Here is a 72089-nt window from a genome sequence, read left to right as displayed (position 1 = left end):
AAAAAAGTTGCCCGTGTTGTCATTATTGCTGCAATTTTTGACCCCTGTTTTCTCTGTTTGTTTAAATACAGTATGCAATCTCCATTTATAGGTTTGAGAAAGGTACTTGACTGAAAATTTCGATGCCTGGAAAGACAAATTATTTTTTTAAAGTGCAAAAATTTGCCCTGCTCTTAAAGGCATTAGCCTTTTGTTGCCCTTTCTTCAGGGTCCTTACACTAGTAATGATGGATCAGATTATGTCCTTGAAGTATCTCTTATAACATGAAACATTTGATAGAAGGTTTTTTTTAAGGAATAAAACAATCTGCACAGGTGTTGTTTCCACACTTACTATGCAACCAGAGAACATGGGGGAAAAAATGAAAAAACCTGCCTAAAACCCCAAAGTATTAAATTAATTTCTTTTTTTTCCATGCACATTTTAGACTGTTTTATCTGATTGAATTTATATGTAAGTCTTGATATGACAAAAAAATAATGCCACAAGATTTCATTTCAGGCAAAAGAGAATTGGAAAAGAATACATTGAGAAACAAAGTTACTCTAGATTTGGATGTCTTTTTTTCACTTTTGCTGGTTGTTTAACTATGTACTGACTTTTAGACAGTTTTATAATTATTGCATCTTATATTCCATACTCTTCTTCCTATATGTGCTGACTCTTCTTCTGCCTTGCACATTATTGATTCCAAATGTGGTCTTCCAGCTTGTGTTTCTGCCATTCTGTCAGTGTGATATTACCTTCTTGAATGAGGAAGAGTGATGTAGGCACAGCTTCCCGAGAAAATCACTCAATGTCTGACAGACAGTACTAACATGAGGTAATCTGACCATGAACTATCAAAAGAACTGGAGGCTCTTTTCCCTGTGGGAGCCAGATGAGATTCCCCATGAACCAGAAAATAATATGTCGACAAAAGACTACTTACACTCAAAACATGTAGCAAATGTATTTCTAATCACAGTGATCCCCGCAGCTGTGTTACCCATGGGATTCAGACTTGAGGAATGAGACAATATTCCATTGGCCTTGGAAACACCGAGGTAACTGCCCATTTTATTGAATGCCAGTGGCCCATGTTGAGCACACAGCAGCAGCAAAGGCTTCAGTTTTGCTTCTGTTTTTCCACCAGGTAAAAACAAGGTCTGCAAGTAAGGAACAGTTGTTCACCCGTGTGCACTGACTTCTGCGTTAGTAAGCAATGTAGTCTGATTTATCCCACCCACTTCTGTTCCTTCATTCCTTTGTCCCACAGCCAGAGCTGCTGCTGATTCTCATCATCATTTGTACATTTCCATGAAAATTTGTAGCTTTTTTAAAAAAGGGGCTTGGAAATAGCAGGAGATGACAGTGACCAGTGACTGATACATGAATCGTGTTGACAGTGCTGCCATCCTACTGACAAATGTCAGGGTGGATAGCAAAGCAGGATGAGAAGCATCATGATGCCTTAAGAGAGAGATGAAATACAGTGAAATGGAATATAGATGACATGTATATCAAAACAAATATATCTAAATGTCTGACCTTATTTAAATAAGGAATGACATTTACATGGCAAAAGCAATGAAATTTAAATTATTGTCTTTAAATGGCAGTAATTAAAGTGTATGAGGCTACAGCAGTCTTCAGTAGAAATAAATAGATATATGATATCAAAAGTTACTGATAGAAAAACGTCCATTCAGTACATAATTCTCAGCAGACTTTATCTGAAAGCAGGGTTACAGCGTTATCATCAGAGTGCCTAAATTAAATGAATTAAAATGTCATCTGGAATTAAGTCTAATTTTATTATTATCCAGTCTATCAATGGAATCCTTACATAACAAGGGGAAAAAAACCACAGTATGTCTCAGAAAATCAGCATGATCAGTGATTTCAACCTGAAATATTTACTGTTTTCACTAAATCTGTTGAAATTTGAGTTGTATTAAGGCTTCATACTTACTTATTTTTAGCTATATAGACAGATTCATTGAATCAATAGGGTTATAACTGCTTTTGAAAGTGTAGGGGAGCTGGTCTATATGTAAATTTTGGTGAGAAATACAACTAAGTGACTAGAAATTTTAGTACAGATGTAGTTACAATAATATGTAATACTTATTTACTGTGATATAATAAGTGGTTTTCTTTCTTTTTTGTCTGATAAATTCTGTGTGAACTGGACTCCTAATCCAGCTTTCTTTGGAATTAACTTTGTAACTGAATAATGCATTTGGGAGAACAGTCCCCAGAAAAGGAAAATGTATTTTAAAGTTTACTTAAATGATAGTATCAAACCAGAAAACTGGAGAGCAGCTGAAGTGTAAAATATCTTCCTACAAGGAATAATGAACCCATATTTTGGATACAGGTAACATACATACAGCTTTTTACAAAAGGTCCCATTTCTGAGCATTACTGAATATAGAAATTTGTTCTTTCATTTTGGTATGTTTGTGACAGTAGCAATATTAATCAACACTCTTGGTAGATCAAATTCTGCTGTCACAGGAGCAGTTACATCTCATTCCTTGTACACCTTCATGGGTTTTTATCTAGGAGCACTCTTAAAGCTGTTCCCATGAGTTTGTGAACCTGGCAAAGGGAACTAGAGACAGTGCATGTCCTGGAAGCTGGTTGTTCCCACATGACAGTGGCTGTTGTGGATGCAGGACACAGAACTCTGTGAGAGCAATGACACTGTATTGCTCAGGTGCTTGAACTGATGAAGCAGCTCAAAGCTTTCCTTGTTGGGAAAAGCTCGAGGACTACTTTTAAATTAAACCACTTGTCTCCAACATGTTTGAGTAATCTTGTGACAGGAAGGAAGCAGAAAAGCAGGGAATATGTTTGAATTTTTCTGTAACACTTCTACTGATGATAAGAATAAATCAAGAAAACTACAACCAGGATGCCAATTTTGTTTATCCTGTAGCACTGTGTACTTTTCTTTGTAGGATCTGTGAACCGCTGCTTCTGTATTTCAAGTATGTGATTCTAAGTATTCTGTATGAGTTGCTTAAGGAGACCTTATATGCAGGAAAAGTACCTGTTAGTGTACTTAAGCCTAAGCATAGATGAAGTATAATGAACAATCTGTTAAATGTTAATGTAATTTATCCTTTCTTAATTTACAAACATGACATATTGCATGTATTTAGTGTTAATCTGTTTTAGACACTCATTTGTTTTGACCTATGTCCATAATATATTATGTACCTTGAGAAATTTATCTTGTCACTTTGAAATAAGATTACAATTAATATGACACACATGAGTTTAAATTAGTACTCCAACTAGAGATGTGTGAGTAATGAATTAGCCACAGTCTTGAATTGTTGGCAGACAATTTAAATTGCCTGACTCCGATGCACGATCTGGAATCACTAAATATGTACATGGTCTTAAGTCAACATGTTTTTTGGATCAGTGACTGAATGATACTCTTTAAACACTTTTTTTTTTTTTCTCAGCGAAAATAGCAAAAAAAAAGTTAGCTTGGAGCTGTATAGTCAGATGTCTGACTGCAAACAATTCTTCCACAGATTTGTTTTGTCACACCACATTTGGTTTGCGATTGTAAGGTCAAGCCTAAAAAGTTAAGTGGACGCCTATAGGAAGCAGGATTGTAATTGTGATATCATTAGAAATACTGAATTGTGGATAATACTTTATATTTGTACTTGTCACTTGTCTGGTTTTTGACAAGAGGAGGCAGTTTTGATGGGCTTCCTGTGGTCCTCGTGTTTTTTATCCTGTTATCCAATTTTCTGCTGCACTGCTTTCCTTCTGTCACACTGACTGCTAGCCAGCCTTACGTCCTTTACTGGAAGGGCATACAAAGCTTTTCGCTATAGTGGACAGGAATAAAAGGAGAGGCAATAGCAGGGCTGCATTTTGATAAGTACCTTATGTCCCCTGTCCAGGATAAGTCATACATGATCTATATATCACCTGAAGGTCTTTCCAATCTTATAGAAAAAGTAACGATTATGGAATATGTGTATGTATATATAATTTTGAAAATCAAATGAATATTTAAAAGAGATAAAATAATCTATAATTTTAAGGGATCTTTGTGGAGGATAGAAAACACTTAAGTTTAGTGACCCTGTATTTTTTGAAAAAGTCAGAAACAAAAAAAAAATAAAAAATCAAACAAAAACCAACCAGTCCATAAACCACAATCAAAGTCATAGTATATAGGTAAGCGAACACTACCCAAAAAACTCTACCCTTTATTCAGCTTATAATAACTTTTTTTTTTTTTTTGGACTGGAGTTTGGCACGAACAAGACTGAGTGTATCTAGGTTTATGCTCTGTATGTGTTTACATGCTGATTTAACCTGCTTTAGATGTATCCTATGCAAAACTGACAGCCTCTGCTAATAGTCACATTTGTTCCCATTCTTTGAAAACAATTTTTATATGGGGTTTGAATTACTGAACAAATCCCTGGCTTTTGGTTATATTTGGTGCTAGATTTCTTTGCCTGAGTGTTTTAAAATCCCACTCCCATAAACTTAAGGACAGAAGCATAACAACGCAGGCAAGATATCAAGGCTGTGTCTGAACTGGCAAAGCTTTGAGTTCCTACAGCCAGGTTCATGCTTTATTTGGATTCCATTGTGCACAGGTAAGGAGATGTTTGTGACGGTCAACCCACCTCTCACCATGCCCTGGCTTCTTTGGCACGGACCTGGAAAGCAGAAGAGAGGGAAGTGGCAGTCCCAGTCTGGACAATCAGGAGCCCAGGACAATTGGTCCCAAGCTCAGGAGAGCTATATCTCATTCCACATGTGCCTAGTAGCGTGCTCTAGGTCTTCAAACAGCTCCCAGCTACTTTATTTCCGTTCCTCCTTTATGCATAGCTGAGGTAGAAATGCTCTTGTTAACAGCTGTTATTTTGTCATATGCCAAAGACTGTCAGCAACATGGCTCTGGGCATTGTTGAGAAATAAGGCATTAAGTGGCAAAAGAAGTGTCCTGTAGGCTACCAGAGACATAACTGCATTACTGAAAGGAAGCTCATCTTTAAGGCCAGGCTGGATGGGGCTTTCAGCAACGTGGTCTAGTGAAAGGTGTCCCTGCCCAGGGTGGTGGAGTCAAAACTAGGTCATCTTTTAAGGTCCCCTCCAACCCAAACCATTCTAGTATTCTATGATCTAATGTGGTCCCATCATCACTGATAAATTTAGAGAGCATCATTCTCCTTATTTGTTAAATTATTTTCAGAACAGGGAATTTTTGGCTTATGTAGAACATGTTTTGTAGATCTTACCTATTATTGTTCTCTCTGGACTCAATACCAATGTCTACTATAAAGGAAGAAATAATTGCTTTGAATATCTGTGAAAATTTGCTAACAGTTTTTGGGGAATGTGGCAGTATCCCAAAGAAGCATCTGAATCCTTGTTAGTCACTTATAAAACTATTTTGAATAATGTAGTAAGTCATGAGATTATGGATAAAACCCCTGCTTTAGTCATGGGTTGGGCTATGATTTGGTAGATCTCTTTTTATAACTTTATTTAAAGAGGTTTTTTTATATGCCATATGGGGTGTAGGATGTAGCTGGAACAGATTGATGTTCATTAATCAGTAATTCATACTTCATAAAGAGCAGAAGTAGTGGTAAAAGTAACGAATTATCTAACATTTTTGGTCAGGCACAGCAAGCACTTGGAAGCATAATGATTGCTGTCCTTACAGGGCTTCTTCCACAGCCACCTCCTTTGTTCCCACAGTAGAGTCAGGACATGCAGTTTTATGTTTGGAAATGAGTGGTTGCAGTAGCCAACATTCACACCGGGTTGTTCAGAAGCAAAGCTGATACAGCCACAAACTGAGTCACACCCCGAGCAAATCTGGGATAACACCACAGGAGTTACATGATATCGTAAGAAGCCTGACCACATAAAAGAAACTTAAAGGTACTGTCAAGGTTTGAAAAGTCATGAAAAGGGAAATCAGATCAGTCTAATGCTCAAAGGTTTGGTAGGTCAGACAGGAAGAAACACTTCTGTAAAAGAAATTTGTAGGATTTTTATTATGTATTGTAACTACCCCTAAGATGAACTACTCAGTATATTAGCAGAATATATCTATATTTGTTTTGGTTTATTTTATGCTATCAACAGTCTTAAAAAAAAACTTTGCTTTTCATTAGAACATTTTAGTCTTCATGAATGGATGACACCTGATAGCTACTATGCCTGGGACTGCAGTCAGCAGAGCATGAACTGAGGAGTCCTCTCTAACGTATCAAAAATATCCAGGAAGTGCCTTCAGGTACAAAAAACCTCTGAATTCTTAGTTACTTATATGACTCTCTCCTGGATCGGATTTATCCTTACATATAATATGGCAGCAGTTTATTGACCTGTTTGTAGTGGTACATATCTCCTGTACTTTTGTTCTGTTCTGTCTTACATAGCTATGTGTGTTTTTTCACATGAGAAACCAGGACATTTTAAAAATTAATTAATTTATTGATTAGCCCAGGTGTACTTTTGTGTGTGTGTGTTGTGCTACTGTGTGTTCTTGGGTTCATGTAGGATATCACAAATCCAATCACTGAAAAAGCTGAAGAAGTTTAACTTATGTCCAAATAGTTGCTTTTGTTCTTAGTGTGCTGCAGAATAGGTATGCTGCCATGAACATCAAAGAGCTCTTTTAAATTTTTCTGTTCAAGTACAGGCTAGACAGATATAAATCAAAACATAGGCAACTCAAAAACCTATTCCATTCACAAGTTGACCTATATTTAGATTGTGTTTTTCTGTTTTAGTGTTTCTTGTTTTCAGGTAGCTTTTATAAGCTCCTGTGGTTTAGTGCTGGTAGGTCAAATGTGACTGTGATGTGTGCCTGAACTTCATGGATTCTCGTTCATAGTGAAACTCCAGATGTCTTGTGGTTTTGGTGTCATGGTAGAATGATGCAAGGTAGTTGATATTGTCACAGCTCACCTATGACGTAAGGCAAAATGTTACGTATCTGGATTTGAACAACCTGCTACAGAAAGAATGTGGTGGTTTGTTGTTTTTTTTTTTTTTTTTGACCCCGTGACTCTGGTCTTGTAATTTCAGTAACTTTATAACTCTGAGCTCTCGGGACTCAACCATAGAAATAAAGTTTCAAGTTTGCTTAGGAATAAATGAGTGCAAAAGACAAGTCCTCTTCTAAGCAACAATTAGAGCATTAGCTGAACAAAGAGCTTCATCTGGCAATTAGTATTCCTGTGGTGAACAGGGAGAGAATTAGTCAGAGATACAACAGGCTCAGGCTGCAAGAGCTGAAGCAAAAGGCTCGGTGTGCAAGCTTTCTGATGCTCCAATGCCTTTTCTCCTCCCAGTTTGAGAATCACTTGCATTTATTTTTCACAATAGGTTAATACTCTTGTGTTGAAAGAATACATTATGGCTCAAACATTCATCTCTGCTTCAAAAGATAGGCAACAGCTACTGGAAACAGCAGGGCTCTCTGCTGTGTTTTTAGTCCTGAGGCTGATCAATAAACTCTGGTGACACAAGGGAGGAAGGGGTAACACACTCGCACACTGCTCAGCCCCAGGAATGCAGAAAGGATGAATAGAAAGCTAAATGTTTCTTTAAGGAATGAGACCCAAGCACAGATGGTACTCTGTATTCATGGAAGGCTCCCACATGGTGCAAAGAATTAGAGCCTGCAGGGCCTCATAAAAATAGTGGAATCACCTATAAGCAAAATCTTCAGCCTGATTCACTCTCAGCTACATCGCTGTAAGATAGTAGGAGTAGAGGTATTAAAGTCATTGGATTAATGCAGTGTAACGCTGTCCTTAGAGCTGAACCTGACACACACTGTGTGAAATACTTATCCAAAGGGCTTGTAGTGACTGAGTCATGAATAAACTGGGCAAGAAACCTAAAACTCCATCTTTAACCATGATGAACCAGATCACGGATACTATGTGGGGCCATGATATCCCTGTTGAGGTGGAAACAACCCAGAAATCCAGCTTACTGGAACATCTGGGGTTCTCAAAGGGATTGGAGTCACATCTTGTAACCATTTCTAAACCACTGTCTTTATAGTTCTTTTCTTTATCTCAGAAGTAACATGAAGTCAGGAGAAAGGAAAAAAAACCCCACACTGTTTTTTCTGTCTGGTAATCTCCAGATGCCTAAAGTGCACCTAAGAGAAAAATAAACCAATGTCATTCTCTCTCAGCCTTCTAAATTGCAAATCAGAAGAATAAACTTCCAAATATTCCAGAAGTTCAGATGTCCTGGAACAGAATATTGCTGCCGAAAGGACTTGGTTAGTTCCAGAAATCTGAACCTTTAATGGAAACAAGCAGAATTATCTGGTGGACATTTGTAGTGGACATAAATAATGCATGCCACATTTCATCCAATTAAATCTTTTCATAGTTTCCATATCACTAAATTCACTTGTGCTACATAGATGAGTGCTACAACAGATCAAAGAAGAAAATAAAATGATCTCTTGATTTTAATTCAATACAAAGGTATGGTTTAGTTATGTCTTTGATGTCCTCTAGTAGATCACTCAGCAAATATCAATTCTTCAGAATTTATGTGCTGTGGATGTGCTAGTTCTGAATTCTTCCTGGTAATGGAGAAAACCAGTTATGTTAGTATCATATTTGCTGATGCTTTAAAATGAACTCGTAGCTGAATTTCTGATCTCGGGGAAATTATGTTAAAAGGACAGAATGGTAAAGTTAAAGCAATCCAGGGACACAAAACCTCTTCATTTAACTGCTGCACACCCAGATCTGCCAAACTGCAATGGAGGCAGCAGACTGGGGAGACAGGCCTAGGAGTTGTATATGTTCCTATCTGAAGAATTTTTCTTTCTTGAGTTTTTACAGAGGAAAAAGCAGATGAAAAGGGACTCTGTTTGTCCCATGCCTTTCATGCCTTCCCAATCTCAGTCTTCTCAACCATGAGTAAATTGTTATTTTGTGGTTTTCTGCTAAAGAGGGACCTCCACTCTGGGGTGCCCCTTGAGCTACACTCCATCAGGCTCTGGACCAGAGAGGGCTTTCAGAAGTCGCAACTTGATGTAAATCCACCAAGACTGGAACTAAAATTTCTGGTAGAAAGAGTTGCTGATGAGGTACTAGGTATGAGAAATATTTGGTTTTGAAACAGAACTGACTTTGGAGGGAAAGAAGCATCATCAGACATGATGCTATAAATCTTGTCCAGATATGTTTTGAATGGTTGGAGTTAGGACAAAATTAGAGACTGAGGAAGAAGAAAGGATTGTTATGTGAATAGCAATGTAATTGTTTTGATTTACAAATAACAGCATGTATTTTAATTACCATGTCAAATGGAGATAGTGTTCTCTCTGTACAGCTCCAGAGCATTGTGTCTGCAAGCTTTCTTCCTGCCTGGCCATGTATTAGCCCTGAGAAAGCAGCCCTCCCAGACTAAGAAGGTCCATCCTAGTGAGGCAAACTACAGAGCCCCTCTGTGACACCACTAACCACAGCTACTGCTGCTTGGAAGGACACTTAAGTATAACACGTGACTTACCAGACTCATTTTCTACAGGTCCCACAGCTTCCTAGGTGGATGCTAGGTTATTCATTTGATGGAAGAACATCCAAGAGCAACATAAACTGTAAGAGGCCAGGCTGGGCTGGTCTTAAATGTATAGCTTAAATATCTGGTCTAAAACATTTAAATGAGGGTAGATTAAGCATTGATGAATTTGGAGATCATAGAAGCGATGATCTTACAAAAATACATGCTTATTAGGCACTATAGCGCCAGCACATAAACTAAGTTGGAGTAATTAAATAAGAGGAAGGCGAAGGGGTGAAAGAAAACACCATCTGCTAACTCTCTATCAGTCACTTATAAGCAAACTGGAATATAATGAAGGCCATTGCATTCTGATCATGAATAGATCCGTCTGCTTGGCTTGTGTTTTTTTTCCTCAAAAATAGTGCATATGTTTTGTAACAGTTTGGTAAACATACGAAAGAGAGAGGAAAAAGAAAGCTAAAAATCTCTGCTGAACTGTATGAAATGAAGCAATTTGGATGATCCGTGATATTTTTAAAATATTTATTTTACAGACACTCTTTACATTTCCAATTTAAATAGTTTGGTTTGAAGGTAAGAACTTGATTATCCCATCGGCAGTTTCACGTTACCATAAGATAATTGTGTTTGACAGTGTGAATCCAGATCAACACTAATTCATGACCTGACATTCTCACTTATCCATAGCCATTAACTGAGACACTGATTCTATTAGCTGACTTCTAAATGTAGGGTATTCGTGGAATCTTCCGTAGGGTTGAAATAGCAACTGTTTTTAAGTCTCTGCATTTTTCAATATGAATGATGAGTTTCTAGGTTATTAATAGAGAAGACTGACATAAAATGACATGCCCACCTGTTGTGTCAACTACCAGCAGCCAATAACATATGTCAGCACAAGACAAATATTACTTAATTAATGTTTATATAAAATGAAAGAATACTTTGATTAGATGCAAATAATTCAATTATTGCAAAAAGTAAAATTCATTGCAGCATTTTTATGGGTATTTCAATCATGCTCATGAAACACTTAAACAGGTGTATGACCTTAAATGAGAAGGAACAAGTCACAATACATGGAACAGTTTATGTAAGATGGTCTTGTACTTAGGTCTTTTTTTGAAAGATATTATATTGAGACATGTAATTACTGATACAGACTTTTAAGGACACTTTCCACCACACTTGTGGCAAGGATTCAGTCCTAGTAATGTTAGTTCAGCTTAATTATTAAATCAAGAAAGAGTTTTGGGAATCTCTGCAGAGGCTGTGAGGTTGGTCACTGTTAATAATATTCAAAATTCAGTATTCCTGAAAATTTCATTTGAATGGAATTCTTTTAAAAAACAGCTTGTCACTAGTTTGTTTGTGACAGAAATACTGTATGCCATTTTCACTTTTGGAAGTTGAATTTGCTGTCCACTTAAGCTAGCACTACACCTCTTCTTGTGCCGGGGTATGGTATCATGAGTAGCAGTGTAGGATCTGTGTCAGACTCCTCATTGTCTCTTTGGCTTTGAAGTTACCACCAATCAAGTCCTCATGCTTACGAAGAATATGGGAGTACTTTTTTGCAAGGAAGGCAGACTGCTGCATCTGTGGAAGGCACAGCTACACCTCCCAGTGTGATGAGCTGTACAGTATGCAGGTGACAAACTGCGGCTAAAACACTGCTGGGGGACATGTCCCATCTGCCCCACCCCAAACACACATATTTTCCTGCCCAGAACTTTCTGAGGACAGACAGTGTCTTTCTCAAAACTGCGCTAAGAAAAATAAACATAAGAGGATATCCATTTTGTTTTAAAATCATGTTCCTGATGCCATCAATTTTCTTTTCCTTGGTTACAGCAATGAAGCAACACATTTTGGCCAAGAGAAGGAAACATAATGCACTTACACTAGGTATTAATTAAGACTTCAATGTACTTGAAACTGATTTTAAGAAGAATTTATATATCTACTATGTTTTGCTGCTTGCAAGCACACTTTTGCCCTAATTTCAGTTATTGACCTTTAACTGTGAAAAGTAAACTGAGGAAACACAGACACAATCGTGCTTGAGATGTGCTATTAATATTCTCTAGAGAGTCAGCAAGTTTGCATCTTTGCCAGCTCTTAGCAGGCTTTTAAAGACACGCTTCCAGAGATTACAAAGTTGTTTCAGTGCAATTCAAATGGGTTTTAAGACTGCTTAGGCTGGAGAACTAAAGCACAATGCTTGGGTTGACAGTATTTCAGCCCAGCAAACCAGGATAGCTCAAGCTCACATGTGTATCAGAAACATACATGCCTCTCTGGGTACTTTTGTAAGATTTGGAGACTCTGAAACAGAGAAAAGAAAAAATTCCCTCCAGATTGCTTAAAGGAATGTTTTTTCTAGCAGCTAATTCTTGTTACTGAGGTAAAGTGAAGTGTTCCCTCCATACTCATGTAACCCAGCTAAAACCGCATAGCATTTTTCCACTGATGGGGCTCCTTGAGGACCTTTCCCATAGCTCCATGTTTATTTGCCTTGCAACCTCCACAAAAATAGACAGGAACCACTACGTGACTGTTTAAATGTGAGTCTTGAGGAACTGCTTTCTAATCTCCACAGTACAATAAGGGAATGTCAGTGCTATGTGATGATAAATGTTCAGGGGCTGAGTTTCTCTCATTTTGGCACAAAAACTGTCTTTTCCCTTGTACTAACTTGTATCACACAGTCATGAGGGACAAATGGGTGCTGTGGGAGCCACTTCCACAGCTAAACTCCTGAGTGTCTTACAACTTAATACAGAAAATGAATATTTTCTGTGATTTTATTTTCTCAGTGGAGTTGTTTTGGCTTAGCCAAACGCTACACTGAATTATCTCTTGCAAAATACCCCCCTAGATGTTTCTGACATCTAGAAACTTGAAGAGGTTACTTGCTGTCTAATGTCAGAGTCAATTACTTTTTAAAAGACAATTTTACCAGTTGGCACCTGGCTAACTGACTGTAGCTGCCCTCTCCTTGGAGGCAGTCTCCCTAGGTCAACTCTGAAGATTAGGGTGTGAGAGCATATGCATCATATCTGTTAGAAATAAACAGATGACATCTCCACATAAGAAATAATCTGATTTACCCAGTGATTGATATATGGGCAGAGATAGGAAGTTTGTATCTGCCCCTTTTTTAGCCACTAAACTTTTGCCATGATCCCACTCCTATAAAAAATTGAGAAGTGGAAAGGGGGAGGTATATTTTAGCATCATGAAACATGATTCCTTGCCTGTCATTTTAAATCTGAACAAACACCGTCCCTGTCACATATTCATTACAGGGAGAAAAAGAGAGAAGTATTTCAGGATAGTAAGCCATGGTGAAAACAAAAAGCAACCTTTCCCTGAATATTTAAAAGCTAAAGAATGTAATAGAAACTGAAAAGAAATGAATTGACTGGGTGTGGTTTAACTGAACAGGAAGAGGAGGCAGTAAATGTGAGAGTCCCAGATAAAAACAAAAGTTCTTTCAGAGTAACGTAGCTGCCACTGTTTCTAGTTTCAACAGAAATGCACGAGGGACTTCACAGCCATGTATTTTTCTTTCTTAACAGTACCGGCACAAATAAACATGAGACACTGAGTTTGTTTTGCGTTTATTGAAATTTTCTGTGTTTTACTGTGAAGAAATTATTCATTGGAAACCCTTGTGAGTCTCCAGAGAAAAATGTATTAAAATCTGCCACCAAATTAGAGGAAGGTCTGGGATGATGTTTTGATGTTTTACTTCTAGGAGTCCCTACCCTCCCCTAATTTGATCCTTTTGCATTAAATTCTGTTTAGTCTCCTTTCCATTAGCATCTAGATGCCTTTATATGAAAACAATCTTGTTTGAAAAAAAAAATAGTGTTTGAAGAAAACTCTTGCTACTTGTAGAAAAATGCAGAAAAACATAGCACTTCTTTTCTTTCCTGACTTCTAGAAGAATGGTATGGACTATAAAGACTGAATAATATTTAAATAGGGTGAGAAACATTAACATTAATTAACATTTCTCTAGTATATAATTGATATGGTGGCTAGCAATAGGCACTCACATAAGTGTGCTGGCAGGAAATAATCACCTCTGTGTTCTCCTTTGTATCCTAATAGGAAGCTAGGATTAACTGTCCTGAAGTAGATCAATTACTCTGAATATAGACTGCTCAGACTGAAGATGAACCAAGGTGGTACCGAGATTACAAAATAGAGGGGAGAGGGGTGTATTTGCTGACTCTTAAGAGAATACATTTTGTATACTATACCTGGCTATCAGCAGGAATATAATACCTTTCTTAATAAAAAATAACTTTTTCTCATACAGAAAAAAGTAGAGGAATTCTGCTGACAGAGAAGGACCCCGTGCCATCACAAACAGCAAGTTCGTTTTGCTTTGACTGTGTTCTTTTCCACCTTGTTAATTAAGAGTTTAAATAAACCTAGAAAGTCAATCCCTGCTATGAAGCAGACACACAAAAAAAGAATAAGAAAATAATGAACATAATAGTACAGGTATTTTTAACAAAGGATTGTATGCAGAGAGGCAAAAAGGAAGCAATTTGTGTTACACTGGGGTGAAGATAGTGTTGTAATAGCAAGATGTGCCAGTGGGAAGGTGAAAGTTGTATCAATTTAAGTTTCCATGGCCTGTCTTTGATTTATGTCAGAAATAGTATGCCTGCTGTGACCTTCACAGCTTTCCAGGGAAGACTTTTGTATACTCCATTGTCCTTGGCATAAGAGACTTCTCATAAGCAAAGATGTTCAGCATAGCCAAAATTATACAGAACAGCTATATCACAGAGGAACAGTGTGGTTCCATACACTGTTTGTGAAAAATCCAAGCATGTCCTTCAAGAAAAAGATCATGAACCATCCTGTGCAAGTAGGAAACATAAAACTGGCAGTTTTGGTTTAGGTTTTTGTGTATTTGTTTGTGTTTTTTGTATCTATGGAATCATATGACCCAGATCTGTAACTCCTGACAGGCTCCCTTGAGATACATCTCAGAAATGTTGTTTTAGATAAATATGCCTCTGTTGGCTTCCAGGCTGGGTTAACTTCAGTGGCAGCTGATTGCAGTGTACAACAAATAGGATGAAACTAAATTTGGGATTGAAAACTGTTATAAAAATCAGTGGAAATCACACGGATCCTGCAAGGCTATTCAAGGCTCATGAACGATTTCAAACCATTCCCACCTCCCCAAACATGGCGATTTTGAGACCTGTGCCAATGCTATTACAGACCCTACGCTGGCCAAGATCAAATGTTTACACAAGAACATTTGGAAAGCTAGAATTCAAATAATCTTTTGAACATGAATAAGTAAACCACATGAATCCCTTTCTATGCTGTTTAAAATCACTTGTTCTGAATGGAGTATTCACACATTGGGATTTAAGGTAACACAACTAAGTTACTTCAAATTTCACCTTTAGCTGCTTCAGATGAATCTTTTTGTGTGAAAGCAAGCCATGAATTATAACTGATACATGTAACACTGCCCTTTGACTCACTTGACTGTTCGCCTGAAAGCCTGAGGGCAGATGAAAAAGTGATAAAATTAATGAAGAAAAAGTATCCTGCCTGTTTTTAGAAATAGGTAAGATTTATTCCTCAAGGTATTACAGATACAAATTTACCATCACTGTGTTGATGGTTTTCAAAGTAATTCTAATGTTCTATGTCACTTATTGTTTCTTAAATAGATTTTGCAAATTTATTTTGGCTATCCATCTAAAAGTAATGTACTTAAATATCAGAAGATAATATTTCCAGAAAGTATGCAATGCTATTTAAATATTATTTTGTATTTCTATCATGCAAGTTTCATCTCCAGAAAGCTTACAGAGGAATGGGATCTGAAATGGGGTCTGAATGGGAACTGAAAATAACATGACTCTTCATTGTTGCATGAGAGACCAAGGTTGAATGGGTTCTGGCCTCTAAACTCAGGGGAAAGGGAAGTCCTAACAGGATACATAATCAAAGCCTGATCTGTGTTTAATTAAGAATTCATGAAGTCTAGAAACTTTTTGAAATACATGGTGATTTAATTAATACTTTGTATGGTAAGGATGTGCATTTTAATGAAAAAAATTGCAATAAAGCATTCAGTTTAAAAAAAGAGCTAGCTGAATAGGGTTTACATTGCTTTACTGGTAGCTTGCATTGGGTACCTTATGCCTTAAGAAACAAGGAAAATTATTTTAAGGATTCCTCTTCATATCATTCATAACTTTAATATTCCTTAACACACTGCAGAATTCCTCTTTTATAGGACTCCCGCACAGTCACATGGGAAAAAATTCAGACATCTATAGCATAAAAATAGTCTACACTGTTTGGTGGCATACAGAATTACACTTCTTAGTAGAACTGTATCTTAGGCAACAATTCTGAGGGAGCTTTTGGTATCATTTTAAAAATAGTGAACTTATAGAATTATTTCAAACGTCTGTGTGCTTTCTTCCATCCAGTAAATCACTAAATCAAATATTTCCACCTGAAAAAGATGTGATCTCACTGTTGATGTCAAGAGACGGTTCCCTGTTTTTGTTCTCGGCATCTCAGCCTTATACTAAAAAAAGAGTAAAACGTATAACTTCTGTAACAACTAGCATTTACTATCATAATTTTTGTAGGAAATTGAGACTAGAAGGCAAGAGTTATTATCAAAAAATATATATAAAAAAAGTATATTTAAAGTAAATATATTCCCGTGATCAGGGACACATTTTAGAAGATAAGAAATACCTATAAATTTATTTGAATAAGGTATTAAATGCTCCAGTTCTTTGATAGTTTATTGTTCCAATTTGTAGTGCCATTGTATGTGATAACAACGCATAAAAATGGACTGATTCTTTTTTATAAGTGGATTGAGAGTTTGTCATCTGTAACACGTTACTTCGTGTGACATAAGCACCAAGAGCAGGTTTGCCATTCTCACCCAAGCCAAGAACTGCGGGGCCTGAGCTGGGCTCTTTTAAATAGTTTCCCTTAGGCTTTTAGGAAGAGCTGTGGATCAGAATGTTATGGTTATAATCACCACTTGCCTTCTCGAAAGAAGAAATGGATTATATGAAGTCAATGTGGATGTTCACTGTTTTTCAGTGGATCTCTGCAGTTTATGAAAGCTTGAGTTCAAACTGCAAATTCTAAGGTCCTTCCCAGGGTTCAGATGGTATTATTTGTAATAGAGTAACTTCAAGGGATACCAACTAAACCATCTTTTTTTTCAGTTTATTTTTTGTTTTATCTTTCATTTTCCCAAGCATAATTTTATATCATGCTAATTAGAAAGAAGAATTTTCCCTGCATTATGCACTTGGCAGTACTTGGTCTTTACTTTGTTTCAGCTGTTTCCCTTCTTTATAATTAGATGTTTCCTTTATTTTTTTAACTGTTTTTGTCCACAGCAACAGAAGCAGCAAGATCTGATTGCCACAAAACCTCAGAAGGTTTATAAATTGTTAACAGTATTGCTAATCCCTGGGAAAAAAACTCTCTTCTGAACCCCCTAGTGTTAGGGTCTTCTTGTAAGTGCAAACAGAAAATGTTAGCTTTGGTGAAAGTTTACCAAGCACCCTGACTGCTGCAGTTTATTTCATTGGTAAAGGGATAGGCAGACATGTTCAAAAGGAATTTTACAGGGTGAAAATAAAGAAATTATTTCCATGAAAATATAAAGAAAAATACTTCAAGAAATATGCTACCAAAAACCTCATGTGTGACTGGGGATGTCAAAATGTCAGGTTTCACCTATGAATTATGAAACATATAATGTAATCTGCATCATTTTATGAGCAATCAGAAGGATGCAACTCATTTACTGGCCAGAATATTTACTTCTACCAGAGTACCTACAGCTGCAATTTCCAGATACCTCACTTTAAGGCACTCTGTGCATTTCTGCTGCGTTTTGTGCTCTCTCCTTCTTTGGCCTGGGAAGAAACCGTTCTGTTCACTGAAAATTTTCCTAAATAAAAATGCCTCATTTACATTTAATAGTCTTATGTCATCAAAATCATATTGAATTTCTGTTTTCTTATTATTTTTAGGTTCACACTTCTTAAAGTATGTTGTAATGTTAATGGCAGACGCAAATTATAGCTGTTCTTAAAATGTGCCTATAGTGCATGAACTTTCAGTAAAACTGTCTTTACAGTAGCTTTTCAGTGAAAAAAGAATCAGTTGCATATAAAAATATACAATACATAATTTCAATTGTAGGCACTGCCAAAGCACAGAGAAGAGAAGCAGACTCTGGCCTGGGCAAACTTCGCAGAGTGACTTTCTGTTAAACAAGCCTGCAAGCAATCACTGAAGTCAGTTGGTAGCTGTATGAACAGTTTAAATTTATGCATAACACAAATCCATAATGTACCCTTCACAAGAATAAAATAATATGTTTAACATCAATCCATAACCATGTTTAGATTCACATTAATGCAACTTTGCTTGTTTCCATCAGCAGAAGCAGAAACAGACCAGATACTTCAAATTTCTTTAGTTGAAATGTATAAACAAGAAATGTTCACATTATTCTAGAGGGTGAATCCAGTAAGGAAAAAAAGCAATTAAAAAAAAAATTAAATTAAGCCTCTGCCTAAAATAGATCACTGTGAGAAAAGAGTCAAGTAAACATCCTTTTTTTCTAAGTGACCCTCAGCGGGACTTCCATCGATATCCTGGTTGGACATAACTTACTATATGGGAGCTTGTCCAGGAATTATTTCTGTGATGACTATAATAAAAACTTGTGAAAAAAGCTTTCTGAAAATATACTACTTCAAGACAATAATAAAATTATTATTTTTTGAACTTTTGTTTATTATCAGCTGAATGCTGTGAACTCCTTTCTGAACACAGCTCAGAGTAAAAGAGCTGAACAAAGGAATGTTCTTTGATCAAACTGTTGTTTTCTCTTTTTTTTTTCATTTTAATCTTCTGTCTGCATAAGAAAATTTCTCTGTGGTATGTAGCTGACTCTTGTCTTAAAATACAGAATATAATAGTCATTTATCAGTCGATGGATATAGAATAGAAGCAAATATGAAAGGTAAAAACACATGACAAAAATAAAGCAGTGAAAAGAAAGCATGACATATTATTTCATGAATCCATCTGCTTCTTCAGGAAATGCTTTTACTCTGGGAACTAGGGAGGGCTGGACAAGGCAGTGTCTTTTGGAATAGTGTTGCCTTTTAACAAAAGTGCTAGAATAAACATATAAACTTACAACTATAATTAATAGCCCAATTTGAAGGTTTATGGAGTCTTCTAATTTTTTTTCTGATTATTATCACAATATTTACTGGTTGTTTACATTTTTGTTTCACATGTATATTGATGTATATTAAGATTGTAAACTCATGGCCTATACCTCTTTATACCTTCATATGTCCTGTTTTGCAGTACTTATCTACAGTACCTGGGATAAAGCCAGTCAGGCACTGAAGAAAAACAGAGATTTGATGAGTTTGTTCTGTAGTATTAAATCAGGAGATGGGAAATAGCATCTTATGCCCTTTTCTTAATTTTATCCCTGTAAATTTCAGTTCCATACTTAGTGGAGTATTTTGTTTGTTTTCTGTAGGACCCTGTGGGAGGATCTATCCATCATCCAAACCCACGTACAACACAACCTGAATAAACAAGAGTTGAATTCACCAGAAGATGTGCCAGCAATACAATAAAATATAGTGACACTTCCTCACATACAGTTGCCATGTCCTATGTGCTTTACCCTTATAATTTGCCTTCTGGGAAAAGTAATATGTGATAAACTTGCTGCAGGTGGCAATAAATTAGTAAATGCAAAACTGATTCAGAGTGACTGTGTCCGCCCATCTCCAGCACAGATGTTCTGCAAAAGATTTAGAGACTGTTTTGCAGGCACTCAGTCTCTGAGGTGAAGTGGTTGCATGCTTACACAGAAAAATAGAAACAGTCCCTTTTTGCATATGCCTCCTCAGTTTTTTGTTTTTCCCTTCCTCTAAACTCCTCCTATACAGAGCCTTTCCCTTGCACAGTATGTCCATATGCATGGACTGAAAGTAGTTTTTAATCTGCAGCACAATATAGCTTCTCATGTATTATACTTTCCTTTAAAGCATCTTGTATTATCTATACTGAGACTTCTACTAATTTCAGTAATTGCATTCACTAAATCATCAGAAAGTACTTACTAATTTTTCTAAGAACAGTTACAAGATTAGAAAGGCATAATTTTTTTGGCCTGAAGGGCTGGTTTGGTCTATCAGGTATACTTATCCTATCATCAATAATTAATCTTTCCCAGAAATTCAACACTGAGTACACAGAAGATCAACTTTTGATACTCATGTGGCTCCTCAACACTTCAGGATAATGTATTAACCAGGTTAAGAATCATTGAAGACAAACATTTCTGTCCTTGTAGTGTTATTTCCCTCGGTTATCGTATCATTAAACTAAAAATACAGTGGTGATAGGTAATGCTTATAACTTGATGACAAACTTACCTAACAATGCCAATGGCACTTCTATTAATCTTGCTGATCAGATGAATAAGGGCTACATTTAAAACCTAGTATGCAGCAGAGACAACCTGGCCATGACACCAAACACTGAGAATTTGGAGACCCTGCAAATAGCTTTCTTGTATCTATTCTGAGAGGACACTGAACTGTAGACCAGTAACAGACTAAAGGAAACTCATAAGGAGGCTAATCCTATTTTACTGTGTAATGTAGTTATAAATTAAGGGCCAGATCTGTGGATATATAGAGGTGTTTTAAGTGCTTTCTACCTCCATTTCAGCACTCAGGGCTTCACCGAGAGAGATGGAAGTTTTCAAGCAACTTCTGTTATTAACTTCCCTAAGTGCAGCATCAAGTCTTACATTACCAGTGTATTCATCACACAGAATTTTAAAACATCTCAGTAGCTTTTTGTGATCTAGTTATGTATCTTTAATGACAGAAGCATCAAAAACAAATAAGCAACACAAAACTAACTGAAAGTAATTACATTACTTCCTGGTCTGATGATGCAAAACCCCCATAGCTCACAATTGATTTACAAAGGGGCCAACAAGATCTGTAAAGAAAAAGTAAAGTCAAAACTCCCAGTGTAAGCACACGAGGCTCCCTACTGCTTGATTTTTAGTTGTTAATACTCCACATTCTGAGAAACAAAGCTCTAGAACATCCCAAATGATTTACTGTGACAGATGGGAGTCACAAACAAAAAAAACACGCTTGCTTTGGGGACACAGTAACCTTTTTTATATCTGGATCTGCATGTTCTGTGCTTCCCATAGCATCAGTACAGATCCAGATAGATGCAATATGTCATACCTGTGGGTGCAGCACAGTTTCTCTGTTGGTTTATTTTGTCTTTTGCAGCTCCTAGTGCTATTCCCTTACACAACAGAGCTGGGTAACCCATGCTGAACTGGGAGGAAGACAACTTTGGTTCACAGCTGAGCCAATTCACAAACTGCCACAGAAAGGATTTTGTTTGTACCTCAGTTTTCAGTAACATGACATGTTGTGATAATCCATGAGGACTGGTATTTATTGAGCTTGTCCCGATAAATGTTGCCTCTGCTTGATAGGCAACATGAGTAATGAATGTACCTGATGCATTACACCTCACTGTGTGCACTCCTGGATGATGGGATGGTGAAGGGAGCCTGAGTCCCCATTTCACACCAGCTATAGGAATTCCTGGGATTCATTCTTTCATTTAGATGAACACACAGAGTATCTAAACAGCATTTTAAAATGGCAAGTGACAAAGAATATATCACAGTCCTTGGATAACTGCCATTGCCAATAACAGCACAGGTTTTATTTTAGTCTGAGCTGTTCTAGCTCTAATGTTGGCTACCTGAATCTGCTACCTCCTACTTGGTACTTGTCTATAACACACTGACAGTATGTATGGATGTAAACAGCTACTTGCAAGTAAAAATTCCTATATGTTTCCTCTTGCTTAATCTTTCCTATTCTGCTGTATGTGACAAATGTTGTCATACACCCATTCACTCTTTTTTAAGCAATCATATCCTCAATGAGATTTAAGGTGATAACACATCTTGGTATGGTGGAATGATCTGTAAAGTCAAACTGAGCCCAATTCTGAACATACCTCTGATTTCATGACCATTATGGTGGTGACTACCAACCGTGTGTCCTCACAGTGAGAAAGTTGGAGGAAGCAGCTTTCAGCATGGGGAAATTTCTGAGGTACAGCTCACAAAGATAAGCTTATAAGAGGTAGCTGGCCATAGCTTGCAACTTCTTCTGAATTGTGAAGGCAGTGGAAGCTGAGACCCTTCACCTTGGAGAGGAAAGATTACTTTTTGATGTGCTCTAGGAGTGGGAACCAAAAAGCTCTCATGCCCTGAGCACCAAAATGTCTTGCCCTATGTGATATAGGATACTGATGCTAAAGTTGCACATAATTTAATGCAGCAGACAGCTACAGATTCACAGCTGAACAGACCTGCAAAGAATCATATTATTGTGCACAAAGGAAGCTGTGTGATATGAATATGATCTGACACAACTGACAAAACCTGACAGTATGTATCAAGCTAATCATGCAGAGAGCAAGTACAGGCAGTTTTCAGAAAACAGGCTTTTGTTTTTTATTTATTTTCCAAAATACTACATAAAAGACTATTTTTTGACCTTTTGCCCAGTTCACTGAAACTGATGGAAAAATCTTCTCTGATTTCATGGGTTGTTGGATCAGGCCCAGAGACTGCAGCAGTGTGAAGGGCTCTGTCAAAGCCATGAGGAGGCAGTGGGCTGCGGTAGATGGAGAGATTTAGAACAGAGCTGAGATTCATAGGTAGAATTATTAATGTGAAGCTTGCAAAGGCCCTCCTCCCCCTGTGCATACCTCTGTTTAGCAAGATCAATCACTCACTTCCACATCAACCAAATTTGTCCAAGATTAGGAAGATAGTAATAATAAATAATTAGCATTTACATCACACCTTTCAGCTTCAAAGCATCTTACAAATATTCACTAATTAATCCTCACAACAGTCTTGTGAGTTAGGGATTTTCAGTATTCATTAAGGACTCAAAAATCTACAAAGTAAATAAAAAAATAGGCAGCAAATTACCCCCTACCTGACTATATGAATGTTTGCTGCCAACCAGTACAGGAGAAAACATGGTGTGTCTTGGGAACACTTCTGTCCCAGTAATTCTTGCATTCTCTAAAAAGTAAATAGGTATGTATCATAACCTCATGAATTAAACATAAGGTAAAATAAATCCTATTATTTTAAGTCTTTGTCATCCTAAAAATATTAAATATATTAATTTTGAAAAAATTACACAATTATTTATTCTTTTACCAGCTACTGTGATCATCAATTGTGTTTTCCTATTATAGGTTCCTGAAATATCAAGAGAATCTTTGAAAGTATCTATTAACTATCCATTTGTCAGATGAGTGCTGGGAGCATAAATGCAGTGGTCCTAAGAGACTCTAAAGCAGCTGTGTTTCTCAGAGCAGTTAAAAAGACACACAAAATATTGCTGGTAGTGTCTTTCACATCCAGTTTTATGTTCATTCTGTGTAAAAAGAAGCTGCTAATGGGAAAAGGAGGAAATGTTAATGAATTCTATCCCTACCCCATAATGCAGGTTACTCAGAAACACATGGTACCTTCAGATCTTTCTGGTTAGTATGCAATGTGGAGAAGCAGTTAAAGTAAAGGATAAGGAACTGCAGGGAACTACAACTGCTCATGACTCCCTTCTCCCTATCGTATGAGTAAATTGGAATAGAACCACTGAAGGAGATGGGTCTCAGCTGATTCACATCAGGCAAAAATGCAGTGTGCCTTTGTGGTTTATAGACCCTCTTTGTCTCAGTCTCCCCAACAGACAACTCTGTGCTTTTCTAAAGGAAAAAGAACAAGTTCTGGAAATCAATGAAAATCTAGTTTTGCTCTGTGGTTCTTTCTCAGATTTTCACTTTACCCGTTGAGAGAAGAGGAAAGTTAAACAAGTAGCTTCTTATTTTTTTCAGAAGAGAGGGTATCCTTGTATTTCTTCAGGATTCACACGAAAGAAATTAGTTACCTTAGGGGAAAATAGTTTCATTTAGCAGGTTAAAAAACCTTCTTTGCTTGTGGTGAATGCCAAAAAGTAATAACCTTGATCTTAGGAAACAGGGTCAAATAATGTATTTTCTTGGTTTTTTGTTTCTACAGAGGCTCTTTATGCACTATTCAAACTAATAGTTTTCATATTACAAATTACTATAAAGTAAGGCTACAAAATGAAGAGTTATTCCCTAAATAGTTGCATCAGTTCTGGTTGTGTTGGAGACATATCGTCTGGGGCAATATTGGTAGAGGAGCTACCAACATTCTGAATTGAATGTTAACTATCTTCAGAAATATCTAATCCTTTTTGTTGACTGACCTTTCCCAGAAATCAGAAAGCTTCATAATCTGCTGAGTTCTGCAAGTGACCCCTTCTCCCAGCTTAGGTTCAAACCTCTGAATTGTTCACTGCTCTGTGGCCTCACCATTGGATCTGGCTGTTCCTCGCTTGCTGTCCACCTCCGGTACTTTTTCTTTTTAAACTTAGGTCATGATTTACAAAAGAAGGTTTTGCAAACCGTACTTTTTTACATATTTGTTGTTGGATTCATTTTCACTCAGACCACTGGCCTGCCTCCAGTTCTTACCCACTCCCTTCCAATTCCGAAAGTATACACTTTTTCTGGCTCATTTGTGGTGTTGGAGTGTTTTACGGGGAGGTGGTACACAATGACAACCAGGTGTCACAGATAAGACTTCCCCATGATACAATTTCACAGGGTGCTCTGTTTTTCTCAGGAGACATTCTGGACTATTTTGTGTTGCACATTGCCAGAAGCTGATTAGAAATCGCTGGAGTACAAGCTGAATGGCCAATTAAACCCCTGTATCCTGTGGCAATCTGATTGAGATAGAAAGTAGAGAACATAAGGGACATAGCTCCCCTAAACCACAGCTTTCTTAGCAGCTCAGCTTCTTTTAGATGCTCTGTCTGTGATAAAACACATTCGACCACCTGACAACACATATATTTAGTATGTGTTGCAGTACATCCATATATGTACAATATATGCACTAAGTATCTATCATAGTACATGTAATGCAAATATATATAGTCTTGTAATTTTTCAATGCCATACAAAGAGACTTACTCACTGCACTATCCTGAAACACAAAGACCTTTTAAGTCTTTCTGACAAGCAGAAAATTCCTAACCCAAACAGGTAGAAAGTGTCAGGAAAGTAAGTTCACTGAACTTTCTGGAACATATGTCCTGGTGTTTCACTGATGGAAAGAGGGCATAAATGGAGTCATCCAAAGCAGCTTGAAAAACGTAAGGGAATTTCACTTAACTGTTACTACATAGATCTTTCAAGCCTTCATCTCAACAAAATTTAATAAGAATTTAATTCTATAATTAAATAATTAATGTAAAAAAATGTAATGATTAATTACATAAGCACACAGCTTGTATGTTTTTAAGTGCTGGTCAGTTTTATGTTTGTACTGTGCCAATCAAAAGCATGTAGTTATGAGATGTCTCATTGGCTGTTTCCCACAGAAAAAAGGAACTTCAGGTTATAGGATGTGATTGGGGCTGAGAATCCACAAAATCCACTGTTTTCACTTTCCTTGAGGCTTCAGTGGGCGAGAAGGGTGGTCAAGAGCTATAACTGGGTAAAAGATGCTGCCCTCTGTAAAATGAGGCTCCTCCAGCTACCAAACATAGCTGTGTTGTGAATGTTGTCTTATGTTGAAGACCAGCAGAGCTGAGGAGGGCAAAAATAAAATATCTACTTTTGGGGCTACCTCCAGTCTCCATGGCAACCCTGCCAAACTGGCTTCTCCTTCACTCACGAAGTATTGTTGTGAGAGGCCTTACTAAGTAGATAAATTACTTTGCATTTTCTTCCCCAGGGCATTTAAATCTTGTTTCTGAAGAGACTTTTGCAAGACTACAGTTTTTAAGTGAAAGGTGCCAGCAAGTGCTTGTGTTCAATGCCATAGTTTCCTTTTCTTATTGTGAGAGGCAAGGACAGCTCACACACCCGACAACAGGTACAGTTTTGCCTTTTGGGACTCACATGGTTACAGACAAATCAGCATTTACTCCTGTAAGGATACGAGATTTAGCACTCTGGGAAAAGTTGCCTCATCTGCCTTGATGCAATCCTCTGGGATGTCCTGTCCTGCAGATCCAGGTGTGCTTGGGAAGAAAAGCCAGGCCAGGAATTGTGCAGCAGTAACTTCAGGCTGAGTTGTAAGGATGTGTGAAGAATCCCCAGTGTTTTGTAGCTCAAGATCATAAAGGTCATTTCCAAAATTCTCCTGCAGAGTGTATCATCTAATTGTATCTTCAATAATAATTCTCAAAGCTGATGAGCTCCAGCATTTAATTTCTAAGTCCTTCCCACACCAGAACTATATGAAAACATAACTTAGTTCTTTTTAATTCAGAACAATAAAATTACTCCAGTTTCACTGGAGAAGAGGTGCGTGGATCCTCAAACATTAGGGAGAAATTAACACCTTTTTGGTGATCTCAGTTTGTCTATGAGGTTTCAAAATCTGGAAAGTGTGTGTATGTGGCAACTAATTATAATAATTTTACAAGTTCAGTGATTTTTTTTTTCCAAACCTTTGATTTTCTTGGCTCCATTTTGTCAAAGATGTGAATTATTTTTCATTTTGTGAATTTTTTCAAGTAAAGCAAATTGGACAGTTTGTATTCAGCAGCAGAACTCATTTTGAACAATACTTAGCTAATGGAGCAAAAGATGTATAAGGTAAAAACATGTGCTGAACATATGCACCCCCCTGACGCATGCCAAACTTAATTAAAAATCAGGCCCTAATTTGCTGTGGGATCTAGACAGTGTACTGGTTTGTCCAGATGTTTATAAATGAGAAAAATACATTCTCTATTGCAATTCTGCATTTTGCAGACTCTGGGAAACTACTGTCCGAGTGTTATGCACTCTCAGTTCCTTGAATACCAACATTCCACATTGTTGAAGGTATAGTTTATAAATCCTAAACACAATTGAGGCTCTCTGAGGATTGCTCATTTTACATTAAAGAGAGACAGTGTAAAACCGTGAATAGAAGTCTTAATAAAACCCTCTGAGAATAGATGTCCTGGGGCTATTCAACAGGAGATTGTCAGCCTTTCCCCTGAAGTACAAGGCAAGAAATAATTTCAGGTTGTCCAATATTATTATGCAATTATTTCAGCATACAAGTTTACCAGCAGTCCTCTATTTCAGCACTGTAACAGAAGCAATAAATAGAGGACTTTGCAATTCCGTATATTGATGGATATACACATTAAATGCAATTTTGATTTGGAAATTTAATTAATAGCTGTCATGCCATAGAAGAATGTATACCAGTTAAAAAGAAATATTACTCCAAAAAAAAAAAACCCACCAAGCCCCCAAACATTTTTAAATACCTGTTTCCACCATTTGCAGTGATCAAGAAGAGAAATTAACTGCAAAAATTACTTTGGGAATTATTTTGTAACAATTCAATCAAGTCAGATTTTGTTTTAAGAAAACTTTTGTTATTGTCAAAGAATGGGGGGGGAAGTGTTTTATACCACTGAAATTGGCTTCCTTCACATAACTATTTACTTTTAATGTAAGATTTTGATAAAATATTAACAAATGTGTAGTTTATAACTAGTAGTGTTCACTAAGTATAGTGAAAGATGGAAAATTTCTGGCCACTCTGCAAAACACTGACAAAATTTGATACAGTGTTTTCCATTTTTTGGGAATCTCCAATGTCAAACATTGAGTAAGTATTCCTATATCATCTTTAACTGGCATGCAAACAAGGTTTTGTACTTGCTAATGCAATGAACTTGATATTTAACAAATCAAATTATTTTTTTTATTATGCATGACATTTTAATACCCTCTTCATTACAAAGATAGTTACTAGTTAAGAATGTTTAAAGTAGCCTCTTGTTTAATATTTACCTCCTTATATTGTGAATAATATAATAGTACTGATGTTAAAAAAACCCTTGGAAGCCTAACTGATGGCTCACAATTAGACTCATGTATCCCATTGGCAGCAAGGAGTTCCTAATTTAAGACCAGGGTCTTAGAATGACAAGAAACAGCTGATGGTGAGACCTCTGTTCCTTACACAGTTCAGCTGGTTCCACTCTTTCCTTGGACTTTCCATAGCTCCAGATCCAGCCCTCTGCTCTGCCTTTTGCTCAGGCTGTGAGCTCTGTAAAAGTGTCTCTGTTGTCATGCTCTCTGTCTAACACCCTGTCTAACAATACTCTGTCTTGGCTAACTTCTGGACAATGAAATAAAGCAGGTAATTGGTCCTACGTTTTCGGGGAAAGACTTCTGGATGGAAAGGAGTTTTTTTGTGTCCCCTTTCGACAGTGAGAAAAATCACAGAAAGATTCTGCATCAAGTCACAGATTTTTTATCATTGCTGAAATATCATGAAAACCTGCCAGATTTTAACTTGCTAAGAATATTTTAACCAAGAAGCAGCATTGACTCATGCAACACTGACAATAACAAAATGTGATGAAAGTTCTCAGGTTATTAATAGATTTGATCATTTCTCAATATGTCTGAATACATTTTTCTACATATATTTTTATGGAATCTCACATGTAAAAGGACTAATTCACTAATCATTTTTCTTCACACAGTTACTATTAAAAAACACACTTATAATATTTTTCCTGTTATTTTAACCATTATTTAACTCTCTACAATGGTGGAATTCTATGGTCTGTTGTACCATTTCCTAGTAGCCCATAAATACCACCACTACAACCATTTCTTATCTTGTCTGCAGGACAGGCTGATTCACTACATGTGTAGTAGAGTTAGGTGAGACAGAGTTCAGAACAGCAATGACAGAAAGTAGTGAAATTCCTGTATTAAAGCTTTTCCTGACAATTGTCTGTGCAGTAATGAGCAAATGTGGAAAATAAAATAATTTTTTTAAAAAAAAGGAGGAACAATTTTTCCAAGACCACCTGGTCTTCTCACCTGACATTTAATAACTTGCACCAAAGGGACATCACTGCTTATAGTTCATCTTCTGTTAATCAGCCACTTTTCCTTCAAGTATAAGTGAGTCAAGAAAAGGCAAGCCTTGCTTTGCACATTTGTAACAGTTGAAGGAATCCCTTTTGAAGTGCAATGCTCACACTGAAACACCTGCATTGGCATCAACGGGACTATCCACTGTCAGTGGATAGCACCTTGGAATTTATCCCTGGCTTTAGTGAGAGTGGGATCCTGCTTTCTCTGTTTCAGTGTTTCCATGTGATGCTAAGAGGTGATTGTTAGAGAATTAAGAACAGTTTCTTGAGACTTTACAAAATATTAAATGGAAATGGAAAAAAAGTAAACAGCATGCTCAAAAAAAAGATTATGAAAAAAGGTTTGAAATAGTTCTTGTCTGGTTAATTATTAATATTTCTTCTATATTTATATTCTCATGCTGTGCAACTTACTAGGTATTATTCATTGCTCAAAGGTTTAGGTGTAAGCATCACAAGTTTGATCAGAAGCAATATTCCTTCTTCCATTGAAACTATCCTGACAATGACTGAAGAGTGGTTAAGAAAAGCATGGACAAGGAGTAGGTCCTGCCCTCTAAAGCTGGAAAGCAGTTTCCACACATGAGATGTTCAGGCATTTTGGCAAGGCCACAGAGTCAGCCAGTGCTGATGACTGTGGATTAATGTTAAACTTCTGATTCCAGTGTAGTTAGTGATTATTTGAAGAGCCTCAATGGCAAGTCAGATGTGAAGCATAGAGATCTAATTCCCTGTAAAATCTGCTTCTCTTTCTCTCTTAGACAAATATGCTTTTCTTCACATAAAGGAGTATTGGATTCTTTCACGTAATAAATATCAAGACTTTACAACTGATTAGCTTGACATCATTGCTGTTACTATCCTGCAGGTTAAGAGCAGAAAAGTAACTCCTTGCCAGCAAACACTCAAGTAAAGTATTAAATAATCACTGCTTCCCACTTTGGTGCACTAAAAAACTGAAGAATTGACTTGGGCATACCATATCTAAATCAAGCTATAGGGTTTTAATCAGTTGATCAGTCAAAGAACATATGCTAAAGCCAAGGAATATCTTATGGTGTAAATAGTATGTGAATGTATTTGTACATGAGTGACAATCTGAAGATCTTAAATAATGAAATATCAACGGAAAATGTTAAATTTTGAGACAGAAACACAATAGTTAGCTTGCTTCCACCTAGAATTGTTGCTATTAGTGGCAAACCATGTGTATTTTTTAAAGAACTATTTTTTCCTCCCTTCTGATTCACCAAGAGGGAAGATAATAATTGATTATTTAAGCAGTGTTATTCCCTGGTATTGATTGAAATTTAGTATTTGTAGTCAACAGAACAATTTGTGTGGGAGAATAAGGCTTATCTCTTATGAAGGTTCAGTATTCTGTCAAGTGGTGCAATTGCTGTCAAATTATATCATCTGTCTCACCAAATTGACCAGTAAAAAGTAAATCTGGAGTCATCAGAATTGTAACTTGTGAAAAACAGATCTCAGTGGGACATTGGCCTTTCAGTACTGTAACAGTCTTGACTCATTCAGCTAATTGCACACATACTAGTTTTTACTCTCATATGTTCATCACTGTAAATACACAGCATAGATATATAATCTACAGGAACAAGTGAAAGGCAATATACCTAGGCAGAAATAATTGAGAAGCTTCAAATTGTGGTTAAAATATTCATATGGTTACTGGAAAAGCTGCCAGCACATATTTTCCCGTGAGTGTAAGACCCCAGGAAGTGAGGGACTCTTACAGCATTTGAGGGGGCAGCACAGGGGGGCCTGAGGATGGGAATTCACAGCCAAGAGGGAATATTTTGGACAAAGTGACAATCATGCCTTCTACTATTACCACAGTGAGAAAACAGCTTGGGGAAAATCTTTAGCTGAAGCAGCAGAAGGACAGATAATTCCCCTGGGGAAAACAAGAATGAATGGAGCAGAATATAATCCCAGAAATACTGGGGAGGCAAAATTTGGCTGGCTTTCATTTAACCCTTTGATAATCCTTCATTTAAGACTGAGATTTTAGATCATGAGGCATCAGGATCTGAATTGTATCTCCCAAATTAAATTCTTCTTTCCTTGCAAGATCTAAATAGGTTAAATTGTCTCATTTTCTGTATTACTTAGAAGTGTTAGAATCCTCAATACTACTTTCACAGCTGTGTCATTAGAAAATCAAACACAGAACATATACATATAAAATCTTAAACTTTTATGTAGGTCCTTACCTAGAATTTTTTGTAAAGAAATGTTAATGAAGCTATGAGCTATACTTATCATTGTAAGTCAACTTCCTCATGTCTTTTAGGGCTGCAAAGAACCACCTGTCTGACTGTGGCAGTAAGCCAGAAACCAGTTGTATGATTTACGCCCACTGGCTTCCTAGAAGCTGTGGGAGTGTAACCTTAACCACCATCTTCTTGCACAAAAGATCCTGAGAACCACTGTTGGTTTTTTTTCCTTCCCCTAGAAAAGCACAGTGAGTGAAATATTAAATATACTTCCCGCCTCCACATTCTCCGAGCCTGACAGGGATAGTATCTCTTTAGGAAAGCAACTACTATTTTTCATGCAGTTGGAAAAATACTAACTGAGTCAAGAATTTCTGTGGTATGGCAAAAGTCTGATTGCTTAGCGTCAGCTCTGTAAAGGTAGTTAGACACCTAAATTTCAGTAGTATTAGAGCAATTAGGCATCTGAAGATTCAAAATTTGGCTGTTATGTTACAGGCAGAGATAATGCAGAACCCATTTCAGAGCTGAAATAGTGAACTGCTACTCGAGACTCCTTAAGCATCCATGTCTACCAGAGGATTTGCTTTGACACGTTACTTGCAATACGCGATAATTCATTGTATACACAAATTTTATACCTAAATGGAAGAGTTTATGAAGCATTATAGTATTTAGCAAGTTGAAAAAAACCTGTAAACAGTTTCTTTAGGAGGATAAATAGAACAACAATAAAATACAAAAATAAAAGTTAATAGAGTAAACCATTTTTCACTACTAGAATATCACTCAATTCTTAGTCGATGCTTCTCAAAATCTCAATTTTTTATAAAATGACAGGTTAGAGGAATGCACAGACCAGCTTGGATGTTAGTTATAGACTTTCCTTTCAGGTTCTGGGCTTTGGCTGAGTCCACACAGCATCCCTCACAGCTAATGCCAAAGAGTTGTCTCGTTATTCCCTGCCCAGCTTCTAGGGGGAAATCTTCTCCCACAGATAGAGAAGGGATCAATATTTTGTCTCCTGATTTGCAACAGAAAAACTCACAAGACTCTAAAATAATTTCCTCTAGAAAGAATCCAGCTGGCAGATTAACCTACTTATGTGGTGTTCTGTGTAGCTCTCTGAAGACCTACAACCAATTCTTTTGCATACTACTCTGTGCAGTTCAGTCTTTCAAAGAGATGCACAGGCTGGATACAATGAAATGTATATACCATCAGAGCACAGCTTTGCCATGCTCTTCCCAGCTGTCTGCAGCCCTAATGTCTCCTTCTGCTCTTCTGTGGTTAGAATAAGACTTAGTAAATACAAATAATTGTCTTAAAATAGAAAGAATGAAGGAGCTGCCTTGAACAATGTGATTCTGTTCTTTGTCTATGTCTAATGAAAGGAACTACTGTGACATCCTGGAAATGTGTTAATTTTGCTTCCCATATCCAATTCTGCAAAATTATGTGCTCATACTATTCATTGATGCAAGTAAATGAGGACAATTTCTCACTTGAAAAGTTGTTCTCATTTGTGGCCTGAAAACTATAGAAAAAAATAAAGTGTACAGAAGCCATTCTCATCAGATAATAAGTTACACAGACTCTATTCATTGCAAGCAGATTCAGAAAGCAGGAGGGTTTAAAACATCCCCAGTTGTCCTCCACATTTTTCAACAGTTTCAACTATGACATTTTATCTGCTTTTATCTCCTCTGATTTTCCTCTCAGAATATTTCCTTAGCTCATTTTACTCCCGGTACCATGTGTTTTCAGTAATCGGTCAGAGTCAGATTATGTTTCATTCAGTGCCTGTGCCCTCACCCAACAGCGCTGCTAAGCACAAGCTCCCATCTTAATATATCAACTGGTTCCAGCTGGCTTGCGCTGGGGACCCTTGGAGGAACACGCTGCCTACAGGAGCTGATGGGCTGAGTGTGCTGCAGCCCTGCATGATACACTGCAGCTGTTGGTTTGCAGAGCACGGCTCGGGGAGTCACACTGCTCCAAGCCTCAGGAGGGAAAAATACCCCCAGCACTTTCTGCAGGCACCACAGCACTGCTGCCCTGCTCTTACCTGGCAACTGATAACAGATAAACTCTTGCTAGTATCAGATAAGCTATTTGTTATTACAGGGAGAGAGACAGCACTGCATTGCTTTCTGTTGTTACTAAAATGAATCTGACTAACTAATTAGATAAACTAGGGTGTGATATTGCAATTCAGAAAGGCTTTAAAAGGCTACATATACTTAACCTCTTTTACCTTATATTCTCTCCCATCCCTCATTCCCATGCACGTCAGTGTTTAAAAATATATCTTACGACCATACTTGATAATCTGAATTTTTCCTGTTCTCATTACTATCTGTAGCAATAGAAAGTTGTTTTGTCCAGCCCGAGGTGGTTTTGCATATTTTGTTTCCTGAGCGTACATTGGTTTTCTTCCTAAAGTTTTTTTTTTCCTACCAGGTATAAGGGTCTCACAGAGAAGGTCAGATGAGAAGAAGCTTATGGTTATTTCTTTGCTCACAGTGGGATTTGGTGGGGTGGATGAGGGGGAATGATAGCTGTTAGGTATCTTATCACAACTGGGCTTCATCAGTAAGAGACAAAATCATTATGCCAAAAGTAACATGAGGGTGGAAGATGGTGATGTCTGTCACATCCCACAACCCTTATTTCTTCTTTAATGTGTTTTTGGCCAGCTGTCGCGGTTGCACCTCACAAGGCAATTCTGGTATGCATTATCTCACTCTCTCATTCATTTCTACCCATAAACTGCACCTTCAGGAGGCAGAGAGGCTGTTTGTTTCCCTGTTTTCACATCATTGACAAAGGTTTTTGTCATGTAGCTGTTCCCTGTGTTTTCTCCACAGTGCAGTTTTCCCTAGATTCTGATCATTCTGAACATCCAGGATGTTCAACTCAGCTATGTGAACTCAGAAGTGCATCTTAGGCTATTGGTTTTGCTCACTGGTGGTTTCCTGCCTATGTTTTAGTGGGTGTCATTTTTTTCCTTAAAAAAGACCAGATTTTATACACTGCAGGGCAAATTATCAGCTTACAAAATGGTACTGCCAGGTTATAATACTGCTTTATTGTTGAGAAAATTTAAGTAAGTTCATGCTGATAATATCCATGGGCAAGGGAAAGACAAGTATGCACCACAAGGCTTCAGAGATTGTATAAAAGTTCTTATTCTTTCTTCTAGTTACTAAAATCATGGGGGCAGAGCAGGGGGAGAGGAAAGAATGAGAGAGTAATACGCTAAAAAGGGCTGTTCCTCGTATTGGTCAGACCTAGTGCTTCCTTTTCTTATTTATATTTTGTGTTCATAGTATTAGGTCTTTCTTTAGTTACATGCATTTGTTATGACTGTCAGGTCATATCAATGTAAACAGCTGTGCTTGAACAACTGCTGGTGTTTGTAACTAATGGGCATGTTATTGTAGTCAGATATGTGCTTAAAATGTAACTGCAGTATTTGTTCCTTAAAAGCACATATCCGGCACTAAGGATCTAATTTTGTACCTTTAGTTCTAAGTAAATCTTTGCTATTTCAAAGATCAAGCACTTAATACTCACAAACTGCCTTTCAAAATATTAGTGTCAGGAGTCACGTAAATGGTTTTCTGCAATTCACAGACTCTAATGCAAATCTAAATTTTCCTAAAGCTCCTTTATTTGATGCTCACAATCGATCAAGCAGCTTTTTTGCTTATCTGCTTTCATTAAAATTATCTGCAGTACGTTCTGTCTTTCTAACTCGCTCTGCCTGCAGTAGGGAGAGAACCACCTGTAACAAGGTATCTAATCAGCAATGAACTCCTGCAACACTTTTGACATGCAGGGTCCTTTCAATGTTTTATGTCTTGCAAGTTTCACTAAGGCTATATTGTTTAAGAAACATTTTCTGTAGTCTGTAAATCACAGGTAGAGGTCTCAGCTTCTGTCACAAAGCTGCATTTAATGATATACAGAGCTAGTGCATGCTCAATAAGCAAGTTAAGTGTAGCTGAAAATCGGGCAGATCACTTTATAAAGCGCTGTGGAGGATATATCCATCTGAAGATAATAAATAATGGGAATATACCACTAAAACAAACAGTATTTAAAAGAACATGCTGATTTGAAGACAGAAGTTGTTTGATCAGTTTAAGGAGCCCCAGAATGGTCCTTGACTTCTGCTCTGGGCTGTTACAGTGTTGTGGAGTGCACAGCTAAGCTTTGTAAAATACTTTCGTCTCACAATCAATACAATAGCAAGTACAAGCTGAAAGTACAGTGAAATAAATTCAGATTTCACTTCTAATACTCCATTCTAATACCCTATTTTGCACTGAAATAATCAGTGAGTCCCACATCAAAACATTAGGCCTTCTCCAAGTTAAAGAAAAGCTAGGAAAATTATTCACAAATGTTTGCATGAATTCTAAATTGCTTTCCTATTCAAAAGTGTTCACACCCCTTTTGGTGATTAATCCATGAACATTTGTGCTAATGGACATCTGCCCACACAAATGTTTGGCTTTTCACTAAGTGACAACTTATTTTATTTGCAAATAAGGTATTGGTGCCCCAGTAGGGCACTCACCATCATCCACTCAAAGACTAGGAACAGTACCATGTGATTTAGGTTACTAATCTTATATAATGAGTTGTGAATAGGCAAAGATATAGTGGAATTAACAGTTGAGGAATACCACACCAGTAGAAATGTACTCTAGATGAGTATCTGACACTCCAAACTGAAAAGAAACCCAAAAAACCAACAACCAGAAACCCCAAACCAACCAATCAAAAAAAACCTACCCCAATATCTAGGCTGCTGTGAAAATAAGAAAAGGGCTGCATCAAATAAAATATTTCTGCAAGTAGTATGACCTGTTATAGCTGTACTACTACAGCCTGGTTCCAGGTAGGTCTGAAACCTAATGACTTAAGGTTTTAGAAGAAAATATAAGAAAAAAAAAAAAACTCTTACAGCTTATATAGAAAGCAACGAACTGAAGAATTTCTTGAACTGGGTACACACCTGGCATTAACTTGCAGGCACTCAGGCACTACTGAAACTCTCAACCAAACTTTCCAAGCTGTTGATACTTACTAGTGAGTTCAGCAAGGCAGCCAAAAGCCAACATATATTCTGCAGTTTTCAGCCTCAGAAATGAACTGGAGGTGTTAGGAAAGCAGGCTTCTGCTGAGTTTATTTTCTCTGTTTGTGAGCTTGGCAATATCTCAGCTGTTTTCTTAGCTATTGATTTTTCAGGTGGTAGTCTGATATTTAACCAATACCTTCAGGAAAGTGCTCTTTTCATCCAACTTACAACCAGGACAAAGGACAACTGTGTTAAGATTTTTCTTCTTTTCCCCTACCAGAAACATACAACAAACTCAAATCTTGCAACTTCTTGCTTCAAAGAAGACAAAGAAATTGAGTCAGAGATTTCTTATTAAAGCAGTAGAAATGGCTATTTAATTTTCCACCCTTCTCTCAGCAGGATCTCTTTTGAGATGCAGCATTTAAGACCTCTCCAGCAGGTCTTGGTTACCTTAATGAGGGGCATAAAGAACACAATTGCAATTATGAGAAACTGTGATCTGTTGTGTTGATATGTCTCAGCTATGTTGTGGCTTAAATGAAACACTGAAGACCAGTAACACCGACAGAACAAACACTGATTTGCTTTGAGTAGGTGCAAGTGTTAAAATGGAAGTAAGCCCTACCTACTTAAGTGTGGTTGTCCTGCTAATATGTTTGCATGATAACATGGGCCAGAAACCTCTCTATCCACAAGTAGCTAGCAACAAATACATCTGTCCCTAAGGAGCCAGATATCTCCTTATGTATACAAGATGTTTCAAATTGACAGCATTGGTCAGTATGCCAGTCCAGGGGCACAGGAAACCTGATTGCCTGCTCTCAAATTTTCTTGCAGTCGTTGAGACAAAAGAAGATTTAAAGGAAAATTTTGAAAAGTGGCATTGGTTGACAGATATCTCAAAAAGTTTTCAACTCAGAGTGCTGAAAAATTACTTGAATGGAACAGCTTAAGACTTACTCAGTAAGACATAGAGGCAAGTAATTAGTAGTTGTACACATACCTATGGGAAAATACCAAGTTGAAATCCTTTTCTGATTCTGTTTGAGGCTTGAGCTTGAATTGTTCTTAACAAATATATACTCTGTCTAATCCATGGAAAATGACCCTGTCCAGCAGAAATTTTAGTTTCAATGACTCAGCATCTTTGGAGGAAAATGTATCTTTTTCATCAAGGCTTCAGCACAGAATTTTCAGCTGTAATTCTGAGTTTATTGATCACTCTGTAAGTACATCCAGGAAATAATAGCTTTAAAACTTAAAAACTTCAGTCCAGTTGTCAAGGAGTAGTTCTTTTTTCCTGAGGTACATCAAATCTCTACAAGTTTGCATGCTTAAACAGTTGTCTTAGTCTAGTACCGTTTAATTTCTTTCTTGATTGATTTCAGATGTCAGGAAAGGTCAGGCCTAATCAGTACTTGGATAGGCAAATTCCCAGGGAACATGTCACAGAGTGAGTTGTGGTGATCCAGCATACTGGACTCACACCCCATGGCTGCCTCTCAGCAAGGGCTGGTAGGAAGAACTTTCCATTCCAAGATCTTGTCAGCTTTTGGTCTCTTTGCTCCTGCAGCAGTCTTTGTTATTAGTATGATATTATGTTAATCAAAATTTCATTGAGAAATTACAGCAGGCCTAATTCTGCCCATGTTGAAATAGTCAAACTGACTTAAGTGGAAGCAGAATGAAATTATAAACCATTATACAGTTCTTGCATAATTTCAGTTTTGTAAATAATATTGGCTTTTTGTCCTGAGTCATTGGGTAGTGTTATATCCCTTTAAATGGCTCTGCTCTTCTACCCTAGAGGTAACTGTGTGATAGATGAAGTTGTCTCCCTGCCATATACAGCGTATGACGTGCTCACATCTTTGCATGAGGAATTCTAGACTACTGTATCACCATCACTCCTTCTGTTGCAGACACAGTGTCCTCCCCAGTCTGCAGCAGCACTATTAGCTCAGTTTCAACTGTGACAGAAAAGAAACACAAACAGAAGCTCAGAGAAAGCAAAGATGTAATTACGATTCAGCCTGCCTGAATAAGTCAGCAGCATTTGCAATATTCTGCTCAATATATTTAGCAGTGAAATTGGTGGACTCTTTTGCTTATTCTCACTTCACCTCTGTGAAGCTGCCTTGAGTACATGCCTCTTTCATATACTTACGTTAACATCCACTAATGGTAAATATTGAAGCATGTATCAGGCTGCTGATACATACAATGGATGCTGCTCTAGCCCGGCATTCTGTTCTTGTGTTTTGGTGTTATCCAAAATAGGAGTTGGACAAGCAGTTTTCTCACTCTTCCTTTTTTGTCATCCCTCACTATGGTGGTTGTTCTTTGTAAGCCATTTCTTTTCCTTCCTGCCCACTGCACAAACCCAGTATTGTGTAGCATGAAATGAGGAACAAGGGGGGCGCAGACTGCTCCTGTGTGCCCCCTGCCACTCCAATTCTCTTGTTCATTAAAAGCTCCTATTGACTTTAAATCAGTTCCACAGGGCTTTGTGTTGACAGAAATTTGCCCAGAGACAATTTGGCTGAATTTTGTCTCCAGACTTCAAAGAAGCTTGCACTCGTACATGTAGTTCAGACAGAATTATTGATAAAGTTGGAGTGGGATTAACAAAAAGTGCTGCTGGGGCCACAGCTGTAAACTCTGAACCTGTGATATGTCATGGAATATTGGGGTTTATATCTGACTTTTACAGCTCCCCAAATGAAACCAAGTCATATATGTACTGTTTGTTTTCAACTTTCTGCCTGTTTTAGGATTTAAAATTTTACACAGTTTTTTGTGTGCATTTTTTACTACAGGTACTTCAACCTGAAGATGTTCATCACAGTCAAAAAAGATAAATCCTAGACCTTTAGCATGTAAGAACAAGAATCACCCTTATATTGAACTATCTTTATTTTATTATATATAATAGTGTGTATATTATCTATGTAAACCATTACCATGTCTTGAAAAGCTGATCTTTTTCAAAGCGGTTTTCATGCCTGAATTTTAGCTTGTAAATAGCACTAGCCAGATTAGACTGCATTTTATCTAGCAGAAGATTTTCAGCATTTGAATCAACAATGAAATCTGAATGACTGGAGTCGGAATGGAGGGAGAGTGGGATTGAAATACCTTAAAGATTTCATTTTAAAATGAAAATTTTAGATGCTTCAGAAATGGTGAGCTGGCAGCTGAGCATTCTGAAGCTGCGTTGAGAAGTTCTTAAATGAGATATGTATTCACACTAACCTCCAAACAACATCCCCTGCCAAAAATCCTAAAAATGCCCCTCTAACATATATGTTAATATTAAAGCAACACTTCTAACTTCATGAGATATTCTATAGTTCACACTTAAATTTAAATAGCATAGCTTGTTCAAATGGGGTTGACAGCTCATGGGATAACTCAGTATTTTCAGCTTCAGAGGTTACTTTATTTGTCTAGCTGGGCTGGGTACAATCAGCAGCTGGAAAGCCTGATGGGGTGTTATGTCCTTCTTGCTAACCGCTGTATCATCCCTTTCCATCTGCTCCGATCCTTCACACCACTGGCACAAACGGGCAACTCCCCCACGCTCTGTGCTCTCACAAGCAGGGGGGAGATGCTGGGGACAGCCCTCACATGGGCTGTGCAAAGAGTGAGGCTTCAGAGCCCTTCTCCTGCAGGGTGAGGGGAACAGAGAGTAGGGAGCATAATCCAGCCGTCTGTATTTTTAGCCTCTTTTAAAAAGCAGGCTAAAGAATAGCATACCCCTGATTTGTAATCAGGTTAAATGACAACAGCTTTTTGTTCTTTCCTCTGAGTGCTTCACACTTTCGTGCTAATACACATGTGCCTCTGGCCTAGGATGCACATTTCTAGTCCCCTGAACTACAGTCCCTCAAAGAAAATCCTAAACTCCCTTTGCCTTCTGATAATGTCATTATCAGAAACTTTGTGTGACCTCTTGTGGGGCATCAAACTATTCTGTCAATATCCTCAACCATTAGCAAGCTGTGAAAAGGGTTAGTACCTGATAAGGGATGTTAAGCTCACATGAATTTGCCTCTGAATGATAAAGTGAAAAATACCAGGCTGATTCCCATAGGATGGCTTTCTACAGTAACTTCTTGAATTAATTTCTCTAAGTAGATACAATATGTGTAATTAAAAGTATGTCTACATATATGTGTGTGTAACTTTATAAATATAATTTACTTAATTTTAAAAATCTGTTTTATATATTATGTATAATGTATGATTAAAAGTGGAATCAGCCACTGGCTTGTGCTGTATCATAGAACTTCCCTTTGCTCTGGGGGGATCCAGGGGTCACAGAATCACAGAATATGCTGAGTTGGAAGGGACCCACAAGGATCACTGAGTCCAACAGTCATAAGGGACTGTTTTGTACTAGGACATTTGTGGACTCACATTAGAGGACTCAGACCAAATTCTCAATGATTAAATCCACAGAGACACTTTTGAGGGTTCTTCTGGTGCTGCTGGCATGTTGTACATCTCCCATTGCCTGCTCCCAGGGGGCTGCCAGTGAGCTCTCCAGAGCATGCAAGGGCTCACAGTGACTCCGCACGTGGAGTGCTCCCAGGGCCATTGTCAGCACTTGAGGCTGCAAGCAGCACACGCACAGGCTCACAGCGCTGAGCACAAGTCCCAGCCACAGGGCATTCCTCAGAAACCTCAAAGGATCGGATTCCCCTGAGAAGCCACTGCTATTCTCTGCTGGCAGAGCACCTAGGGGCAAGAGAAAAGATGACTGACACGTCTGCCTCACTGAGCTCAGCTATATTTTGTACCAGGGCAAGTCTTTTCCTATCTCAGTTTCACATAAGGGATTACCTTCAGTTTGGGGAGGAGATTGCATCCTTTCCTGTCCTGAGACAGGGCTGGAGAGTATGTAGAGAGGTGGGGAAAGCTCCTCTCTGGCTTGTGATCTCTCAAATGGGAATCTTGCTGGGAATCCACAAACCCCAACCCAAGGCAAAGGACACTGCAGCAAGAGTGCACTGCATACAGGCTGCCTGCCCTTGTTTCACACCCAGTGAATCTGGTAGTTTTGAGATAGGACTGTCTTCATTCACGTGGGAGACACAGTGGAGAACAAGCAGACTGAGGTCTTCAGCAATAATTTGTGCCTTCTTGTTTGCTTGTTTGAAGACTGGAAAGCACACACATAGTCTTTAGGTGTGAACTCCACCTATGGGAGCCTGGCAGACAAAGACAGTGGGATGGGAAGAATCCAAAACTCACATGTGGTTCTTCTTGGATGCAATATAGTTAAATTCTTCGTTTCTTCACCCTGAGACACATATGATTTGGCACTCATCTGACACAGCTCTCAGTTTCCCCAAATTAAGAGTAATATCACTGTCGATCACTAACAGTCAATGTTATCAACACCTGTGAAAGTTGAGTTGCAGCAAAATGAAACCCTCTGTGGTGCAGTGAATGGTGTTTTATGGAGATGCTGCTAATTTTATCTTCCCTGTGCAACTTCAGTGTTTGCAGACTGAAGCAGACAGATGACCTAGCAAACAGTTCACAAAAGTCAGTCACTGCAGCACCTCAGCAGATTTTCCTTGTGTTTGCCACAACTGCCATGTAAATGCAAGAGCTTCCCAGTTGGAATCTGCTTCTTTTGTCCTGGGGCGCTGTATCACTTTGATCCCTCTGTGACCAAAATTGATCTTAAGTGGGTCCAAAAGTCACGAAGTCACACAACTTAAAAATTTTAATGCTACCATCCAAGGAGGAAACTCTCAAACACCTTCCCTCCTACAAAAATAAATTATGAAGCAATCACTATTGCCTGGAGAATAAAGCAAGCTTTGTCTCCAAAAAAAAAATTGATGAAAGGATTGTAAAATATCTCTAGGCAGCCAGTTGAAGTCTGTAATATATCTTCTTGGAAAACAAATTAACATATTCCCTCCCATAAATAATTAAATTCCAAATAAATTCCTACGAAAATAAATTCTCATCAAGGTGAGCAAACAAAATCCAGTCCTAAAGGAGTATAAACTTTGACTCTGAATGGTGCAGTGAAGGGGAAGAAAGAACCACATTGTCGTATTTCAACTGCAAAAGACAGCAATCCCACTGCACTTATTTCTTTGGCACTTACTTCTGGGAAACACTGCTCCACTTCAATTTGATTTCTATTTTATATCTAATTATAAAAAGACTAAATACTCCTAAAATGATGTTTTAAGAAGGCAGCAAAGAGTCATAGTTCTAAAATAATATAGACCATGAAAGCCAAAGCAACTTTTGATAAAACTCCGGCTACAGTGGTTGTTTTTTTCTCTTACTACTGTGTTGAAAACAAAATGTACTGCAAGTACATGTTTGGTAAAGTCTGTTTCAAAAAGCAACATGAAACGAAACCCAATGTTTTTTGTATTTAAACAAATCTTAAAACCTTTTTTTCATGTGCAGGTAGTATATGGATTATCACACAACTATTGATTGGTTAAGACCAATGGTTTTTACTCTTTGCCGTTCAAAGTTTATGGCAAAAAATAATTGCCTCATTACCACATTCTCAGTAATTGGTTTTGTTTATATCATGCAAAGCTCACACCAGGGCTCTATCAAAATTAAGTGGACACAAATTCTGCTCTTTGGCTTCTTAATTAATGCAAAGATTTAAATCTACCCTTTCATGCTGTCAGTTTGATAAAATGTTTCTAGTTTGGCAAAGTAAGTAAGAGGAAAATGAGAGGTTTTTGAACCCCACAAAGGAATCAAGATAGAGTAGTGCTAACAAGGACTGGACATACTTAAATGTGCACATCATGAGATTCTGCAGCAGTTCCATACAGTCAGTGACCCAGTCCAGCTGGGAATTTGTTTATCAGTGTGTTCTAAACCTGTTGTGTCTACCAACTGCAGATACGTGCTCTTCTGCTTATGGCAGCTTTGTGCCCACGATATTCGGCAGAGTATAAATTCATGCTGACAAACAACCCTAAATATCAGTAAAGGAAATTACTCATAAGCTCCCCAGCAACTTCCTCAAACGTGCTGAGCAATCATGTTGATGGCTGCAGCAAGGATCACAATAAGAGAGTGTGTGATATCCACCTGAACAGTACATAGTATAAGAGGTATGAGGAGCAGCTCCTTAGCTCACGATCTGCTGTAGCTGGTATGGTGGGATAAATCCCTGGCCATCAGGGTTAGAAGTTGCCTGTTCCTTCCCTGAAATCCTGGTAAGAAGGAGCACATCAGAGCTGCTAGGCAGTCGAAATGGCAGAAAAAGGGTCAAGAGAGTCAAGAGGTTGTGGACAATTTCTGTAGATCTAATGTGTTTGTGCCTTGAGGCCCCTGTGGAATGTAAGTGTAAAATGTGGCCAGAATTTCATGTTAATGTAAAAGACTTACTGGTAGTAGCTGTGTGCAGCTGAGTTAGCTGGATATCTCAGCCACACAGAGAGGTAATGTCTTCCTGGGGAAGAAATAGCTGGTATGAAATATTCACAGTGATTTAGCACAACCCACAGTTTTATTTCTGTCTCTAATGGTGTGCTGTCACTGTCTTGGTATTTGGTGCCTGCCTTGTGCCATAAGCTTATCTGATTCTACCTTGTGGCAGTGACCTAAAGGATAAGACAAAGAAGCCCTCTCAGCTTCTCTTCCTTCCAGAGCAGAGTACGGATGTCAGTGATCATCTCCCACTCTGCAACTGCGCTTTGGACAGCACAGTGCCACCTTGGAAATGGCTTTTGATTTAGTGTAATAAATAAAGTCAACTTGTGTCCTGTGATAGCAGAACTTATGTCCAGCCACAACTTGAGGTTTTTTATTTATCTGATTTTTTTTTTTTTTGATTGCACTGCTGAATAAGTACAGTGTGTTTCAAGTGTTTCAAGTTGAGATAATTGATACTGGTATTGCAAAGACAAATTGAGTAACTTTCTGCTGAGGGAAAAGGGGCATTTGGAGGTCATAGAAAAAGGAAAGCAAGAATACCTTGGAAGAAATAGGATTTTTTAACACTAACTTCAAGAAATGCTTTCAAATAGTACATTGTGGACCCCAAAACCATAGTCTGTATAGGTTCTTCAATTATTTCCTTAGAAGTCACCTATCGAAAAACATTCAATGATGTGTATAATGCCTCTCAGTTTGCTTTCTTCTCCCACATTCTCACTAGAGGGAGGTGTATATTTTGTAGAGCTACTTGTTTTGAAAAGATTTATGTTTGATGAAATGGTTTTTCCTTGAGCTTTACAGAGGCATGGGTTGTTTTGTTTTGTTGCTATGTATTTCTTGTGCTAGAGACAACATAACAAATTAAGTGTGCACTTGAAGCAATAAACAAGAGCTTTATACCCAGGGAAGATAATTTCATTTCCAGGTGAATTCCATAGAAATTTTTATTTCAAGCTTTACTTGTTCCACAAGAAGCCAGTTTACCAGATATCACTTTCATCTCAGAATTTTACTGAGAATGTTTTGAGTTTTAATATGTTAAACTGCAAAGACAGAGACTGAATCTAAGTGAATTGAAAGTTATGAGTTGGTTAAGTCTTAAAGACTCTTGTCCAGTTGCTGTGGTCCACAAAAATAGTGAATGAAGGTTCTTGATTTAGTTTGAGAATAGTGCAGTTTAAGAAATATTAATTTTTTTTTTATCTCTATTGATGAGAACTTGAGGATATGCTGTGAAATTCAACCTGAAGCAGACTTTCTGCTGATATTTATACAAGTCTTATGGAAATTCTTACAATTTCAAAGAGAAGGACATGGCTGATTCCTGTGATGTTTGGGGAAACTTTTGAACCTTTTTCATCCAGTTCTAATTCTGAGCCTGCTAAGGCTCCATTGCAAAGTATCTGCTACCTCCACGAATGCCAAAGTCTGCAAAAAGGGTCAGCATCTCTTCCTTGCCTCCCACACATTAGTCATCCCTCATTAGGTCCTAGAGTGCTTGGGATGGCCAGCTGGCTATGGACATGCAGTTTTTACTCCACAGCTTATGGGTTTCTTTAAGCCAAAAGGGATAGGTAGGAAAGAAAGGAGTGAGAAAAAGGTAAAATATGCAAATAAGCATATTTTGTTTTAAATTTTCTTAAATATGTAATGCAGATTGTCTTGGTTTTCTAATTCTGCAACTCCAGACCCAAGGAGGAAAACAGACTTTCTTTTGACCTTTGCAGTAATGCCTGGAGTGTCTTTACTGCAGACTATCCCCACTCAAGTGCCTCCATTAGGAAAAAACACACAAAAACAAGCTCTGTAGGAGAGGAAATTGTAAGGCCTTATGCCTTCCTACCTCTGTTGCAACAAATACAAAAGGCTTTAACTGTCACATGTGTTCATACAGAGAAAAAACATTGCTAAATGTGCACACAACCCTAAAACACTTCTCACCACAAACCACAAACACCTTCTTCAACACTAAATAAAAAAGGAGGTTTAATACATTATCTCTCCACTTCCCAGATCAACTTTTCCTTTTCCAATGTCTTGCCCTCATTTTGTGCTCAGCTTCAAGTTTTCAATGGAGCATAAACTCCAAGTACTGTAGGACCCACTAAAGACACTGCCCAGCTACTGTCCAACCTAGTCATGGAGACGCTGCAATTAGTGATGACATTCCTATTTCTGGCTGTAAATTCATGAGCAGACTTGTTCTGTGATCAAGCTGACATACAACCAAAGGTCTATGAAAAGTCACTTTCTGAAGACACTTGTGAAGAACCGAGCACAGGGGACAAGTTTCACCCTCTCAGCTTTCAGACCAGCACTAAAGGTTATGCTACAACAGTTCTGCTTTGCTGGGTTATTCAAATCTGTACAAGGGTGGCTTGTTTCAACTAGCTGTGAGACAATCTGGGGGTTTATAGGCCACTTTGTGTGAGAAATATGCTAATAATGCAAAGATTTTAGTAATTTTAACCAGTTTCGGTTTTGAGATGTGACCTCATAATCCATTTAAACAAGGGTTAGTAAAGTCCAGCTTAACGACACTAGCTCAAAATTAACAGGACAATGTCTGTCTAATGAAGACATAGGACTAATTCATTTTTTCTGTAGGAGGTGTGGGGGTTAGTTTAAAAAATACATACATAATTTTAGGATGAAAACATTGGGTTTTCTAATGAACATTTTGAGTTTTAGTATAAATGACATGGCTTGGTTTATATGTCCATGTGAAGAAGAAAGAAAAATTCTGCCTATCTGAAAATTAATGTTTCACCAACATTTCAATTCCAATTGTTGCAGCTGAATTTTTCTTTGCTGAAACAAATCATCTGCAGCTAGGGAAGTTGCTAACATACTTTCATATGGTAGTAGAGAAAAAGTTTAACTTTCCCCCCAAGCTAGGAAATTCCCATATCATCATCCACCAAGAATCACTTCTAGACAAGGGTTCTCCCTCTCTGTAAGAAGCCATCTACCACTGCTGTGTACCAACATACCACAATATCTACTCACCATAGATGGCAGGCACAATGCCTGGCTCTTACATCTTACATTTTTCTACTGCAGACTAGCTTTCATTAATCAACTGAAAAAGGCAAGGGAGCAGTTAGTCAAAAAAGAAGCTCTGCCTTACAGCTGTGACAGTCTGCCATGACACATCTATCGTGTTCAAGCCCCCGGTCACAAATTCTTTCCCTCCATCTGGTATAAATATTTAGTACTTCTGATGTCACTGTTTCAAATAAATTGACTTAGACTATTTGAATATTCAGGTATTCCTTGTCTCTGATGTATTTTGAAGGAAATAGTATATCTTTATCAACCTGTTGGTTTGTAATGACAAAACAACTACTTATTGATACTTTTTTGTGGTGACTGGAACAATGGCAGCCTTAAACACCAATTCAAGTATTTAATAAGAATTATAATATCCCTATCATTCTCAGCACCAGAAGAGTTTACTGAAGGTTCCACTTCCCTGTTGATGAAAATGAGAATAGTTTTACAATTTGCTTTCACTGGAAAAATCTGATCACCTCACCAAAAGGTGCTGTTGCTCTGAGAATTTGCCTCTATAAGGTTTTCTGATTTACAGTAGGTTTTCAAGTTTGCTTGTCCTTGTGATTCTAGCAGTTACCTTCAGGCTCTTAAGAAAAAGTTCCTGTGGTGTCAGTGAACATGAGAGTGTCAAAGAAACTATTTGTCGGTAAAAGAGGAAACATTTTACTTGAGCATGAATGTTGTAAGAATCTGCTTGTTTTTTCCACATCGTTGCTGAGGTAACCTCTGAAAATAATTGATAGTAGTATCCACTACTAGTGTCATCCACTGTCGCAACACCATTTTAGAGTCTTTCCAGTCAAGGCTTATTACTGCTTAATGGATTTGCTTCCAAAATTATTCAGGAAGAAAGAGGGATAAATATAAACTTTCCCAATATTATTTTTTTTCCATCTTGAAAACATCCATTCAAAAACATGAAAGTGAGCCCTGACCATGTGGCACAACAGTTGTGAAGCTCAGTTGAGCTTCTTACAGAGAAATTTTACAGTCAAGGTTTTCTTCTGCAAAAAAGTTCTGTTCTTGAAGCCCCACTTTATTGCACTAAGCATTGCACTTCTTTCATTGTCCCAGCTAGTTAGGTTAATTCTGTCTCTGCTCTTCTTCCCCAGCACTTCTTGTAATCTACCACCTGCAGAGGCTGTTAGGAAGAGCCTGTTTACTTGCTCATGCTGTGACTCACTACTCTTCAAAGGAAAAAAAAAGTCTTCTGTACCAGTAGACTATCACTGGAGCCAAGATGAGAAGGAAAAACCTCCTTCTGAAATCTTTAGGAATGACACTACTGATAGAAAGACCCATGTTCCCCCAAAGAGATGAAGTTGTAATGCTTTGAGGAAGGAGGATTTAAATAAAAGGAAAACTAACAAGCAGGCATGAAGATGGGTTAAAAGAAATAGACAACACAGAGGATTATTACCCTCTAATGTAACATTCATAATAAAAATTTTCTTTCTTTTCTTCTAAAGGATAATGTGCTTTTGCAGACTGCTACAGAGGTAGTAAAAATACATTCCTACAGAAACAATTATTACAAGCAAAGAAAACAAGAGGAACCAGAGACCCTTCAGAAACCAAACTGCCCATAATGAATTCCAGCATAAACTAGATCTCATGAAGAATAGAAAGAAGAGAGTAGTTACATATTACACTTCTTTTTTAAAACGAATATCTACTATCCAGCAGTCATTTTAAAATAAAAATGTCAGAGCTGGGAATAAAAATTCAAAAAGTGACATGAAGTCAAGCGTGTTCCTCATTATAAATCTCAGTGAAAGGGGAAGCTGAAAATACATGATGTCGTGGTAAGGAGGCAACCCATGCACCTCTCCCACGCTCAATGTTTCACAGTAAGAATGACAAGCAGTAAAAAGTCAATGCTGCATTTTACAATATAGCTGAAAGGAAGAGCAAACGCAAGAGGAAGGAAAGATAGTTTATAGTAACATTATTCTAAGGGAGCAGGACAAAATTCTGCCTTTTGATTTTGATTTTCTGTCAACATCAGACTTAAAATGCAGACTTGTACTGGTCTATCTTCATTCTGGCTTTTGATTCAGGTTTCGTTGAGACAGAATTTGGCCCACCCAAGCAAAGAATAGAAGTGAAAATGAGGTTCCCTATGTTTGCAAATTGGTATTACAATTCTTCCTGTTGCCTGAATGAAGCTATTCTCCATGCTACATGGAAGTCATTCTGCAGTCTTGACCCAGGCAAAACTTCTGTTGGTTTTAATTGTAATTTCCTGGCTGTGGGTTGCAGTTCTTAAGAGTTTTTTAATGTGTATACTTTTCCTTAGCAGGATGTGAAACACAGCTGGATAAAAAAAATAAGCAGTTTTGAAAGTATCATTTGTTTTCACGCTTGAAAGGGCAGCTTCAGCTGTAGTATTATTGTGCCTGTATATGCAAGTATAATCAACGTTTCTTCTGGTGACTTAATATTATACTGCCTTTTTAAATGTTTTTTTAAAACGGTTGATGAAATCATCTTAATTAGATTATTTGCTTTAACATCTGCTGCTGTTGTCATTTAATTTTCAGTGTTTTCATTTGGTGGAAAGATTTTTCTTTTCCATCTTGCAAAACAACAAAATATCTGTATGCACATATGTAACCATAGAGTGTATACATGTATTTTTAGTACACTCTGTTCCTTCAGCTGTGCTTGGGTAACCTGGTAAGCTTCATTGCCTTGTGTTTGCATGATCATGATGAACAGCATGGGGGGACTTTTGTAATGTGATAAAAGAGCTGTGAAATCTCACATTTGCTTGCAGAAATAGGAAAAATGTGTGTCTTGCCATGACCAAAGAGTTTTTTGTAGGCTACAAAAGTTCTTTAAAATAAACAGTAAGAAGGAATGGGACCACAGTCTCCTGTAAGTGTAGGGAGAATTAAGGTAAGCTTTCAGTAGATCAATATTTAGAGCTTTAGAACTGCTTCCTGTTATTCTCCTGGCTTATTTTCTACCCTTTTTAGACTCAGTCAGCTGCTGAGATGCTACCTTTGTGTGATACTTTAGATTTTAATGAGGAGCTTCTCACAGTCCAGCTGTGAAGTGAAGTTTCATCGGAAACAAGTCTAGGAGCTGAATACCAGAGAAACAGATAGGCTGGAAGACTGTTCTGTAGTCTCAGGAAAAGCTGACCACTTTCTTCTGAGGGTAAACAACAAATCTATGAACAAATCTATTATGGATATGCTCTAATGAGGTTCTTGATCTCACTTTCTGTATAGTAAGAGGTGTTTGCTTCACTCCTCACCCCAAGATTCTGAGTCAATAAGTAAATTTAAAATATATCATCTTACTGTATCCTGACTTGCAGGGACTGTACAGAGGCAAAAGAAAAAAACCTACATGCTAGCATATGAATTATTCCATGTCATGGCACCTCCTTGTGTAAGGGAATTTTGTGTTTATTTTTTTGCAGTTAGAATCTGCAGAGTATAAACTGAGTACACTGTAACAGTGGAAACTACTCTTCGAGTGGGTTCCTTTCAAATGCTAAACTAGATAATACACGGAGCCCCTGTTAGGTGTGAGTAGTAATCCTTTCATGGCCAAAAGTTCCACACTGATTTCACTGGTATCAGAGCCTGACTAGTGGTAAACTAGTTACTGGCTTCCATAGTTATGGAGCTGCATCGGAAGACTAGTTAAACTTAGACAGAAAGAAAATGAAAATAAATCAACTAAATTCCAAACAGTTTGAAAGCAAATCATCCAAATCCCTAACAAAATCTTTTAACACGTTTTGACTGAGGGCTGAGTTATTACATAAATGGAAACTGCTGCTTCTCAGACACTGCTGCCATTTTCAAGTGAATGGGGTAGTTCACTTCAGCTGCAGTCTCCTGTTCAAGCCTTGTACCCAACATCATCTCCTGTGCTGGTGGGCACGGGGGCAGCTGTTCCCACTATCTGACCAGTTGTATGTGCAGGAGAGACTCACAGAGAAGATAGCAGCACATCTTCAGAGGCACAAGTGCCTACTGAGAACTTTCTAGGGACAAATATTTGTGGACTTCAGTTGTGCACTTGAGTCATAGCTGGAGTGGCAGAGGGACAGAAGTCAAATTTCTATTTTTGATTAAAGATACTTCAGTTCTTTGCAGCTGACACTGATTTAGAGAGAACTAGTCAATATACTTGAGAGCAGAGATGTATTCAGAGGGGCCCAGAGAGACTAAATGGCCAAAAGTAATCTTGTGAAGTTCAAGGACAATGCCAAGTACTGCACTAGAGAAGAATGAAACTCTTGCAACCATAAGGGCTGGGGACTGCCTGGCGAGGGTAGACCTCTGTGGAAAAGGCCCTGTGAACAGCAACTTCTGTTTGTGACATGTGCTTTAAGTACCGAAGAATAAAATTCAGCCCTTAGGAAAAATGCCTGGTCAGGAATATAGTGCAGTCATTTCACTTAATAGCAATCACTGCACACTATATAAATAAAAGATAACTACATGGTCCTTCTTCTACTATTTCAATAAAACAAGATAAGTTTTCCCTTTTGGAAGAATTCAGATTTTCTAAAAGGAACATTATGTATTACCTGCTTGTCATTCACACTGTTGTATCAGCAAATCTAGAAAACATCTCAGCTACAAATGTCATCCCTTCCCCCTTCAATTTAACTTCAAGGCAGTTCACTACCTGTTTCCATCTTCTCTGCATATAATAGCTACTTGTAACAATTAGTAAGTAGGTGCTAACCAAAACAAGCTTAGAAATCAAAGACACTGGGTTTGTTACCTTCTCTACCGGCATGCATATTAGAGTGATAGATGGGGGTTTGGGTGGAGTTCAGTTTGGTTTGTTATTGCCTATGGATCACACAGCTTCTAAATGAGCACCAATTGTGTGACACCAATTTCCACAGAAGACCTGAGTTTAAAGTGTTTGATGTAGACTTTGCTATCTTATCATATAGAAGAGCTTGCTCTGTCACTGTCTTACTTAAGAGCAGTGTGGGGACTTTGAACTTTTCAAGACTTGGAACATTTTCATGTTTTTAAGTATGGATTCAAGAAATTTGTCCCTACTGAGGTCAGTGCCTCTCTCAGTGCTGCTCAGTGCTGGTAAACTAAATACAGCAGATCAGTCTATGCAAGCAGAAGTGCCCGGAGATGCTGGACCAAAAGATTGAAATAATTCATATTTTTTTTCACCATTTGTGCCTGTTTTTAAAAACTTGCTCAGTTTTTTCAGGACCCCAAAACAACACCCTTTCTCTCTGTCTTGCAGGAGAACAATGAGGGCCTGAATATCCGCTCACAGAACCATCACAGGTTTCAATCTTTACTGACCAGACATCACCATTGCAATCTCCATTGCCACCCAGCATCTGAGAAAACTTTGCCCTAAAAGTCCAGATTGGGATTCAGTAAAGAAGAAAAATGAGAAAACATGTTTTGCTGTGCATAACCCACAACTCAGCAGTAAAAAAAGCAGAGGCAGGTGTCTATCCCGTGGGAGTAAGTACAGAGGGAGAGGTGGAAGAGAAGTACAGCAAAGAAACTCTATGCAGCACACAGAGCTCTGCACTGCATTCCCTTTTGTACTACAGGTACATACATCCTACCCTTCCGCAGAGCTGCAGAGCTGTGAGCTGTGGTTTAGGGTGGGGTTGGTTTGTGGTTTGTTTTTTTGTGTTTGATTTTGTTTGTTTGTTTTTGTGAGGGGCAGTTAGCAAACTGGATAAATGCTGAAATATGGTTCTTTTTTTGAAGGACTAGTTCAAATTCGTAAAATATAAAAAATATTACATTATTACTGCAACGTTTTACAGACGAGAAATAAAGTTGAGGCTTCAAGAAAAGTTTGTTTTCTTCTGTCTTGGTTTGTCAAACTGACCATAAATGCGACTCCAAGACTAACCTGAGGATCTGAGGATTTCAGGTGGTGATTGCTAGATCTCCAACCTTGAAACTACAGTGAATCTTTAATAGAAGAAAAGGTAATCATCACTTCAGTGGAGATGAGGTCTTGTGAGAAAAGGAAAAAGGTCTGTGGAGCTTAAGTAGGCTGTGAGATAGTAACAGCAAATTACTTTAACCAGAGTATCTAAGGATATTTTACATTTCAGATTAGCATTCTTAATGTGGCAGTTACATGTACACTTCTCTATCAGTACACAGTGTTTTGAGTTGTACTTTCTGCACAAGGTAAAATTACTTCTGTAATGAACAGTTCCATTCCTTTATAAATGTGTGACTGATTTCTGTAACACTTTCCACTCAGTTTACGTGCAGCCTCTGTACAGGTATAGTATAATTTATTTTCACAGTCCTTTGTAAGTGAGTGTCATCTCACTGATAAAGGTTCCTTCACACTCTTTCATATAGACACTTTCTTGGTCCTTTGAGTTGCCACTGAATCGTGTTACATTACATGCCTCTTAAACTACCAGTAAGCCACAAGAACAACAAATTAATGAGTCCCTAACATTAGACACAAAGAAAAGGTTATCTGGCTTTACATATTCCTTTATGTCAAAATCATAGTGCTATGCCGGGAAAGCAAACTGATTCTGATACAACATGGATCTAAATGCATTTTGTTTGCTGGCATTTTTATTTATTATTTTAGACATTTTTCTATCTGGGCTTCTTTTCTAGCCCAAAGACATCTGGAATGAACTTTCAAGATAAGTAAAATATATAGCACACAAAGCCAGCAGCAGTCTTTCAAGCAGTAAAATGATTGTATCATGGATTATAGTGATTTTCTTAGACAACATTTTGACACGTAAGTGTTAGGACCAGTAGTTTGTCATGGCAGCTTTAAGGTGGCATGCAAATACTTTACTTTGTTCTTCTGCTGTTTCCAGTCTTCACCATATCATCTCTCTCTAAACAATCTGAATTTCTTCCTGTTCTGCTTATGTGTGCTGAAAAATATCTAAGTTGTAATTCAAGTTTTAAGGATTAGAAGTCAAAATAGAAAAGCTTGTTTCTAACGTGAAGGTAAAGGAAAGGTCAGCAGAGCAGTCAGAAGGATGACTGATATGGTTTGACAATTCAAGTAGTCATAGGGAGAGGAAGACCATTACAGCCACAATTTAAAGAGAAGAATTAGTAGGAGGTGAGAGTCAAATATGACTTCGGACAATAAGTGAGTGGTTGTCTGGGAGGCAATGCCTTCCTATTTTTTAGTGACAGCAATGGACTGAGAAGTCACTCTGAGAAGTCTGAAGAAAGCAGCAGGCACTTATTGGAACAGACAGTCTGACTCTGCTTTTCTGAAATGTCACTCCGTGCTCAGTAGGAGAAAAGTAAAAGTAACAGACTGCTGTGAGTGTCACAAAGTAAGAAGGCCTTAATCTGAGAATAATAAAAACTACAGATGTAGATAGACTTTGAACTAGACCCAAAAGATGTCATCTGTAAGACTTCCTAAGATGAAATCTGCGGATCATGATGCAAAAGGGAACACAAGGAAAGCATCAGTATTACTTGTTGCACAGTCTCTAGTGGCTGAAGATAATGAGAAAATTCTTGGGGGAACGTGATGGATAATCTTTTGCCAATGAAACAAGACTGAAACCCCTTGTTTTCCTGAATATTTCAATGTTTATTGATGGTGCTCTCACATTTGACAGCTTGCTACTGGTGGGTGGGTAGCAGTCCAGATTTCGTCTGTGTGATATAAACGCTGTACTTTAAAATAACCACAGACTTGTCAGCACCATGTACCATCTACCCCCCGACTCCATGCAGTAGTCTTCTATTTTCAACAAACTGTAGGTCATCCTTTCTAAAACCTTTTAGGAAAGACAAGAGAAATTCAGTAGCTAGGTAGAGATCTTGACTCCCCAAGGCAGTAGAAAGGTCAGGTAGTGTTTCTGTTACTTCAGAAATGAGACAGTCGTCTGCCTATGGCCTAACCATACTTCCTGTAAGGTGGCTGATAAGAGTCTGCTGTAAAGGCTTTCATATCTAAAATGGGTTACAAGTCCTGCAAGTGATCAGCAGCCCAACCCATAAAACTCAAATGGTGATGATCAGATCAATCAAATGTCCAGTCACATGTGGGACAAACTGGTATGGAGGATTATCCATGCGTAGGATTATCCCTACATGTGTTTGGTACTATAAAGAAAAAATAGATTTATGGTGGTAGGCTAGTATAGGAAACATGCATTCTCATAGTGAATCTGATACTGCCTTGCAATATAGGTACTGCAAACACCACGTTACTGGTTCTGCTGATGCCAAGGGACTATGCAGGGCCACACACTCAGCTCACAAAGCTTGAAAAGGCCTGTGAATGAGTTTTTACCAACTACTAAGATTATTTTTAATTAATTCATTAAACTACCTAGTACCTTGAATACCATAGGATTACAGTGTAAATGTTCTACATTAATACAAGTTTGAATTGCTAATTACAAAATGAAGGAGAAATCAATACAACATGTGCTAATGCATCAACAAATGTAATCTAGTACTTCAGGACTTATTGGCAATTGCAAATGAAACATCACTACTGCAGCATTTTTTTAGCTTAATGCTTTACTTCTGTGGTGAAAATGTTATATTTGAAATCTTAAATAAAAATACAAAACATTCAAGAGCTCCTGAGGAAGCAACTTTTGGCCTGAAAGTACTTTTCCAGTGTCAGTAACAAAATTCTAGTACTTAGGACACAAATTCAGCCCATCAAAACTAGCTGGAACAAACATTGTAATTTCTTTCTCTTTTTTTGCATCTGAATGTGATTGATACGTCTCTGAACACTGGGTGAAGAACCTTGTTTCAAGAGGTAAGTCAACTGAGAAAAAAATCTCACGCAAAAAAGAAATCTAAATAAATTATTTTTTTCTTACAAAAAACCCCCTATATTTATAAACTTAGTGCAAAACATTCATCTATAACTGAATGGAGGTTGAGCTAAAAAAGATGTTCACACATCAGTGCAATGCCACCCGGATTCCCCTGACATTTTACATGGAATTTGTCAATCTCTTTCAGCTATACTGGGAAAGTCTTCTCAAAATGAGAAGTTTACCAAGTAGAAGAAGCACAGAAACACCCTTAGTTACTCTCATGAGACATTTGGCTGATTAGTCTGATCAGTTCATACTCCAACCAAACATGTGGTTAGAGTGCTTTACTGTGGGTTTTGCAGGTTGGTATTTGCTGTTAGAATCAACAGAAGGCAAAATGGAAGCTTTCTCTGGACTGAAAACACTTCTGTTTTGCAGGGAAATATGTTGCTGCTTCTTTCTAACTCATCTCACATATTTAACACTCTAAATATACATGGGTAATAGAGACAGATGAAAGTCTGTGTAACTGATAGGATTGTGTTATTGTGGCTGCTGACAGATAAAGAGAAAAGCTCAGTGCTGTGAAAGTTTTTCATGCTGATGCCCACTTTCCACAGGAATTAGCTGCGTAACAGGATGTTGTCTCTGATCTGATTGGGAGAGGTACCTCAAAAAATCTGAGCAATTTTGTAATAATTCAGAACCATTGTCCCCAAGAGATTATAAGGCAATGCATGTGAAAAGTTCACACTATAACCAAGAGATGTAGAAAAGGAGGATAAACATTTTGTAAATAAGTGGTTTACCAAGAATAGGTGAAATAAAAGTATTCTTTCACTTCCTGGAGGAAACAATGATGAAAAGAGCAGGGACAAGACAGCAGAGGAGAAAACTGAAAAAGTTAGATGGAGAAAAATTTGTGAGAACCAATGATATGGTAAAAGTAAAGCTTCTACAGGGAGCAAGCAAAGTAAATAAATATGGGAGAGAGAGGGAAGTCAAGACAGAAGGCGTGTCTTTTCAAAGATTTTGCCTGGACTTTTTAAAAAAAGCAGGGAAAATTACAAAATGAGAGACAATGCAGAACCTGCTATGGTAGCAGTGGCTGAAAGGCCTCTTACCACATTCTAACTGTCCTTAGGAAAGAGAAGGAGCTTTCAGACTGCAAATCATGAGTTAGTGACAAATATTTCAGCACATCTGCATCATGCATTTTTGGAATAAAATGTAAAAAACGAAAACTTTAAACATCATGAAATACACTCTTTGCCAAGCATTTTGATGTGATTTTCAGTTCCTCTGACAGAAATTTTTGAATGTCTATAGTCAATAGACAACCAAAACATTCAACCTTTTGAAACAACTTTTTGAAAACAAAACATTCAGCCTCTCAAACTAAGTAAGCAACATTAACTACTAATATTCTGCTAATTCGCTGTTTTGAAAAATAGCCAGTGGACCATATGCCCATGACAACACTGACTACTGTGTTAACTCTACACTGAAAACCAAAATAATCTGTAGTTCCATGTTATTGATCATTTTCTGATCAAGGGGTTAATGAGGTCCCTGCCACTGACACACTGTTGTGCCCATCTGCCAGCTCTGTTTATTCACTTGTTTGCGAATTCTGTCATCTAAAGCAGAACTGAAAAATTATCAGGTCATAGTAAGTCATTTCCTTAATCAGCATTTGAAAAGCAGCTCTTTGTAAACTTAGTCCAGAGTAGTCACACGGTCTCTGTTTGGGAAATGGGAACTTGCCGTGCTGAAGGTTTTGCAATGTGAGAACGCAGCCTGGTATTCCAGACGGGGCTGAGACTCCGCCTTTCAGTTCCCGTGGTTAGTGTATGCAGCGGGAGGTCTACGTTCGGTGTCAGATCCCACATAGACTTTGTAGATTTATTACAAAGCATTTATTGGTTTAGTTGGATTTCTTGCTGAGCAAGTGTTTGGTAATTATGGGATTGTAGGTACCGCATGATGTAAATCATTCACAATTTTAAAAGATCATAGTATACATTTATCAGTTTCTGTGGTGGTGATCTGCAGACCCAGCAGCATCACAATACATGTTTCAAAAACAAGCTAAGCTTGTGACAGTAAACACAACTATCATTTGCTGCAACATAAAATAGTTATTGTGGTCTCTAGATTAAGAGAAAATACTGTCTAGAGGAGGGGAGCCTAAATTCCAGGATCTTTGTCTCCACACACTTCACTTAAGCAAACCTTCAATCATTCTCCCTCGAAAAAAAAAATCCGTTACATTTGCTGGTAACTACAATAAACAACTTGGCTTAAGTACTTTTTTCCTTCTTTCTTGACAGAGAGTCTCAACATAAAGAATGACAAATCATCTCAAATCATACTTAGTCTTTAGAAATTACTTACAACAAGTCAATGCCCCCGACAATAAAAGAAAGCATTTAATGTGGCAGACCATGATGTAAGGAAGCAATAAAAGGGAAACGCAGCTTGAACTGTCATATTGCCGAGTAACTCACATCTCCCTGCTGAAGGCAGCAAAGTTGCAGTTACTGAATGGCTAATCTCTTCTACTGTTTTTTAATCAGATGTTGGCATTATCTGCCACTAATTGCTTTTTCATTTCCACTTGTAATTATTCCATTGCATGTTTGTGGTGAGAAGCTGAAAATGAAGCAGATCACCAAGAAAGAATTAATTGTTAATGAATAATCATCAGTAGGAAGCCAATTTCATTATCTTCAAAGAGGTAGCTAGAGATTAACTACTGACTGGGGTTCTCCTACGTTCAGTGCATGACTGTAAAGTAATCACAAATAATCACACCCTCCAACTTCATCAATTAGTTTCTATTATGTGAATTGATACCCATTTTTGGTTTTGTTGTTTAATGTTAATGGTAGTATTCAAGCTGGGGAGTGCTAATTGGAAGGTGTTGTATTCAGTAGTCTTAGGCCCTAATTATTAGAGCATCTTTTTCATTAGCATATGATTCTAGAAGGGATATATGGTGGTAGTTGCTAAATTCACCTTGTTATAAATGCATTAACTTTATCAATATATTTTAGACTGTCACTTAAAATAGAATGATACATACAAAGCTACTTTGTCAGTAATGCACAGCAGTAGGTCAGTTTATAAAATGTGTCATCATTAACTGTTTTTTGAGAAATTCTCCTTAAATCAAGACATCAAAAACAAAGGCTGCTTGGGATTTAAGCAATGGGTATAATAGAGTAAAGGACTGAAAGAAATCAACTAGAGTAAAAAACCTGTTAGATACTAAGCAGAAGTTTAAAAAAAACCACATTTACCTTTTTGTTATTGCATAAATTGATGTCCAGTGAGAATCGTTGACTATCAGCCTCCCATTCTTCTTTGCTACTGATTTCAATTCAGTCCTCTGTGATACCAACAGCAACTGTAAAGCATAGCTCTCCTAATGTTTTTAGATGAATTCTGTATTACACTTGTATAATTTTAATGGAAAAAGAATAAAATAAATAATGCCACCTGTGGGATAGATTCAGCCTCTCTGTACTGCTGCCCTCAACGAAGCCTCCAATCTTCTCCATGTGTGGATATCTGATAGCAGTGTAAATACTGTCTGTATTTTTCCCAGCTTTGTACCTCTGCATGTGAAGCTCCCTGAACTTTGACCAAGAGAACAGTTGTCACCTGTTAGTTCTCTTCTATTTGAACTAATTTAAGACAAGCCAACTTTTAGACACAATTTTATTATTCCCTGGAGCAGGGTACATAAGACAACCCCACCAACTGTGTCTGAAGAAATAAATACATTAATAGTAGTTTTGTTCATGATCCTCCTCAGCAGCCACATTAAAAGTTTATCTGGGAAAGATGATAATATATCAGTGTTCTGGAAACACAGAGGAATACCACTAAGGAAGAGGAGCTCTTTATGAACTTCAGGTTTTCTGCAAAAAGAAATAATGGAACTTTACAGCAACCTTTCACACTCCTAACACACTGCATCTCAGAGACTATGCCAGGCACAGTCAGTCATAAACTGCTTCTGAAAATGGTTATAATAAACACAGAAATTTGACCTTTGCTGAGAAATAAAATTTCCAGCAATTCTGGAAACTGGAAAGTTCCATTCTTATATACAGGTGATAGTCACATCAAACCACCTCTTAAAATATTACAGAGCAGTTACATTTATCTGCTGTCAACCATACAACTAACCCGTGCCACCTCTGCTAAGTACCAATATGTTTCTTTCTCTTTGAAGACTGCATTCAGTGTGTTGTGACAGAGCTTAGATCACTGCAGTTACTTTCAGCCAAAATAGTCAAAAGCAGCAAAGGTAATATTCTCTTTAAGACAAGATATTTTTCCCAGCTATTATGACGTGTGATGTGCTGATGTCACTGTTGCCACAAAATATTCTTCAAATTGTGCATATTTGCATCCAGAGTGGGGTGACTTCTGTTATATTTCTTTTTTGGCACAGAATCTGATGATCTATTAAATAAATATTAATCCCTTGTTGCCTTCAAAGCTGTCTCTGCCATATTAGGATTTTAAATATCTTCATTAATTGCTTAACTACCTTTTCCTCAATTCCCCATGGGCTCCTTTGATACTAGTGGCTCTAATGTGTTACCATGTGATTCATGGTTTCACTCTGCTGTAACACAGAACATGTTTTTAGCCAATTTTGTCTTACAGATGCCTTTGACAAAATGAAAATTCAACATTTTCAGACTCCAAAGATAAGCAGGCCTAGAGTTGTTAGAGTACTACATTTTTAAAAGGATAGAAAGCATTTCTGTCTCAGTTCATGTTTGTGGAAAATGTTTGTGATCAAAATCATTGGTAAATAAACCCTTCAGTATTACTTAATCTAGACACATGCCCGAGAAGAACAGACGTGAAATGTGAAGAAGCGTAATGCCAACCAGGAAAAAACAGCTGTACTTTGTGATAGTCCTGGAAAGATGACTTCTGAAATGTAACAGGAGAAACTTTCAGTAACAAAATTTTGGCAGCTGCAAACACAGTCACAAGAAGCAAAAATGTAGTGTTCATATATTGATGCCTTCATATTTTGATGCAAAGGTCTGATGCACTCTCCATTCATATATCCTCCAAAACTGAATTTCCCCACCTCTTCCAGTCCCTGGTACAGACTAAGTCATACACATTTTCCCATAGGATACTTCATGTTGAAATGGCCACAATATTTTATAATCAGAGGTTGCATTACTTATTTTGTCATTGTCTCTTCTGTTTAATCATCTTCTTTAGGGTGAACAAAAGACCTTATGAAGCATCTCCTAGCTCCTCTAATTAGAGCTTGGGGTTCAGTGATCAGAATACTGATCTAATTATCTATACATATTCTATTGTAATTGGGCAGGACAAACTTCAAGAATATCTTAGAATATTTTTTTGCTGTCACTTATTCTGTGCTATTTTAGTCATGCTACAGACTGAGGAAAGTGTAAGATAAAGTGCTTGATTTTTCTCTAAAAAAGCACTTGATTTTTCTCTAGGCAGCAAAAGATGGGTACGTGTTCATCTGTTATTTGGCCTTCTGTGAACTTCCAAGCTTTGCTCTCTGGCCTTTCATGCATTAAAGAAGGCCTTCCAATTTGTATTGCTGATGGTTAGTTATGACACTTAGCCTGATGTATCATAGACACAGATAATACTGTAGGTTTGGGTTTTCCTCATGTTCAGCCTGAACTTAAGCTTATATGAGAGCACGGACTACAATTCATTTTGAAATGAATGTGATGCATTTGTACTAAGAAAAGTTTTTTGAGAAAGCAGCATATTGACAGTAGGGTATTTCTGATCAAGTATCAAGACTCTATGATCTCTGCTTTCCTTAGCTGGCTTATTCATACTACAATCAAAATGTCACCAGAACAAACACAGAGACTTTTTAATTTTATTCAAGCACACTCCAGCTCTTAGATTGACACAATAGACTGTGACAGCCCTTTCAGAGGCATTCCAGTCCATCATGTCCTGTGTGGTTGTTGTTCATGCACACAAATCTCTGCACTAAAACTCTTTATGAAATATTTATCCCCAGACAGGTAATGTGCATTATCAATAACAACGTCCCCAAACAAAACTAAGTTAGTCATTTCCCATTTTCCCCCAAAGCACTGAGAGTACATCACAGATTAGTGTCTTCAAATCTTTAGCTGTAAAAAAAAAAAAAAAAAAAAGACAGGAGGAAAAATATTTATAATTCATAACTGCTTGAATAAATAGGTGAAAATTTTATGCCTTTCAAATACTTTAAAAGGGCCAAAAAACCAGCTGCAAAGTGGAATTTATAATTGGAAGCAGTGACACACTATACCCTACAGCAGCATCAAGAGTACTTTTATAACGCTGTCACCTGAATACACCATCATTTCATTTGGCAACTAAGTCCTAGTATCAGTCACTGTTGAATCACACTCAATTCAATAATGTAAAATACACAGTCATATTTTTGCATTTATTTTTAGGCTTCCTTTTTTTTAATTTCAAAACAAACTTTCTACATGGCATACATAATTCTGTCTGGTTTGAGGGAGTTTTCATTAAACTATAAGTGAATTGCCCTTCTGGCTGAAAATCTGTTTTCTTTTGCATTCCCATCCATCCTATGTGCTACATTCCCTCTTAAATTCCACATGGATTCTATAGATTTTATTTAAGCAGGGCCAAGTTGCATGAACAGATCTGCCCTAGAGAAGTTTGCCTCTTTTAGCATGCAATCCACCACTAATGCTCCTTTTTCATTTAGGTTTTCAATTTGGATGAATTCCAAATTGCCATTTATTCCAATAGAAATGCAACTAATTACACAAAGCATCTTAATAAAGAATGGAAACAAGATTAAAAGCCCTCCTCCTTCTGGCGTTTCAATGTGTGGCATTTATAAAATGTAGAAAGGTGCTTTAATTTCAGTTGTAGTTAGGTCTCCTTATCTTTTATCTGGTTTTTAGTACTAGCCAAATAGAACAGTATTCAAGTTGAAGGCTAAACATAGCCAACTTACATGAATCTATTACACAGGGTTTTCCTTACTCACTGTGTTTTCTCATGTTTGCAGATAAAAAACCAGACATATGATGTGTTCAGAGCACCTGTTCTAACCTAGAAAATTTGTTGTCCTGTCTTTCTTCAAAAGCTTTGCACACCCTGAAGAGACAAACAAGTATGTAACTGGGGGTATGAACAGCAAGAGATATTTTATAGGTCAGCTTAATTCACTGTAATCAAAACACACATTTATACAGCCTCTAAGAACACTGTCTGGTTGGATAAGACAGGTTTCAAACAATCTCTCAATGGTTACATGGGTGCAATGATCCTAAGCAGAAAGAAGAATGTGGCTGGAAATGGTCACATTAGGAAAGAATAATTAGAGACGGAAAAGAGCAGGAAAAGGTTTAATATATTTTATATTTTATATAAAAGTTAATACTTAAGCAAGATAAGTACTATGTGAGTGATAAAAACAATGGCACTGACACCACTAGAGATGTGAAGATAGTGACTGAAATCCCAGAAGGAAATAACACACTCTACAAATGAACAAGTCTGATGACAAGTTTTTGTACTTGAAATTACCCAACACAAAGAATGCACGTACTAGAAAGACCAAAGAATGTACTTTTCCCATTTAACTATTGCCCACAGCCAAGCCTATATAATTACAGATCTGGACTGAGAAGAACAGAATGTGAGAGTATAAAAGAAAGGGGTATTTCCTTCTGCTACCTCCTTTGCTCCACAAAGAAGCTCTGGCAGGATCCAGTTAAAACAGTCACTATATGGCACAGAGGATCATTTATGCAATGCTGCAGAGTGAAACTCAACCTGTGCATGAAGAATATCTCTTATGATGTGCTGGACAAAACACAGTGTGATGGTCAAGCAAGTAGAAAAAAATCTGGTAAAAAAACTAAAAGAGAGAGCTTTAAGTTGACAGAAACTTGTGTAAATACTGGAGAACATTATAGCCAGAGAGTAAACTGGAGCAAGGATATCATTTCAATCAAGCAATACCTCACTCTGAACCTTCATGTTTGTAGGAATTTTCCATTGGCTCAGAGGCTACTTGTGAATGGATGTTAGAGAAATTTACAAAATAATGCAGGAAAACTGTCTTGCCAACAAGACCACTGCTTCTGCTGGGCCTGTCCCTCCTGGGTTCAGTCTCTGTTCGTCCTTTCACAAAAACACAGCACGCTGTTTGTTTCTTCCCTTGTCAATTATTCAGCTCATGGTTATATACAGCTTGGTCAAAAATAGCACCTCCTGGTGCTACAACAAGTCAGCATTTAGAAATTATTAAAAGGTCAAAAATGGGATGTAACCAGGATTGTTTGCTTCATCCAACGTTTAGTTTTCAAGGGGATCTTATATGTACACACCGGTAAGATTCATTGTACTCTCTGGTACACATTCACTTCACAGTAGCAAGCATTTGAAATACCTAGGAGCTCAGGAGTACATAAGAGAAAAACAAAACCTTTCCAAATGTTTTAGTGTATCTATTGCTTTCACATCCTTGAAAATGTTAATTACATTGCCAATACATAGGAGGAAGACAGTACAAAATAAAATTCAATTATTCTAGGGGAATTTGTCCTTTGGTCTCAGCACAAATGAAAGGATAGCATAAATCGGTGAAAAGGGTGTCTTTATCTGTAGAAGGCGAAAATCAGTTATTTGTACCTTGTATTTTATAAGCATCACTTCCTCAGATTTAGGACACTGCTAGCTAGTAAACAAAACCAGTTCACAGTACTTTCTGGTGCTAAACACCTTGCTGGTCTTTGCAGTGTTATTAAATATAGAAAAACTAGGAGATTCCACTATCTAACAGCAGAAGGGTCAATAGCTGGGAGTGAGACACAGTAGAAATACGCCAGAGGCTACAGTCAAATGGTCAACTCATTATAGAGCCTCAGCTTTAACCTTTCAGTTCCTTTTCTCCAGGAGCTTACAGAAACCATGGCCTTTGTTTCCACAGCAGCTTCCTTGAAACCTGTGTTTCCACTGCGGTGTTATCACAGTAGATAGGATATATCTACTAATAACAATGTTACATAATTTACAAGAGTGGATCATTTTTTCTTGTAGCATAGGCTATGCCCATCTGTATTAATATTCAGTGCTAACATAGTTCTCAGTAGTCTCCATCGTGGGCAATAAGGAAACACCAAAAATGTTGTGCACACCTGCAGCCGAGTACCTATTTAGGAATACCAGTGCTATATGCACCTATTTTTTTTATAGTGTGTGTTATCTGTCTTCATAATACTGTTTTGGCTTTTTTTGTAAGATTTAGGACGATTGATTAGCACTGCAGCCCTCTGTTCCCCTTGGGCAGTTCTATACACCTGCATATTTTACAGGTGTGTGCAGGTGTATACATCTGCATATTTTAAAAATCTAGCCAGAATATATAACTGAAACCTTCATCAGTCCAGTTCTGCAAACCTTTTCCAAGTAAACCGTCCCTGAGAATCTGCAGAACTAAGCACCTCCAGAACAGTGTGTATTCAGACCATTAGTCTCTTGCTGCAGATTTTCACATTAGGGGCTGTTACAAAAGCACCAGTTTGCAAGGTTAATCAAGCTCCCAAGACACTGAGAATTGACAATAAAGTTTCAGTAGAGACATATAAGATGGAATATAATAAATGCTATGAAATAAGAGCAAAAGATTAACTTCACTGGTTTGGGATTTTGAGATATAGCAGTTCCTTTTAATCTCCAGTTCAATATTGTACCAGTTGGCTACTCCTGTCATGCTTTCACCTGGAGAGACTTTAGGAAGTACAATTTGTCCCAAGTGCTTCTGGTCATACCCAGTGTTTGACTCATATAAAGCAAAATTGAACAAGAACTGACTAGCGTTAATACATTATTTTCCTACAGCAATTGCTGAGCTATTAATTATTTTACATGAAATAATGAATGTTTACATGATCTAATTGCATGTTATTTCCTTCTGTCTACAAATTAATTTTAAGAAATATGTTCTCTATGTGGAAAGAAGAATCACATTTATCAACAATTACAGAAATCTGGAAATCACGTCCAGTTTTACTCTGTTCTAGGGCAAATATCAAAACCTCACTACTTGATCCAATGGTGCAATTTGGACTGAACTTGGATTAGATTCTATTTCTTTTTCAAAGCACTAAAATTTTACTTTGGTAAAACAAAAATAGAAGTGTCACATATCAAGAACATCTCTACTGAGTTCTAGTTATATAGATGTAGACTGAGTTAACTGCAAAAGTTGAATTCATCAAAGCAACTAAGATAAAAAGAAATATAAACATTTTCTGAGGGCAATATTTTATGGATGATCAATACAAATAGAAGAATATACATCTAAGACTGGGTTTTCACTCTGTGTGGCAAAATTATATGAACAGTTGCTACCCTGTTAATGATATTTCAAAATAGAAAGGAGAGGATCCTTAGTTATTATTTAATAGTAGAAATAATATCTCAAATTTGCATAGTACAGCAAAGGCTTCCCAACTGCTTTATGAACCAAGACATCTGTGAATGTGTTAAAATGTCCAAAGATGGTTCACTTAATATAGCAATACCCTTATACTTGCTCCACTTATTGTCCCAGTAAAAAGTGGAAATCCCACCTGAAGAGATATCTCAAAACAGAGAGAAAACTGCAATAAATCCTGATTTGACAATCAAGTAAATGACTTGACTGACATGAACATTTCAAGAAAAATACCAATTAATAATATCAGAAAGATTCTGAAAGTCACCACTTGTCCTGTAAATACTGAATGATGGAGATGGCACATCACTGGCTAACTAAAAGAGTATCCAAAAGCTGTGTTCAAGCTGCCAGGAAGTAAGAAGCTGAGAAAGACCCAAAGATCAAGAAGCATGTGTAAACTGCCCATGTAAAGCAGCATAGATTAATTCCAGTGAGCTGCTAGTTCCTGGCGGTGGGATCACAAAGGAGAAGGTTATCAAAATTATTTAAAATCTGTGAATGAAACTAGACTGAAGCCGAAGCAGTGGGACATGCTTGGGGGAGACAGCACACCTCATGTGATTTGAGGGAAGATAAGAACACCAACAGCATCCCAAACATTTTTGGGACATCATTGTATGGCAGGGTTCCCTGAGAAGGATGCTCAGAAGAAATATGAGTAGTGGAGATGGCAATTAAAAGTACAAATATTATAAAAAGAAGAGGAAAAGGCAGCAACGAAGTAGCATGGCCACTCCTCAGGAGAGATCACTTTATGATCTAGTAACCATATCTAGTTGTTTCTTTTCAGTCTGTCACCTATTCACACATAATGTAAAATAACAGACATTTGGGTTGTTAAAAGTTCTTCCTCTGCTAACTTTGTACTAAGGGGTAACTTCTGTTCAGTTGTTCACACAGAAGAGCCAACATGCTCTCTCTTCCCATACTGGTTGAGGATATCTTGAAGACTGGAATTACTGCAACACCCTGATAGAAAGGGCTGAGATGTAAGATCCTTCCTCTCATTCCCCCCTGAAATGAAAATGTTAGTACAGAGGTCTTTTGCAGATACCAAAGCTTAGCCACTGGGCCTCTGGGTAACAGAAGTAAAACTAAAAGCCACAGAACTTGCTGTTGGCATCAGCTAATGGCCACCGAGATGGAGCTGAGAAGGAACAGCTGCAGCAGGTACCTTCGATGTTGCCAAGAAGAATGACTTTTGCACACTTATCAAGTACATGTGGTCCCTTTTTTGAAACCCTTTGATATCATCACTTTATTCTGCCTCACCCTTCTATTCACATCCCCTTTCTCTTGTCTCCCCTCTCCATTCCTCTTTGTCTCTTAACAAAACCTCATCTCTTTGAGCTTTTTAACGGTATGAACAGAAGTGTTGTGGGTTTGATGTGACATCTCAAAATGCCGTTATTTTGTCTGCTTTATCCCCTTCTGCCCAAGTTGTCTCTCTACCTTGCCTATTCAACTGTAAGTTCTCCCAGATGGGAAGTTCCCATATATTGTATGTCACAAGTGGTGTCATTCTCAGCTGAAATTCCTTGGCACTACTACATGTTAATGTTAATAAAATCATTATCTTTGACTACCCTGAGTGTAACTATAAATAGGAATATAACATCAGTCAAATCTTTTCATAAAAAAGTTTCTCATACACTCTCCTTTTCCCCCTCCTGTTCATTACTTTTAACTTTTCTGTCAAAAATAGCTGATTAAGTTATTTTTCTCCAAGCACTGACGAGTTTGGAGATGCAACTTTCTGCAGGTATTTTTTTCATCTTTTTCATATCTCTTTATCCTGGTTTTGCCTGCTTTTATTGAATATTTAACTTACTTTCTCAGATGAAAGCTGCTGTCACATGCATTTCAAAGCACTTGACTGAGTCCTGGAGAATTCACACACCGCTCTGCACCACAATAATTCCTCACCAGTCACAGACGGCAGAATAATAAATGTAAGAAATGGCAGAGAAGAGTCACTGGCACTAGGGAAGGTTGGAAGCCCTATCTAAGGATTTCCAGCCTTCTGAGCTTGCAGGCAATGCACCTCAAAGGTGCCACTGTGAATTTATCAGTCGCGTCACTGATTCATTGCCTCTCGTCTCCCATCAGAGGACCAAGACTCTGCCAGAGCGTTGCCAAGCAACACTGTCTTGGGCTAAACACAAAAATAGGTGCCACAAAGGCTTCATGATTGACTGAAGTCCCTTTTCTTCATGCTGACAATCTTGCCTCCAGTTACCACGCAGGTCTCCATTGCCCTAAAAACTTTGCTGCTCTAAGCTCTGCATGGGATGTGTGGGAACAGATCTCTGGCTGCAATGAGCTGCAACTCACTGCTGCACTAGTGGAAACAAAAGGGCTTTACTAAACCATTCTCTTTTAGCAAGAATGTTTAGCCCAAAGTACGGTTTTGATGCTGCTGCCATTTGTTAAGCATACAACCAGCAAAAGATCATCACTAGAGTTTTGGCTCACATGCTGCATATAAGATTGTAATAAAACCCATCATCGCATAGTCATGGATTCAATCTATGTCACAGAGCAGCAATGCTAAATAGGGGTTTGCATTCATTTGTTTATTTCCAGCTGTCTTGATAAATACCGGTTCTTTCCCAATGTCATTTCTTAAGCACCATTTTGAAAACACCATAAATGAAAAATAAAGTCTATGTTTTGGAAGGGAGAGGTTAATAAAAGAATCAGCTTTTATATCCCTTTTTATTACTGAGAGCTTAGGCAATTTGAATTATTTTAGTGATACTGCTCTTGGTAGTATTTTGGCTTTTAATGTTACTGACTTGTTGTCCATTTTTAACTGAAGTATTCACAAGGGTGTTTTGTTTAAAAATGCACAAAGGTATCTTATTAAATAATGTCACAAACATGAAGTTCATTATTATGCAAATGCCATCCTCAGAACAGATTTGTTAATTGCAACTCATTTGCATAATTAATGAACTCTCAAATGAATAATGCCTTTGCAGATTTGTGCAGCATTGTTTTAAAATAAATTATAAAATACATGTCAAATGAAGAGTGCTTCTCAGATTCCCATAGCATTGTTTGAAAATTAATTACCAAACGCTTGTCAAATTAAAATGAGTTTATAGTTTTTACAATGTTATTTTAAAATTAATCACAAAATAAAATGTCACCATAGTAAAGTCAATAACCTGTTCTATTTTTTCCAAAAAAGAAATGCATAGAAATATTTTTAAACTTCAGTTACGTTGTTTGTTATACTGATCACGAGTTTTAGTCAATTTGTCATAGCATTGTGATTTAACAAACTTGGTAGCTGTTTGTATGTTAATATTTTAGTAAATTGAGATTAATTTAATTATATTGTGCTGTATCTCTAATAGCGCTAATGATTAATGATAGTGCATGTAAAAACGTTGTGTGGGCAAGGTCATGAGACATATTAGTAACAAAAACGCCTGGACTTCCGAGGGCTGTAGATTCACGTTTACTTTCATAAAGGTTTATGTATCTTCAAAACTCATTGTGTTTCTGGATATTTTTAAACCAGTGCCTTAACCACAACTCTTATTTCTTGTCATATAACTTATATTTTCATTTTTTTTCACTGAGAAAAACAGCCTAAAACTTCAGGAAACTGAAAATTTCCTTACATTCATAACCGTACAGCCTAAATTAAGTCAGATCCATCTCAGGAATTCAGCACTACAGCTTGATATCCCTTAATTTGTCTTCTCTTTTAAAACTCAGATCATGGATGATCTTCCACTCTGAGACACAAAATGTTAGGTAGGTTTCCTGTGTTTTGTAAACTACTGTTCACTGACTCTACAACAAGAAAAACCTTTTATGTCCTGAGTAGCCAAGCATGTCTGTAAATGACGGAGGATTCAAATACCGTACTTGATGCAGCAAAAAATGCTATGGAGGCATTTTATCAATTCTTTTAAGATTATCCTTGGTAGGTAAAGAGTGAGCTTCCAAGCATTTCACAACCCTCTGAGTTATGTTAAATTCATCCCAAACAATTAATACAGTTCATAGCCTTTTTCTAAAGCAGGAACAGTTCCTTTTTTTTGACCGTAATTCTCAAGAGCAGTTTTAATCTGTAGATGTTACCTTGTTTATGATTTTACTCAGTCCCAAGTAGTGCCTTGGCAGTGCATAAATATATATTTTTGTGTCTCTCTGTGTGCAAGGAAGTATCATTTAAGAAATGCTTCAAGAGAAGAAGTTAAATATTTGGGGTAATTGCAAAAATAAAAAAAATTAAAAAATTAAAAAAAAAAAAAGATAGAGAGGAAAAACAGAGAAAAAAAAATCCAGTTCCTGGAATTTGCTCGGGGTTACTTAAGGTTGTTGATGACTGTAGAGTGACAACAGAAAACATAAGTGTGCAAAATGGATTGACCCATTTCAAAGAATTCTTCAAACCTACAGTTCCTGGGATAAAGTAGTAGGTTAAATAGAGATCAGGTATATGATGTGATCAGACAGAATCATCTTTTCTGCCCTTCCAATGCAGCAGCTTTGGGATTCGGGTTTCTAAAGAAATAACAGGGATTACCAATAAAATAGGACAAGCCTTCTCTTGGGTTATGTTGGTATAAACTTGAGGCGAGGAGATTTGTTCTTATACTTTGTAAAAGCACACAAAATACACAAGAGATTGCAATAAATTATATCAAATGAAGGAACATCATGTCAGGGACATTTTTTAAATATTGAAAGATGTAATGGAGGACAAATGATAACTAAGTAGTACGGTAATACCCATTCACATTTGGTCATGCAGACGAAAAAATTTTCTTCTGTGCCTTAAGATGACCATGGATGCCACAGTAGTACTGCTGCTGAGGGAGAGGGATCTATAAAACACAACAAAGCTAATGTTGCTGCAGAACATTCTTCTCCAGGCACTCGGTGTGGTGTGGTTTCTGGCCATGACTAACCAATGCAATGTACTGGGGACAGTTATCAGGGGTGACACACTGAAACTCTGGGGTGATACAGATTACTTTCAAGAAATCATTATGTCTTGAACTTAAGTGTCATTAAGTCAATTGCAGGTGTGAGATTTTCTAATGTAGAATATAGCCACTATCACTTTAAAGTTTGTTTCCCTTGATTACTCAGGGGCTAACTAGTTGTGTATGAGCCATCCATCACCATGTCTGTTGCCCTGGAGATTTAAAGTGCTTAATGTGTTGTTGCTTTATTGTGTCAATGAGCTTACTGATGTCCTGGAAGTTAGTTATGTCTTTGCATTGAGAGTCCACTTAGAGAATACTGGGGGGATTAAATTCCTACTGACTGCCCTTCAGACTAATCCCAACACCTTAAGACCAGGAAGAAATATTTATTCTGATGATACAAAGCCCGTTTGATTGCTGTGAAGGACTGGTCTACATTAAGCAGTCTGGAAAGAGCCATCAGTTTTAGAAATTTTACTGGATTAAGCAAGGAAATGTTTCCTCTTATGAGTGTCATGGATATTAGTGGACTCTGGATTACTTTTTATTATAATATGTATTCCTTGTTTATAAATCCTTATTTATAAATCCATTCTGCATTCCTTGTTTATAAAATCTTCACTTAGATGAAAGAAAGGAGCAGTTTAACTTACCTTTATAACAGTGTCTTCTTTTTTCCTCTCTGCATTTTCAAAATAGCTACAGAATTTCTGGAGCATGGGGCATAAAGTTTCTGGACATCCAGAAGGATACATTCTGCAAATTCTCCAAATGGTTGAGAAAACAAATATTTAGGCTGACGTATGCTGGTGCAGGTCACATTGCGTTTCTACTAACACATGCTGCCAACAATGTTATGTTGAAATTGATGCTGTCCAGATCATAGGCAATGTTCTATGTGGATTAAAATCTAACCTTCATAAGAAAATCACCTCTTTACTAAAAATACCATATACTGCAACAGAAATTAAAAGTAATAAAGACAAATGTGACACACTTTATATGTACACATATGATCTATCACAAAGCAGCTTGCAAAAATAATGAAGCACCATAATCTTAACTATTAGTTGGAGAAGCTAGACAATAAAATAGTTAAGGATCTTGCCTGGAATATTACAGTCAGTCAAAGAAATAAGGACAAAATCAGTATCTCAGTCTTAGTCACATGTGCTTTGTTGTGATTCTATGTCTTTACTAGAATGAGAATTCATTAATTCATTAAAGTTTCTTCTCAGTTGAAATTTTCTAAATTCTCCATTGTTTGTGTGTGCATTATTATCA

At 37.5% G+C, this 72089-nt stretch overlaps 1 long non-coding RNA gene across 1 annotated transcript; it reads left to right on the top strand.

Moving 5' to 3' along the window:
• The first annotated feature begins 34082 nt into the window (after positions 1 to 34082).
• LOC135417089 (uncharacterized) lies at positions 34083 to 60519 on the top strand. The gene is made up of 4 exons (XR_010431891.1): positions 34083 to 38937; positions 51812 to 52130; positions 55312 to 55327; positions 57665 to 60519. It is a non-coding gene; the product is annotated as an uncharacterized LOC135417089 (long non-coding RNA).
• The last annotated feature ends 11570 nt before the right edge of the window (positions 60520 to 72089 follow it).

Source organism: Pseudopipra pipra, chromosome 7 (assembly GCF_036250125.1).
Source record: "Pseudopipra pipra isolate bDixPip1 chromosome 7, bDixPip1.hap1, whole genome shotgun sequence".
NCBI lineage: Eukaryota > Metazoa > Chordata > Aves > Passeriformes > Pipridae > Pseudopipra > Pseudopipra pipra.
This window is presented reverse-complemented; position numbering and strand designations above follow the sequence as displayed.